The sequence below is a fragment of the Silene latifolia genome, chromosome 11 (assembly GCF_048544455.1).
Source record: "Silene latifolia isolate original U9 population chromosome 11, ASM4854445v1, whole genome shotgun sequence".
In the NCBI taxonomy this organism is placed as follows: domain Eukaryota; kingdom Viridiplantae; phylum Streptophyta; class Magnoliopsida; order Caryophyllales; family Caryophyllaceae; genus Silene; species Silene latifolia.
The window spans coordinates 7314510-7375457 of NC_133536.1; the positions used below are offsets into that span (position 1 = coordinate 7314510).

The 60948-nt window shown below is 39.8% G+C and overlaps 6 protein-coding genes and 1 non-coding gene across 10 annotated transcripts; 2 read left to right on the top strand and 5 right to left on the bottom strand.

The window, feature by feature from the left end:
• Positions 1-5396: 5396 nt before the first annotated feature.
• On the top strand, positions 5397-9907 carry LOC141610857 (plastidic ATP/ADP-transporter-like). The gene is made up of 5 exons (XM_074429142.1): positions 5397-6287; positions 7911-8171; positions 8259-8402; positions 8806-9153; positions 9323-9907. Exons 1-5 carry the CDS (start codon positions 5508-5510, stop codon positions 9677-9679), a joined length of 1890 nt encoding a protein of 629 aa, XP_074285243.1. The 5' UTR covers positions 5397-5507; the 3' UTR covers positions 9680-9907.
• A 1862-nt stretch (positions 9908-11769) lies between these two features.
• On the bottom strand, positions 11770-13139 carry LOC141610858 (protein CDI-like). Its single transcript, XM_074429143.1, has one exon. The coding sequence runs from the start codon at positions 13008-13010 to the stop codon at positions 12225-12227; it is 786 nt and encodes a 261-aa protein (XP_074285244.1). The 5' UTR covers positions 13011-13139; the 3' UTR covers positions 11770-12224.
• Positions 13140-21033: 7894 nt separating this feature from the next.
• LOC141610859 (uncharacterized) lies at positions 21034-26081 on the bottom strand. The gene is made up of 5 exons (XM_074429144.1): positions 25266-26081; positions 23569-23621; positions 22734-23026; positions 22577-22638; positions 21034-21972 (listed from the first exon to the last, which is right to left on the bottom strand). The coding sequence occupies exons 1-5, from the start codon at positions 25671-25673 to the stop codon at positions 21475-21477; spliced, it is 1314 nt and encodes a 437-aa protein (XP_074285245.1). The 5' UTR covers positions 25674-26081; the 3' UTR covers positions 21034-21474.
• Positions 26082-26428: 347 nt separating this feature from the next.
• LOC141615976 (small nucleolar RNA R71) lies at positions 26429-26535 on the top strand. The gene has a single exon (XR_012530358.1). It is a non-coding gene; the product is annotated as a small nucleolar RNA R71 (small nucleolar RNA).
• Positions 26536-30198: 3663 nt separating this feature from the next.
• On the bottom strand, positions 30199-40175 carry LOC141610860 (uncharacterized). Of its 3 annotated transcripts, none has more exons than XM_074429145.1 (8): positions 36889-37031; positions 35050-36339; positions 34863-34924; positions 34304-34469; positions 31927-33048; positions 31208-31473; positions 31064-31128; positions 30199-30966 (listed from the first exon to the last, which is right to left on the bottom strand). In XM_074429145.1, the coding sequence occupies exons 5-8, from the start codon at positions 32997-32999 to the stop codon at positions 30448-30450; spliced, it is 1923 nt and encodes a 640-aa protein (XP_074285246.1). In that variant the 5' UTR covers positions 33000-33048; positions 34304-34469; positions 34863-34924; positions 35050-36339; positions 36889-37031; the 3' UTR covers positions 30199-30447. The 3 variants fall into 3 exon arrangements, 1 of the variants encoding a protein (XP_074285246.1); XR_012528423.1 differs by lacking the exons at positions 30199-30966; positions 31064-31128; positions 31208-31473; positions 31927-33048 and adding exons at positions 37740-37801; positions 37921-38258; positions 39089-40175 and having other exon boundaries at positions 34142-34469; positions 35050-35387; positions 35597-36339; positions 36889-37567; XR_012528422.1 differs by lacking the exons at positions 30199-30966; positions 31064-31128; positions 31208-31473; positions 31927-33048 and adding exons at positions 37740-37801; positions 37921-38258; positions 39089-40175 and having other exon boundaries at positions 34142-34469; positions 36889-37567.
• A 954-nt stretch (positions 40176-41129) lies between these two features.
• On the bottom strand, positions 41130-49782 carry LOC141610871 (uncharacterized). Of its 2 annotated transcripts, XM_074429161.1 has the most exons (7): positions 48596-49782; positions 46334-47791; positions 44160-45644; positions 43188-43233; positions 42812-43088; positions 42625-42689; positions 41130-41922 (listed from the first exon to the last, which is right to left on the bottom strand). In XM_074429161.1, the coding sequence occupies exons 1-7, from the start codon at positions 49747-49749 to the stop codon at positions 41404-41406; spliced, it is 5004 nt and encodes a 1667-aa protein (XP_074285262.1). In that variant the 5' UTR covers positions 49750-49782; the 3' UTR covers positions 41130-41403. The 2 variants fall into 2 exon arrangements, with proteins under 2 accessions (XP_074285262.1, XP_074285261.1); XM_074429160.1 differs by having other exon boundaries at positions 42812-43233; positions 48596-49781.
• A 2141-nt stretch (positions 49783-51923) lies between these two features.
• LOC141610874 (uncharacterized) lies at positions 51924-55014 on the bottom strand. Its single transcript, XM_074429164.1, has 4 exons — positions 53767-55014; positions 53148-53515; positions 52985-53046; positions 51924-52687 (listed from the first exon to the last, which is right to left on the bottom strand). The coding sequence occupies exons 1-4, from the start codon at positions 54897-54899 to the stop codon at positions 52169-52171; spliced, it is 2082 nt and encodes a 693-aa protein (XP_074285265.1). The 5' UTR covers positions 54900-55014; the 3' UTR covers positions 51924-52168.
• Positions 55015-60948: the final 5934 nt, after the last annotated feature.

Consider the following 60948-nt stretch of genomic DNA (forward strand, 5'->3'; position numbering starts at 1 on the left):
GACGACCGCCCGCCTCCCTATGCCCTGTTGCTCCCCTCCATCGAGAGGCGAGCATCCGCGGTGGCCGGCTCAAGAGAAGGCTCGACATTTTCAGGCACCTTTTGCCTCTCAGCCTCCTTCTCGGCCTCCTTTGCATCATAGGCCGCCTTGGCCAACGCTCCCGAGCCGCTTTCGCCGCCTCCGCCTTCTCGGCGGCCGCTGCTTCCGCAGACTTCAGCTATCTCGTCCGGGAGCTGGTCGTACTTATCCCACGGGAAAGTGCCGTCGTCGGGGTCGAGCCTTCGATTGCCTCCTTAGCCGCCTCCTCGGCCTGGTCCCGGAATTGAACGCACATTTTAGGGAGGAGATCATCTTGAAGCATGTCAACATCCTTCTCTTTTTGAGCAAGGATAGCTGTGTGTTCCTGAGCACCTCCGCCTGCTTCTGGAACCGATCCTCCCACTCGTCCCTCTTGGCAACCACGGCGTCATAGGCACCCTTATACCTCTCCAGTTCCTCCATCATCTTGGCCGTGGCGCCATCAGCCTCCTCAACCTTGGCCCTCTCGGCTTGGCAGCTTCTCGGCCTCCTCCGCACGCTTCTCGGCAACACGAAGATCCAGCTTAGCCTTCCCGGCTTCCCCTCTCGCGGCAGAGAGATCAAGCTTGAGCTTTGCAATCCGTGGCCCAGATTGGGCCACGGCCTTTTCCTGCTCCATGATGAGGGAGGCGGCTAGATGGCTCCATTTCCCCAACTTCTTATATATTCTCTCACCCTCCGCCACGAGCTCGGTAGGAGTAGCCTTCTGGGGTGAGGAGTCAACGGTGACATTCTTGTCACCCGCCTTCTCAATCGTCTTTTTTTTGTTTCCTTGCCGTTCGGTGAGAACGCGGCTGCCGATGATGTATCTACAAAAATTTACGGGCGTCCATGTCACCGTGCATTGGCACATCGAAAGTCTGTCATCGGGAACGCCCAACGAGCCGGCTAAATCCGAACCACAAGTTAGATCCGTACCAGTTTGGACCCTCTTTTTGGAGGGCTAGTAGAGGCGAGCTTCTCTCCAAGCATCGGTAAAAGCAGACGGTGGGTCTTTCCTCTTTTTCGGAGAAGGGACCTAGCAAGCGGTCACCACCTTAGCAGCGGTCACCTCCTCCTCGATAATGTTGATCACCTCCACTTGATCCTTTTGGACCACCGGGGCGAAGGGGAGTTGGCGTTGAAACCACCGCCGACTTAGACGCCGCCTTCTTCGATCTTTTCGGCACGCCCACAAGAACCCGTGCATGGGCCGTCTCCTGATCCAATCCCCTAGTCTGCTTTTCCATGATTTCGTTGGGGGATAGCTGCGATCTTCGAATCGGCCGTAGGACGCAGATTGACAACCTTCCCGTCCTTGTCAAGCCCTATCCTCTTCAAGTCCTTCTCAGACAGATCCCGCCCAAACCGATCTGCAAGAAATCAAACAAGAGTTACATAAAGGAAGTAAAACAACGCTGCGAAAAAGAAACATAACAAGCAAAGGTGGGCCTCACACCGACCCCACTCACCCTGGGTGAGGGCCGGTATGAGGCCGACGCGGCATAGCGGACTCATCCTGGATAATAACGAGTCGGGGGCAGCCATCCCGCCTTAGCATCAAGCAGTGACGCATCGCCCGCCTCTCATCCCATGATAAGGGGGACAAACGAAGCGTCCATCTTAACCTTGCTACCCCGGGTGATGTGTTTCTCATACTCGTCCGGGTCTCACCGTAAGTGAACGGGGCTCTGGAAAGACCGAGGCAATGGGTAGTCATCCGGCACCTGGACGTACACCCATCGCCCTTGCGATCTTTGCAAGAAGTGAGTTTATTCACGAGACGGCGAAAGCTCCTTTGTCTGTTGTACCACCCCACTTTGCCGGATTTTGACGGCCGAAGACTATGGAGGCGGCGAAACAAGTTAACCGATGGGACCTCCCCTAAAAAAGACAGATCCACACAAAGCGACTATCGTCCTCATGGCGGCGGGTGCGGTTGGGCCACGGCGGCGTTCATAGCCTTGATAATGGCCATGACGTGCTCATTCAAAGGAAACCGGAGCCCATACTCCAGATGCCTAATATACACGCCAATATGACCGGGGAGGACAAGCGGACCGCCTGACCCTCCTCAGGGATAACAATCTTATACCCCTCACCGAAGGAGAAATGATCTCCGAAAAGAGTCTCTCCGGAACTGCTTGCGAATTTATTTGTAAATGCACGGTCGAGGCCAGTCGTGCAGGCCTCACCATGATCCGGATTAATCGTCCTTCCACCATCAACGGGAGCCCCCTCATCATCGTCATCATCCTCATCCTCCAACTCCTCCAGGAGGGCGGACCAACGGCGGGAGAGGGAGACCTAGGGCCCCCAAACCTTAACGGGACAGCTTCTAATATCTCCTCCTCGTCAAAGCGCGACGGGGAACCCCCCGGCGCAGAAGTACTAGCCCCGGCATCAACAGAGGACATGTTCGCAAATTACTAACGAAATAAAAGAATTTGTTTAATTACCTTGAAGAAATACACTCGCCGGATCGAAGACCAAAGATTAGAAGAATAGAAAGCCCTTGAAAGTTTAAAGAGAGGAAGATTTTGGGAGAATTTTTGAAAAATTTGAGGAAATGAAAGTAATAGCCAAAATCACGGAGTAACTACCCTATTTATAGGGAAAAGCCCATGAAGAAGGACCAATCAGGGCACAGCCCATGAAGCGTCAACCAATCAGCAAGCGGACACGTGTCAGACATGCAACCACGGAATGTCAATCGTTGCAAACGGTTGAATGTCAATCAATGCTACGATTACCAAGCGTATTCAACACGCCCATTCACATCCCTTCGCCTGTTCATCTCCCTCAACAAATCCTAGGCTTTGCTCTCCGCCGGCCACATGAGCGACCATGCCGGGGAAGCACGGCCGGGGCAATCAAAAGTGGCCAGGCACTCTCGGCCCTAGTCGCCAGCGTCATATTATTTCCCACATCGGATACCCTTTACGCATCCATGTGGAGGGGGGATATATGGTACGGCCTAACAAGAACCACGCCGATGCTTCAGAAGAAGCCGATACCAAAAATTTTGCAAAAATACTTGCGCAGAATATACGTTCACATACATCGAAGCCCATACCACGGCATAGACTACGGCGGGGGCAAATTGATGGGGCATATATTCGCACCACGACCAAGTCAACAATATTGAGCAAGGTCAAGGGTATCCACAAGAAAGTCAACGACTCGAACAAACTAGCCGATGGAGCCCATCGGCTGTCCTGGTCTCGGCCGGACAACCAGCCACCGGGACACAAATCCGCGTACTCATATCCAAGACCCTCGGCGAGCTCGCCACTTGCCGGTCCATCGGCCGAGGGTACAACGGTCTTTTCACCGATAGTCACTTGGCCACCTGGCCACTACATGACAAAAGGTGAATGCCTATAAATACTCCTCAACCTTCATTGAGGAAAGGATCCAAAAATTGACCTAATAACCACTATTCATCTGGTAATATCTTCCTTATCTCTCTACAATACACTCTTAGCCAAGTAGCAACAACTCACCTCTCCAAGTTTACTGACTTGAGCGTCGGAGTGAGTACGCTCGGCCAAAGCCGAGCCCTCAGTTTGTTCATCGTTTCAGGAGACCGCAAGGAGGATTCAAGCAAGGACATTATTCAACTAGCTACGAGTGGTATCAAACATCTGCTCTGGAATTACACCCGGAACACTTTTATATATAAAACCTAACCATAAAAAAATATTCCATATAAGGGGGGGCATAGTGATTGACTATAGAGGTGATCATGGGTCGGGCCAATGCGGGCTTGGGCTGGGCCTTTCTAACAAAAGCGGCCCATTTGTGTGGGCCGGGTTAGGTCGGGCCAGATGCGTGGGCTTATTTAGCAAGCCCAAACCCCGCCCTTATGGGCTAATACGGGCTTTTGGGCCTAAATGGGCTTTTTCAGGGCCTAAAATTTACGACTTATCCTAGGAAATAATTAGCGTAATACTTTGAGTTACAACTTTTAAAACATACATAGTGTGTAAAATTGCACAAAATATGATGAAATGCATATGAATTGCTCTCTAAAATAAAATAATGACAAAAATCGCCACTTTAGAATGTTTAATCATGCATTCTTAGATATGATTTATGTTATGTATACCTTGTTTTATAAATCTAAAAAAATATACTTGAGTTTGTAAAGAGTTGAGTATAACTTTAACGCTACTTTAATATGTTTTATTAGGAAAAATATTCATTATTAATAAATATGGGCCGGGCCAAAATTTGGGCCAAACGCTTAGCCCAAACCCGGCCCCAAAATATTTTAGGCCTTTTTAGGCCGGCCCATGGGTTTTTTTGGGCCAAAACTAAAGGCCCAAGCCCTTCAAAAACCGGGCCGGGCCGGGTAGGGTCAATGGGCTTGGGCCATTTGATCAGCTCTAATTGACTACAATATTATTATTAATTGGGTAGAATATTGTAGTAGAAATATTCTATATATGAGTTGACTAAAATATTTTGACTAAAATATATTATAAGGAAAATATATTAGAAGAGAATATTCTAGAAGGGAATATTCCATGTGGGGGGAATGATGAGCGGTAAACTTGAGCGGAATAACACAAATGTGTTATTCTTTTAGTCTATAGGGAATTGTTTAAGACTAAGGTATCCATTTTTTCGTTAAAACAGTTTAAGTGATATCCACTTACATAGACGAGACAAAAGACAAAAATATTTAAGGAATAACAAAAGTTTGTCCTATCTAAATAATATACTTCGTAAAAATTAACCCAATTTAAGTATAAATCGGATACATTCGTCTGAAGAGAGAGTGACCCTGTTCTTTTCGACTGAAAGGAACTAAACTAAACTGAACTGAATTAAGTTGAGTGAACCGAATGAAGCCGAGTTGACTTAAATAGAGTTAAAGTATAAGTTAATTTGTGAAGATGTTAACTGATTGGGCCGAATAAAACTGAGTTGAATTAAATAGAATTGAGTTGAACTAAAATAGGCTGAACTTAAGTCAGAAAAAAAGGGCCTAACCGTATATTTACTCTAAGAACAAGAGTAAGATCAAGTGATAAGAGCTCTATTACTCTAACTTTAAATCGATTCAGTTCTTACCCGCTTCATAATGCGCTTAGTTAAACCCAAAAATAATTCAAATAAAAATGATATTCACTCTTTTGGGATCCTAAACCAATGCTTTGGTACATTCTGAGTCACCATTTTTGACAGACCATCCCATTCCTTTCCATAACAGTATATATATAATCTTCCATTTCAATTCACATTCCCAACATTTTCTTCTTGGGGGAAGACCAAACCTACTCACCAACCTTATCACCAACTCATTCTTCCCCCATTTCTCACATTCTTCTCACACTTAAATTCATTCCCTTCAAAAATTTTCATATCTAAATCTAATAAAGTTTCAAACTTTGTTATTGGGTTTGTTTAATTTCATCAATTATTCAATTAAATTGTAAAAAATGGAGGGAATTTTACAAACAAAAGGTCTTTTATCACTACCATTAAACCCAAAATTAAGAGTTCTTAATTCACCTCAATCTAATCTTAAACAAAGAATTATCACACCAACATGTCTTAAACCCAAAACCCTTCAAGGATTTAGTGTTAATTCAAATGGGTTTCAAAAATTTCATGGAATTTCATCAAATTTTGGTAAAAATTTACGAAATTTACCCATTTGTAAGGCGGAAGCTGCAGCAGCTGCAGCTTCCGCTCCAGAAGATGGGCAACCGTCATATAGTGAAAAAATTACATCCCCAAAGTTTTTAGGCATTGAATTAACCACATTGAAAAAAATAATACCATTAGGGTTAATGTTCTTTTGTATTTTATTTAATTACACAATTTTAAGAGATACAAAAGATGTTTTAGTAGTAACAGCAAAAGGGTCAAGTGCAGAAATTATACCATTTCTTAAAACATGGGTTAATTTACCAATGGCAGTTGGATTTATGATTTTATATACAAAATTAGCAGATGTTTTACCAAGAAAAGCATTGTTTTATACTGTAATTTTACCATTTATTGCATTTTTTGGTGCATTTGGGTTTTTACTGTATCCTATGAGTAATTATTTTCATCCTACTGTTCTTGCTGATCAATTGTTGGCTACTCTTGGTCCAAGGTTTCTTGGTCCTCTTGCTATTCTTAGGATTTGGAGTTTTTGTTTGTTTTATGTTATGGCTGAGCTTTGGGGCAGTGTTGTCATTTCTGTTCTCTTCTGGGGCTTTGCCAATCAGGTATAAATTTTTCTCTTAGATAATTGTCGTTTACAAATTCTTGTTTAAGACGGTTGTTAGTGTGAAACGGAGCTGATTCTATCCATATACTCAGTTTCCCTCTTTAACTTTCTTAGGAGGGACTCTCTGTCTCTTTAGATAATACCCCATTCGTCTCAATTATTTGTTTACTTTTTATGTTCTTTGTGAGGCGTATTTTAATCAAAAGTAAATAAATGATTGGGACGAAGCGAGTAATATTGGTTTTTGTATAGCTACTGCCTACTAGTAACTTTGTTTATTTGAATATTAGTACCTCCTATAGAATTCAGGTGGTTATATGTTTACAGGAGCCCATTTTCTCTCCTGTTTACAGTTAGTCTTCATGAAGACTACCATTTTACGGAATGACCATATCCGTCTAAAGTGAAAGACGGGTCAAATATGCTTAAATTGGTGACATTGTTGGGCTCCACCATGCAACTTGTTGCTTGTCTTATGCTTAAAGTGGGTGGATATTTGGCCCGTCTATGTTATAGACGGATATCTCACGTCTATAATGAGAATTTGTGTTATTATAACTTATGAGGCCGTTGTAAGCCGTTTGATATTTGAGAATTTGTGTTCTGTTTATGTGATGTGGATTTTTCATGTTGATTTTTGCATCACTCTGCATTGATTTTTCTTCAGTGTCATTAGTCTTGCTTGTGACGTCTCACAGTCCCCTTCATTTTTAACATTTTTTAAATCGGCTGTAAGTGCCGTCACAAGTAAGAATTTGTGTAATTTATATGGCTTTCATTGTTATGTTGTGAGAGCATGATTGGACAGCTTTTAAGGTGTTTTTTTAGAATAAGTTGACGAATGACGAGGTTCAAAATGATGCACTTATGATGCTGACTAGTTTATTCTTGCCTTGGCTTATTTTGTGTGTATAGTTGTAGATTTGCTCTTACAACTAGCCATATACTTCGTCATTTGTCGTCCGTCCAAGCTTGTTTTACGTGTTGCTTGATGATATGAATGTGACATTTGCTGTCTTTTCAGGATGTTCTGCTGTCAATTGAATGTTGTAATCAACCTGTTTATGGCATTCCTTGTGTTTTCTTCCAACTTGTGCTTAAGTAATTGTGTTTCATGCTGTCTGCCTGTCTGTACTACTTTTAGTATGGTCATGGAATTCTCTAATGTTAAAGCACTACATTCAATTCATATTTCTCGCTAACAATTCCGGTTCTTTCAAAGACATTTTGATTGTATGATTCTGCTGTATACTTTTTTGCTTACAGTATACAGGAAAGCTTGTTACTTCATTACAAATTGTTTCAAAGTTTTTTCGCTGTTGACTGAAGATACACACAGTGCATGTCGAGGGAGTCTATTTTATGTGATTGAGAATACTATCAAATACGATGTCATATTTGAAATCGGGATGTATTTGTTATACTGAGCAATATTAGATGTAAGAGGACATATTTGTGAGTTAATTGCGTGTTTACTTTCACCGCCTTACATACGTTTCAGTTTGTTATCCTATTGGTGTTATTCTGAAGAAAAGAGGTCCTTTGTTATCCATTATTAGTTTCAAACAAACCCTGTTCAATATTGTCTCTGAATTTTTGTATGGTTTGCTGTCATTTACAGATCACTACGATTGATGAAGCTAAAAGGTTCTATCCTCTGTTTGGGCTAGGAGCCAATGTTGCCCTCATTTTCTCCGGACGAACTGTAAAATACTTCTCGCAAATGAGGCAGAACTTGGGCCCTGGTGTCGATGGTTGGGCCGTCTCTCTCAAGGGAATGATGAGCATTGTGGTAGTAATGGGCCTTGCTATTTGCGGTCTTTACTGGTGGGTGAACACTTATGTTCCACTACCTACTCGAAGTATAAGCAAGAAGAAGAAGGTAAAGACCAAATCATTTTCTCATTGAACTTTTCCGGTTAATTTTATCTTTCATGCCGAGTTCTGATATGTCAATGTCATATTACAGGAGAAGGTGAAGATGGGAACAATGGAGAGCTTAAAATTCTTGGTATCTCAAAAGTACATCAGGGATCTTGCCACAGTGGTGGTTGCGTACGGGATCAGTATTAACCTCGTGGAGGTTACATGGAAATCAAAACTCAAAGCTCAGGTAAAGTCCTTCTACAATGTAGATTGGCAGGGGCGGACCCAGGATTTAATGTATGGGGTAGCGAAAAAAAAATTAGTTTTTAAATGCATGTGAAGGGATTCGAACCCGGGGCAGCGAAAAAAAAATTAGTTTTTAAATGCATGTGAAGGGATTCGAACCCGGGGGCAACAAATGGAAAACCAAAGCCTTTACCATTGAACCACAAGATATTTATTGTATATTTAATGGAATAATATTTATTTATCTACTATTCAGCAATAATTGGGGTAACAAAAATCCGTCTATAAGTAACAAAGTAAAATGTAGATGAAAATATAGCTTGATTCATTAAATCTTTATTGTCGAATGAATGTGGTGGTTATCGATCTTTGAATCCTTACGCTAATCACATGCTTTGATGCAGTTCCCAAGTCCGAATGAATACTCTTCTTTCATGGGTGATTTCTCCACGGCAACTGGGATAGCTACCTTTATAATGATGCTTCTTAGCCAATTCATATTTGACAAGTTCGGTTGGGGAATGGCAGCAGCCATTACTCCTACTGTTCTTCTCCTTTCTGGAGTCGGTTTCTTTTCATTGATCTTGTTCGGTGGGCCTCTTGGACCAGCACTCGCAGGCTTCGGCGTCACTCCTCTTCTAGCAGCTGTCTATGTGGGTGCCTTGCAAAATATCTTCAGCAAGAGTGCTAAGTACAGTCTGTTCGATCCTTGTAAGGAAATGGCCTACATTCCGCTGGATGAGGATACCAAGGTTTGTATTCGTTTTCCAGTCATTAAATAATTTTCCTAGTCTGTCGTTCACGCTCAAAGCGTAAAATGTTGGATCCCGGAGTCTTATGTAAGTATGTGAGACCGTCTCGTTTGGGTTGTTCTCGACAAGTTTCAATTGAAATAAAAAACGTTGTCTAAAACAAATGCAGCTTAAGGGGAAGGCAGCGATAGACGTGGTTTGCAACCCACTTGGAAAATCCGGGGGTGCCCTAATCCAACAGTTCATGATCTTAACCTTCGGCTCACTTGCGAACTCAACCCCGTACCTTGGAGGAATCCTGTTAGTAATAGTAAGTGCCTGGCTGGCTGCTGCTAGATCATTGGACAAACAGTTCACTGCGTTGCGCAAGGAGGAAGAGCTCGAGAAAGAGATGGAGATAGCTTCTGTTAAGATCCCTATTGTGTCTGACAACACTGGGAGTGGTCCCCTCAATGGTGGATCCACATTGAGTCCTTCTCACGATGACTCGCCGATCAGTTCTGCAGGAAGGCTCAAAACCGAGTGACGTTTATTGCAGTACCGTCCTCAACCCCAAGAAACGACCGAGACAGAGAAATTAATCCTAGCAAGGTTCATTCCTTACTAGATAGATAAAATAGCTTAGTAAGATAGATTAAGATTCAGAATTTTTAAATGTGGTGCTGCTATGTATTAATTTTAAAGAATTTTGTACTTGAAATTTTCCGGTATGGTCGCGCTTGTTTAATAAAGTACTCAGATAAGACTTTCTCCAGCTGAATGTTGGTTGTACGATGCTATTATACAACTAGTTGTAGGATAGTATTTGTGACTAACCCTACCCAAATGACTTGATGCAAACCGAATAGAAGCCAAAAAGGTCAACCCAAAGCAAACCGAATTTGAAATGAACCGAATCAACAAAAAACTCGAGTATGTCTCCTGAGAGACGGTCTTTTAAAAAAAAAAAAGTCAACTTTCATTTCATAGTGGTTTACATTTCTCAATCAAAAACAAAAGAAAATCAAACTTGATTATTATTAAAATTAATTAATAATAATCCGAAAAAAATTACGAGTAGCCGAGCATATGACATCAAGAGCTAGCTACTCTTTTTGTCTACTCGGTAGTACATTTTTCAATCTTGCAATGTAATCAAATATTACAGAAAATAAAATAAAATGAAACACACACAATAATATATTGTTCTCTCTTACAATCACACTAGTACAAAGTACTTTTCTTTGATTTCAATCAGTAATTAGTTTACTTATCCTTGTCGTCGGAATCACAGCAGCAGAACATCTTCAAACATCCCTCACAGGCCTCGTAACAGCAGAAACAACAGCAAGCTGTGAAGACACTGCAATTTCACCGTTTTTTCAAGGCATTAGAAATTAACAGATTAAAACAAATATACTTTTTAATGAATGTGCTAATATGAAATTAACATTATAAAGTTTATACTACAATTTCAACAGTTCTTTCGCGCACTAGATGAAATACAGTTTTCTGTTAGTCTGATGGTAAACAACTTACAAAATTACGAGTTTATGTTTGGTTTTTCGAGTAGTTCTATTGAGGTCAAAGGCCAAGGATCGGCAGAAAAGCAAGATCAAAGAGGTAATCGTCATTTGTCACAAGAAAGGAAGCGAAAATTGAGTCCCAACACGCAACAAGAAAGCAGCAAACATTTAACACAGCGGAAAAAAATAATAAATCAAAATAAGGTATAAATCTACAACTGGATATTAATGTTCATGAAAATCATGACTTGATCGAATGCATAAAACCGTTTCACACAAAAGAATTAATAATTCAAATAACATCTCTAGATTTGAGTAAAATGTCAACTAAAGAGAGTAAAAAGAAGTTAGAGATGTATACCATGCATATATCCAGCCTTTCTCGTGATGGCGCTTCTTGATGTGATCAGTGTATTTTTCCGGCATTTTGTTCTTCTGAACTAGATCGACCCTCCGGCTTGAATTCTCGGTATGGCGAGATTTGCTACACTTTGTTTGAGGTGTTTAGCAGTTGTAAGCCGAGAGGTAAGGAGAAGTTGCTTACCCACCTGTGCTTTTATACACTTTATTTGTTAGTTGCCGGACAATAAACTAAACTGCTGGCCTGTAATATGATAATAAATTCCATGTTCTTAGGAATCTTATTAGCTGGACAATGCCTGAAAATTTCTAATAGCATTAAAGTAGAGCAAAATTATTTGTTACAGCTCTCTCTTTGCTGGGCATTTCGGGGACCAAGTCTCCGAACGTCCAAGTCAATTAATAGTATATCGCCTTTGAGCACATAGATCAATCATTAAGGATTAGTTAAACTTGACCAAAAGTCTCGACTATGATTTCTTATTGTGAAAACTCATGAAGAAGAGCTTTACCGCCCTTGTGGTCATATCCAGCTTGAATCAGGATTAAATGGTGCAAACGGAAAAAGATTGTAGTATATATCAGATGATATACCAGGGGACCTCGAAAAAAATCGAAAATTTTAGCTGAAAATTTCAAACTTCAGCGGGGGCAAATGAAAAACCAGATCACAAATTTTAGCTGAAAATTTCAAACAACGGTATCAGTCTGCGAATGAAAAACCAGATCACAAATATATTGACAGCAAAGATAACTGAACCAAACAGAATTACATTTCATAGAAATTCATACTGTTACATAGGCATCATCTGCAGTATTATTCAGAATACTTACGCAAAGAACGAAAAAACAAGAGAAATCATAGTGTTACATTGGCATCTCTGCAGAATACTTACGCAAAGAACGAAAAAACAAGAGAAATCATAGTGTTACATTGGCATCATCTGCAGTATTATTCAGAATACTTACGCAAAGAACGAAGAAACAAGAGATATCATAGTATTACATCACCAACACACAATTCCTCAAATCTACATTCCTGAAGAATGTTATTTGAAGATCCACATTACAACAAACAGATCTAGATAACAACAATGAATACTTCGCGGGGGGAAAACAATCTTGTAGAAATACCTTCCAAATAATGCAATGTCGCATTACCCCATCTACAATAGGCGGGTAGCATTATAAAATGACGACAAATCCTCAAGCAACCAACTCGGCCATATTCTTCTTCTCACTATCTTTCACCTTCTCATACTCTCCCAATTCCTTCAACCATAAGTCACCAAACTCACAATCCTTCCACGCCTCGAACCAAGGCCCACCAAGCGTGTAATGAATCGCTTTAGGGATGGTTTCAGGCTTACCCTCGATAACCCGATTATGGCCCACAAGAAAGTTCCATACAAAGGGAATTTCACCAATTTCATGATCCTCCAACCACTGAAACCTATGCAGAAAAGCTCCACTTTCGGTATTTACGATTTCCGGTGTCAAGATCTTATTTTTAACATGACCACAATTATATAACACCATTGAAGACCAATTCTTTCTAGGATAAACAGTTTGAACAGCACCATCCATTTTAGTAGTTTCTTTAGGTGTATAATCATGATGAACACACATTATTGCATATTTATCATCAATTAAATCAATTAATTCCTTAAAATCATTCAAATATAAGAAATCACAATCAACAAACATTGCCCAACCCGAATAATTAGCCAAATACGGGGTTAAAAATCTACTAAATGAGAATTCAGTACTTTCTAATTTCCCCCTTTCTCTCCAATAAATCCCCTTTTTCCTTATCTCACATTGCTTAATTGGGATTATTTCTAAAGGGATTGAAGATCTTTTTAAAAGTGAATGCTTGCATACTTCATATGCAATATCCTCTTTTGAATCATACCCAATAAAGATCTTGAATGGAATTACATCAATTAGGGTTTCATTGTTGTGAATTGATGACTCATCGATTGAACCCATGTTTTTTGAGAAATTGAGAATATGGGTTTTCAATAAAAAGTGGAATATTGATCTGGGTTCGAGAGATTATTGTGAATTAATGTCGAGAAAAAAAATGCCCAAATTGATTGAGAATGCGGGAAATTGGAAATTGAAAGATTTTGACGGAAATTTAGGGGAAATTGACAGGAAATATAGCACCGACAATACGTTGTAGAATGTAGGGAGGAGATTTATCATTTATGATTCAAATTGGGAAAAATTGATGGGATTTTATAGGTAAAATTTGTGAGGATACAAAAGCAGAGTGAGTGAGCTGTAAGTGCTATGACTGTCACTGTGACTGTGGAAATCCACTGTTCTAAGCGTGTGACAAAGGGCATTCACGAATCTGCCTGCATGTGTAATAAGAATATACTTTGCGTGGGTGGAGGTAGGGGTGTACAGTGGGCTGGGCGGGACTGGGCTGTCAATTTGTGACCCAGGCCCGACATTAAAAGGGGTTGGGTTGGGCTGTGTTGGGCTGGATTTCATAATATCTGACCCAACCCCAGCCAATATACTGTTTTTTTAGTGTTATGAATTTTTAGCGGGTTAAACCGGGCTGGGTAGGGCCGGAAATTTGGGAGCACTGGCCCGGGTAGAGGTGCGGGCTGGACTGGACTTACATGACTAGAAAAAACCAGCCTATTGATGCGGGCTGGGCTGTGCCGAGCTGGCCCGCACCGTTGAACAGCTCTAGGTGGAGGTCGGATTCCAGAGATGTTTTAATCTCGTGGTTGATATGGAATTTTTGCTGGCGATGGTCGATTGATAATTGAGTTAGGCCCCTATTATTTCTGACTTAATTTTGACTTATTCTTGTTCAGCTTACTCAGCTTTATTTAGTTCAATTTATCTTAGCCTTATTCAAACTAATTCTTATATCAGATCCATTTAGTTTAGTTCAGTGTAGCCGGAAAAAACGAGGTCTTAAGATGTTTCTATTGATTGTATAATTAAATCAATTTTGTCATTAATCTTACAATAACATTAGTAATGTAGAGATTGTTAACCGTATATTCAAACTTCATTTAAAATTTTATGGCTCAAGAATTTGAGGTTGAGGGACATGAGTACATGACGAACAATTTTGGGTTATATTCATTTGCTAAGGTTATATGACTTTAGAAGCTTTTACTTGCGCCAATAATGTGGTGAAGATGATTGTAATTTTTACTTGGAGATGATCGATGGAGTCTAGACTCTAGACTCACCCCACCGTACTCCTCCTCAATTCAAATGACGCTCTAGATGATTGTACCTATTTTCTTTGCTCAAATGCGGTTTGAAGGGTTAGAAAATAAGAGTACACACGATAACACAAATACAAATGTATTTAAGTTATCTATATTCGGAGGAGATCCTTACAAGGACTAATTACTAACACGAGTACTAACACAAAATGACACCAATAACATTAAAAATGCATAAATTTCTTGCTCAATTCAAGAAGCAACGGTAAAAATGGTTGTTTGTTAGTAAGATGCTTTCTAATGACGTTCATTTAAACTAAACAAATTACCACTATGAGCCAATGATTGCCCTTACAAAATGGTTAACCGACATTGATTGTGATTTGCTTCAACGTGATGCTCGTGAGTTAAGGCCCTTGGGTGTATTGCGACCACATAATTTTGTTTGATATTCGTATTAAATTTAGAACGGCTCAAATAAATAGACTAAACGAAAACAAAATGCCTAGAAATTAATAAAAATTTATCCCATCTATTCCAATAAAAATGTTATTTAACCTATTTTAATTTTAAAACGAGTATGTCGGTTATAAAATAGACCAATAGTACTTGCAAATTGCAAATAGTACTAATCCAAGTGTGTGGACGAATGCCTTGTCGGCACTAAATATGATAATGTATTGGACAATGATGTGTGCGTCAGTATCCCTCATATCGTGGGTAGTTGGATCTGTTAGTGATTTTGATCACAAGTACATTTAAGTGCATTCGGGTTTTCGTGTCAAAGTTGGTTTGAGCTCGAAATCGATATAATGTGAGTAGGAGAGTACGGAGGGTACGCTCATATAATCGGAATTATCGAGTTCGTAGTTAAAGTGGATAAGGGACACTATTTTAAAGTGTTGTTGTAGTATATTACGTCCCATATCGAGTTTATATACTCGGGGTCAAAATATATTACTAAGTGAAAAACGAGAAGCAAAATTTTACAATTAAAATTAATTAATTACGTTCCCGATCGGGGTGCCTTATCCTCGACAGGGGTATGTTTGCTCATTCGGTATTTCACGTATAAGGTACATTTTGGCGGTTGTACATACCAATGATTGGTTGGAATTAAAACCAACAAATCTTATCCTCTTCAAAAGTGTGCCATGCATGTGTATGTGTATTACATATATATTTATGCATTTCAGAATGTGTAAATAAAACAGACGATACAAAACATCTTGTATAATTTGTACTTTGACAAAACAAAACAAAAGAAAACTCTCTTTTTGTTCTTTGTTCTTTGCTCTTTGCCTTAAGACAAAGGAATCGTCTTATCCTACAGAGATTTCGTGATACCCAAAGGCTATAGGGTCGAAATACTCTAAGGAAAGTGTGTTCAACACGATTCGATTGGGTGTAATATACCGTCTTATATTGTTTTCATTTCTGTTTTAAAGCCTTTGTTTGTATTATTTACATATTTGTAATCTTTGTAATACAAAAACTACAACATTCTTAGAGTATTTTCTGCATTTGGAAATGGATTCAATCAAGGATATGACTACCAAGTTTGGAAAGTTGGAGAAATTCGAGGGTGTCGATTTTCGTCGTTGGCAAAAGAAGATGCACTTCCTTCTCACCGCTTTGAAGGTTGTGTATGTGTTGAGTACTCCTATGCCGGAGATTGTGGGGGATGAAACTCTTGCGGAAATTCAACGAAAGAGAAGCAAGTGGGAGAATGATGACTACATTTGTCGTGGTCACATCTTGAATGGTATGTCCGACTCTCTTTTTGACATTTATCAAAATGTTGAGTCCGCTAAAGATTTATGGGATCAACTTGAGTCTAAATATATGGATGAGGATGCTTTTAGTAAGAAGTTCCTTGTTGGAAATTTCATGAATTATAAAATGGTTGATTCTAGACCGGTAATGGAACAATATAATGAATTGCTCCGGATTTTGGGGCAATTTGCACAACATAAGATGGAGATGGATGAATCTATCTCGGTGTCTAGTATAATAGACAAGTTGCCTCCTTCATGGAAGGATTTTAAACATATGCTTAAACATAAAAAGGAAGAGTTGACTCTTGTTCAACTCGGTAGCCATTTGCGCATAGAGGAATCTCTAAGGGTGCAAGATAGTGGCAAGGGAAAAGGTAAAGATGTTATGGGATCCTCTTCCGTCAATATGATGGAAAAGGGAGAGGGTTGCAAGAACAAATTTAAGGGGAAGAAACGCCCCTTTGTCAACACCAATGACGAGTCTAACAAGACACCGAAAGGTGCTTGTTGGATTTGTGGAAAGACCGGGCATTTGAAAGCAAATTGCAAGGTTGGAAAGCACAAAAAGAAAAAGGGTGCAAGTACTAGCCAAGGAGGACAAGGGTCTAATGACCAAGGTCCACCCACTAATCAAGGTCAGATTTTAGACATTGGTTTTAATTCGGTTGTGAATTATGTACCATTAATTTCTGAGGCATTTTATGTGCAGGATGATGTAGTGGCATGGTGGATAGACTCGGGTGCAACCAATCATGTTTGCAAGGATCGACATTGGTTCAAGGATTATGAACTAGTGAAGGATGGATCCGTTCTATATATGGGCAACGAGTCTACCGCTCCTATTGTAGGTCGTGGCATGGTGGTGTTGGAATTTAGTTCCGGAAATATTGTAAAATTAAATAATGTATTACATGTACCCGGAATTAGAAAAAACCTTGTATCCGGTAGTTGTTTAAGTAAACTTGGTTATAAACAAGTATATGAATCTAATAAGTATGTTTTATCTAAACATGGTGTATTTATTGGATTTGGTTATTATTGTAATGGAATGTTTATGTTGAATGTTGTTCCAAATGAAAGTTCCATATTTATTGCTTCCTCTATGAATGATACTTCATATCTTTGGCATGTGAGATTAGGACATGTACATTATAAAAGATTGGAAACTATGTCTAAAGATGGTCTAATTCCATCATTTAACATGAACATAAATAAGTGTAATACTTGTATGTTGACAAAAATCACAAGGCAATCATTTGGTAATGTGTCTAGGATCTCACATGTGCTTGAACTTATACATAGTGATTTATGTGATTTTCGCAATTATCCGTCTTTAGGTGGTAAAAAATATGTAGTGACTTTTATTGATGATTTTAGTCGGTTTTGTTACATATATTTACTTCACTCTAAAGATGAGGCAATTGATAAGTTTAAGGTCTTTAAAAATGAAGTGGAATTGCAACAATCGGTTTTGATTAAAAGGTTGCGTTCCGATAGAGGTGGTGAATATTATGACCCATTGTATTTTGAGTCAAGTGGTATCATTCATGAAGTAACTCCTCCCTATACACCACAATTAAATGGTGTAGCGGAAAGGAAAAATAGAGTCCTAAAAGAAATGGTTAATTCCATGTTGTCTTACTCGGGTTTGAGTGACGGATTTTGGGGTGAAGCCATGTTTGACTTGCTATTTATTAAATAGGATTCCTAACAAAAGGAATAAAGACACTCCATATGAACTTTGGTACAAAAAGAAACCTAACTTGAATTATCTTCGAGTTTAGGGTTGTCGGGCTGTTGTAAGACTACCCGATCCCAAGATTAAAACCTTGGGGGAAAGGGGCATCGATTGCATATTCATTGGATATGCTGCGCATTCAAAGGCTTATAGGTTCTATGTAATTGAACCTAATGATTCTGTTTCGGTTCACACCGTAATTGAGTCAAGGGATGCGATATTTGATGAGAGTCGTTTCTCATCAATGCCGAAGCCAAGGGATCTAGTACCTAGTGGAGCTATTGAGGGAAGTGACAATGTCACAACTCAAGAAGCAACACCTGAAATTCGTAGGAGTAAGAGAAAAAGGATTGCTAAATCCTTTGGTCCCGATTTTCATACCTATTTGGTTGAAGGTTCAAGGGATGGGTGTGAAAATTATTATCCGTATTGTTTTCACATTGATGAGGACCCTAAGACGTTTGATGAGGCAATGAGGTCTCATGACTCTTCTTTTTGGAAAGAGGCGGTGAATGATGAAATGGATTCCATAATGGGCAATAACACTTGGGTGCTTGCGGATTTACCTCGTGGTTGTAAACCATTGGGTTGCAAGTGGATCTTCAAAAAGAAGATGAAAGTTGATGGTTCTATCGACAAGTTTAAAGCTAGATTGGTTATCCAAGGCTTTAGACAAAAGGAAGGGATTGATTATTTCGATACCTATGCTCCCGTAGCTCGCATTACTACTATTAGATTGTTGATTGCACTAGCTGCAATTAATAATTTAGTGATCCATCAAATGGATGTCAAGACGGCGTTCTTGAATGGTGAGCTTAAAGAGGAGGTGTATATGAAACAACCGGAAGGATTTATTATGCCCGGTAATGAGCATAAGGTTTGTAAATTAATTAAATCATTGTATGGACTTAAACAAGCTCCTAAACAATGGCATCACAAGTTTGATGAGGTTGTTTTATCTAATGGGTATAGACTAAATCAGTCGGATAAATGTGTGTATAGCAAATTTGATGACAACGGTAATGGAGTCATTATTTGTCTATATGTTGATGACATGTTGATTTTTGGTACCGACCAAAATCAAGTAGACCTTACTAAGGCCTTTTTGTCATCAAGTTTTGCCATGAAAGACATGGGTGAGGCGGATGTGATACTTGGTATAAAGATCAAGCGTGAGAACAAGGGATTCTCTTTGACACAATCTCATTACATTGAGAAAGTGTTAAAGAAGTTTAATCATGGAAATTGTTCTCCGGTTAACACTTCAATGGATCCTAGTGTTAAGCTTATGCCTAATAAAGGTGAAGCTATTTCACAACTTGAGTACTCTCAAGTGATTGGGTGTTTGATGTATGCCATGACAAGCACAAGACCAGATATCGCCTTTGCCGTTGGCAAGTTGAGTAGATACACAAGTAATCCTAGTCTTGAACATTGGGTTGCGGTAAAACGTGTATTGAGATACTTGAAGCAAACCATGGATTATGGTTTGAACTATGTCGGATTTCCTTCGGTCTTAGAAGGGTATTCCGATGCTAGTTGGATCACCAACATGGAGGATCATTCATCTACTAGTGGATGGGTGTTCTTGCTTGGTGGAGGAGCTATCTCATGGGCTTCTAAGAAGCAAACTTGTATAACAAGTTCGACTATGGAGTCGGAATTCATTGCTTTAAGCTGCCTTGGTAAAGAGGCGGAATGGTTAAGGAATTTGGTTTATGAAATTCCGGTTTGGCCAAAACCTATTCCTCCTATTTCTATCCATTGTGATAGTTCGGCGACCTTAGCTAGGGCTTATAGTGAAGTTTACAACGGAAAGTCTAGACACCTTGGTGTTAGACATAGCGCGGTTCGTGAGTTGATTACTCAAGGAGTTATTTCCGTTGATTTCGTGAGGACACATCATAATTTGGCTGATCACTTGACGAAGGGATTAGCTAAGGACTTGGTTATAAAGTCGGTCATCGGGATGGGTTTAAAGTCCGTCTAGATCTTTATGATAAGATACCCAACTTCCCTCTAACAAATTTTAGAGGCTAAGTTCAATGTGGAAGGCTTATTGTGGAAGATTGAGGCACATGTTATAATCCCGAAAGGTATGTGCATGACTGCGCATGACAAGAGGTTGAAGTTTAATACTTCTTAATGAAATCTTTGACAAAGTGCATTTTGCAGGTGCACGATGAAAGATTCACCTATGTGAGTGTGAAGTGTAGCCGCTTCAAGAGGCTTGGACTTGGCTTCCTATACTCTTATGAAAGGATATGGACACAAGGCGGTCAATAGTGTCAAGTTTTAACTTTAAGAGTTTATTGAGTCTATGTGTATATTATCTTCATGTATTCAATATGGGTTGAAAGGTTCAATCCGTGGGACACCTTGATTCTCGAATATTTGGAATGTGTAATATACTAATGTGAAAGTTCAATCCTTGGGACACTTTCATTTATGCCTAGACTTGTTTGCTTTGTTGTTTTATTTTGGAAACAAGGGATACACTTAAATGGGGGAGGAATGTTAGTGATTTTGATCACAAGTACATTTAAGTGCATTCGGGTTTTCGTGTCAAAGTTGGTTTGAGCTCGAAATCGATATAATGTGAGTAGGAGAGTACGGAGGGTACGCTCATATAATCGGAATTATCGAGTTCGTAGTTAAAGTGGATAAGGGACACTATTTTAAAGTGTTGTTGTAGTATATTACGTCCCATATCGAGTTTATATACTCGGGGTCAAAATATATTACTAAGTGAAAAACGAGAAGCAAAATTTTACAATTAAAATTAATTAATTACGTTCCCGATCGGGGTGCCTTATCCTCGACAGGGGTATGTTTGCTCATTCGGTATTTCACGTATAAGGTACATTTTGGCGGTTGTACATACCAATGATTGGTTGGAATTAAAACCAACAAATCTTATCCTCTTCAAAAGTGTGCCATGCATGTGTATGTGTATTACATATATATTTATGCATTTCAGAATGTGTAAATAAAACAGACGATACAAAACATCTTGTATAATTTGTACTTTGACAAAACAAAACAAAAGAAAACTCTCTTTTTGTTCTTTGTTCTTTGCTCTTTGCCTTAAGACAAAGGAATCGTCTTATCCTACAGAGATTTCGTGATACCCAAAGGCTATAGGGTCGAAATACTCTAAGGAAAGTGTGTTCAACACGATTCGATTGGGTGTAATATACCGTCTTATATTGTTTTCATTTCTGTTTTAAAGCCTTTGTTTGTATTATTTACTTATTTGTAATCTTTGTAATACAAAAACTACAACAGGATCCATTGGCCTACTCATGAAGGACAAGGACTAGATGTTTTCTGACACATGACGTTTGAGGGTGCTGATATGCAAAAATTAATTTCGGGAGAAAATCGGATAATACGAAACAATGGATTAGTAATTGCTATTTTCGGCTGAAATTGAATAGGGTAACTTCTGAAGCGACCCAGAACACTTGGTAGAAAAACCGGGAGAAAAGGAATCGTGACCCGGTACGACTTGCTGAACGGCCCAAATTGCAGTGTATAATGCACGGTTTTAGGGACTTCAAAGGTCTGGAATAAATATGTCCTTAAATCACACGGACGGTTCCTCAGGTCAGATAAAAATGTGACACAATTTTTGAGCAACAACATAGGACGTTTGAGGGTGCCGAAAATGAAACCACCATTCCATGTGTAGCAGGCCTGGCAGTTAAGTAATTGGCCATTTACCGACAAGCTCAAGTGAGACCCGATCCAATGGGTTCGTCAAACTTGACTTGCCCACAAGAAGGAATCATGTTCAAAATCTTCGCCATCTCCTCCTTCCAGTTGTTTACCTCCTCATCAAGTTTGGTTAATTGTTCGAGAAGTTTTGCTCTACGATCCTTGGCATCGGAGCATAACTGGCTGAGGTTATTGAAGGATTCCATTAAAGGCCTGCTTGTATGAAATTGTTCCGCCTTCTCAACTGATGGTATCAACCAGTCCACTTTGAAACGATTATGTCTCAAATCTGACAATGTAGAGACTAGATAATCGACTTCCCTGTCACTCAAGGACATAGCTGAAGTTTCGTCAAGTATGCGTACCATAGTGGCTAGTGACTCCAAACACATAGCAATTATGTCCCGGTTACGCATGACGCTTTTTTCGACAATGTTTCCATGCTTCCGCCAGATCTTCTCCAAGGTTGAGACTGAATCAATCCTTATGTCAAATCCTTCAAATTTTGCTGTCTGAATAAAAAGGAAGCACTTAAGCCGGTAATACCTTTTAAAAAAATTTCGCAACAATATTTATCCATTTCTTTCAATGATTCCCTAAATAGAGAGCTCAGGGGCTCGGATGCACACCTAGAGAGAGACGCTACTATGCAATTTTCATACTCCGTATTTTTTTTACTTCTATTTCTTTCATCATCCAAAAATGAGAATTGCTGAACAAAAGCGATTTTGAATGTACAAATTTGTTTTCAAAAACAGTGTCTAATGTCACTTCAGAAAGCCTCATGCCCTTTATTAAACAAAAGAAATAGGCAACCATACTTGATCCCTAAGTTGGCCGATGTGGCCTGATCTCAATAATTACTTTAAGTATTGCTAATATCGGTTCAATATGCAGTCGCGATGAATTTCAAAACCATGATAATTCATTCACATTTCAATGTCAAAGCCAGTATTTCAAAACAATGCACAAAGAGACTATTTTTTAATGGCCCATAACGAAAATTGAACAACTACTGTAGAAGATCGGGAATCTAAAATCAAATGATCGGGAATCTAAAATCAAATGATCGGGAATCTTCCAAAGAAATGAAGTAAAAAAAGATGTGTTTAATACCGCTATTGTAGAAGATGTGCTAGCTCTAGGCACCAACTCTGTGATGTTATTCCTTGAAGTCCCTGCAACATACATCAACATGAAAACTCAGCTGTCATGGACTTCAAGAAAAAAATTGTATGACATGAGGTATAAGTCGAAACGTGAAAGTCATTACCTTCCTTAGTTGCATTATTCCCACCATTCGGACTAAGAAGAGTTCTTGTAATATCTTTTTTAGTAGTGGAAAGAGAAGGTGTCTGACTGTCACTGGTTCCAGGCTCAGGTCTAGATAAGGAAGGGGAGACATGACATACGTCTTCTTGCAATGACGAACCACCCTCAGTAGATGTGTTGACATGCATCTCGTCATCCTTCTTTTCTTGACTGTATAAAGAAAATTGCATCGTCCCCTCCTCCTCATCCTCATCCTGACTGTCTGAATCATCGATCCCTTCTAGTTCTTCATCTCTGCACATAATAGTTATTGGTACAGCAATAGACAGGAAACTTGTATATCATAATGAACACAGCATTCCAAACAAACGGCATGTTTCAAATTCCTTTTCTTATTTATTACGTAGTACTTCACTTAAACCAAAGCTCTTATGTTATTAACCTTCTCTCAAATTACTTCCAGAACCATCTCATACACTAGATATAGATATTGCATATCTACAAGGATAACGACAAAAAAATATTGCATATCTAGATATAGATATTGCATATCTACAAGGATAACCAAAGCTCTTATGTTATTAACTTTTCTTATTTGTCATTTTACATTTATCAAAACATTTAGTATGTTACAAGAAATCAATCAGTTTTCTGGCGCTAACTCGGCACTCTAGATAAAACGAAAAACTAAAATACTTGATGCACCCTCAAATGCATGCATGACTAGAAAAACCACAATTACATCGGAAAGACCACCAAACATAACATTATATCAGGCATTTTGAAAAACAAAATGAGAGAAATTTCCAGATTGTATTTAGATAATTCTAAATTACCTTCCAGAATTATAAAGAGGTTTCTCCATAGCACATGATGTACACATTAGAACCTGTGATTGTACTGAAGCACCTTTAGAATCAAATAATAAGAGGCAGTGTTCTAATATGTCAGTCAACAACAAAATATAACATTATTAGAGCTAGTTCATTGTAACTTCTCACTTTCTCAAAAACTAACACTGTCCTCAAAAGGGTGGTTGATATTCAAACTCGACATCATAATCCCTCTTCTAGTGTATGATATGTTTAAAGGTAATGACAATCATGTAATAGAACTACGTAACCCATCCATCACATATACGATCAAATGACCCACATAAAATCCCAAACTTGGGTCACTATAAAACTAATATTTATGTAAATGGACCTCCAACAAATCACATTGGCAGAACAAAATTCCGGGGTTAAAAACGAAAGTAAGGAACAAGTGACTCTTGTAGTCTTGTTTGTCCTACTAGCATTAAAATGAGAGCATAAGGTTAGAGGGTTGAACAATTCCCAAGTATATGCCTTACTAGTATCTTCCTAACCCCTAAAATCACCCTTATCCTTAAGGGTGAGGTTACAAGGAAGAACTGATCTGACAATTCCAACAACACAATACATACCATGTCAGCAAACTTGCAAAGAGTAGTTACTTTGCATCATCATCTTGAGGCCAAGCCATTTTGTGGTAGACATCTCACCCAAATTAGCATGGGTCCTATGGACTTCATTGAACTGTGGTATGTAGACTCCTCGGCTAGAATCTAAAATAGATCAGACCCATTTAAAGCAATTTGTTATTGAAATCTGTGTGTTCCATCTAGTACTCTTACTAAAAAGGCAAACTAGTATGCATATGAAAATATGAAATCATCCTCTGATCCTATACCCACTCTACCACGTTCCATGTCGATTAATTCTTTACCAGGATCAAATAACTTGTATTGACTCATCACCCCTTTCTTAGCCAAATCACTTTGGTAAAAAAATAAAACCAAGCCACCTCGGGTCGTACCTTAGTTTTAAATTGCGCAAGGCGCACCGAGGAGCTAAGGGGCCAAGGCGCGCGCCTTTTGGACATGAGGCGCCCTATTTTTTATAACAAATTTGTAATTTTCAAATAAAATTTTGGGCAACAATAGCCTTTTAAGGAGTTTTCAAGTTGGCTAACACGTGGAGAAGTAAAGTTAGGGATAATGGGGAAAAGAAATGGTGAACCTTGTCTAAAAGATATGGAAAGTGTGTACTATTTAGCTTTGTTAGGTGAGCCTTGTCTAAAAGGCGCACCTAAAACGCACCGAGACGTTTTGGCTAGTGCCTTGTCCAAGGCGCGCTTTTTTAAACTAAGGGTCGTACCACAGATGCTCAACATTGAAGGGCAAATGCTTAATCATAGTATGAGAAGTTATCGGACATTTCAGCATGGAGGGCATTAAAATCCTATACTAACTTCAACAGGTAAGTTTCTTAAAATGTGACGCCAATCAAGACGATTGCCAACCAATGTCATGTGTCCAGTGCTATACTCAAATGTGTTCAGGACGAAGTAAGTTGTACTCCCTCCGTCACAAAGACCAAGAAAAGAGAAGAGAGCCAATTATTAGATGACAAGTGGACCAAATTGAGCGTGAACGATCAAATTGCTCATCAAATGTATTCCTAGAATAGAAATGACAACAATTGGCTGAGACAGAAGGACTAATTATCACCTGACGGTTTGGTGTCAACACACCCGTGTCTGACTCAGGCTCGTAATCACTTCTAGTGGAGTCAAGTTCAGCAGTTTTCGTAGCTTGCGCCATTTCTAAAATAAACGTTGGAATTGGCAATTCATCGAGCACCTTCTGGGCAGATTGTGATTGAGCATTTGGTAGATTGCATTCGACAACATGTAGATTGTGATTCAACAGTTGGGAGTCAGATTGTACAATACCATTTGGTTCAGGAATTTTATCAAACACTTGTTGGGCATCGAGTGTAGTACTACATTTCTGCCATGGCAACTTACTATACTCAATCTCGCCTCGTGCAGCCAATTTTAGAGACCATCCTTCGAGGGCTGCCGCTAAGTTATCCATTTCAACTCTAAGCGACGCGATATCATCAGGCGACGCCATCTTTTTTCTTGGATAGAGTGGCAGTCACTAGTCCGAGGATGGACTAGTTCTGATACCAACTGATGCAACTGTTCAATCGGAGGATAGATAGGTCGCAAAAATGAGAATATGTGGTGAATGGAGTGGAGAAATTCACCTGGGATTCACGATTTCACGCTAAAATAACAAATAAAATAGAGGAGGGAAATGAAAGTGATATATATCAAATAAAATTTTATTTAAAAAATTATAGTTTTGGATCCATATCGGATATTCAAATGTTTAAATTTTAATATTCATATCTAAACCAAAATTAAAGATTTTGGATCGGATATCCGATCCAAACTTAACTTTCTGATCGGATATACAAAAAATTGGATAGAATTCGGATCTCATAGGCGTGAACATGTTCTATAGTACTCATACACCCAGGTGCAACATGGCCATGAGTACCACATCTCTCACCACGGACTTCCTGTTGAACCAAAGCATGAACTGTCTGCGGCGGACCCAAAGACTGGACTATCCTTATCTCGGCAATTTGGGCAGTTAGAGCCTCTAACTAAGCTGCAATTGCACTATCCGAACCACCTCCTCTTTTGCTACCTCTTGGATTACCATACTCAGCAGTGTGGGTAGCTATCTGATCAATTAGTTTCCAGGCATTGGCATCATTAGTGTTGTCTTGGAATCTCCCGTTGGCAGCTGAATCAAGTAGGGCTTTATGATCGTCATAAAGCCCGTTGTAGAACTGGTTGCAAAGGAAGCAGATCTGGAAGCCATGATGTGGAACAGATCGAACTAATTTTTTGAAACGAACCCACGCCTCATTAAGGTTTTCAGTATGACCTTGTTTAAAACTCGTAATCTGACCTCTAAGGGCATTAGTCTTCTGCGGTGGGAAGTACCTCTTGTAGAATGCAAGAGCTAATGAATTCCAGTAATACCATGAGCTTCCGTATCCAAGTCACGTAGCCACTCCGCTGCATCATCTCGCAGGGAGAAAGGAAAGAGAGTTTGTTTGACTTGGTCTTGAGTCACCCTCGCAGTCAAAGGGACGGAGCAGCAGTAACTAACGAACTTCTCCATGTGTTTAGCGGGGTCCTCACCAGCTCCTCCTCCAAATAAATTTCGCTCCACCAGATTAATGTAAGATGGACAAATCTCAAAAGTAACCGTATCCGTACTGGGGAGCTTAAATCCCTTTGGAAGAGAGGCCAGAGTGGAGTCAGAATGACTTACTAATGTAGGCATGATTGTAGTAGTGGCAGAAACTAAAGTGTCTTCTTCAAAAGGCTGATTTTCTGCAATATAACTGGCGTATGCAGCGTACTCAAGTCTTCTGCTTGACGGACTTCCTTCCAAAAGTTTCTTCTAGCTCCGAAAATCTTTTCTAGTTCAGAGTCGAATGGTACGAGCTCGGACCTGTGAGACCTGGGTATAAACAAAACTAGCACAGAAAGGTAAGATAGGTCTCAAGGAACACAGGCTCCTTGAGACAAAGGACAAACGAAAATAAACAAGTAAAAATGCGGCGCCTTCCCAGCAACGGCGCCAAAATTTCTAACATTTTTTATTTGTTTAATGCAGATGGGAGATCGAAATGATTCGGGTTCCGTCATGCTAATTAATCATGTTAATTGTTATTGTCGGTTTTTTTTAATTTAGTTGGTTTTTAGTGAAATTAGAGATAAATTTTTTAAGGTGAGAAATGAGTGTAAATGTGCAAAGGGCAAACGTCGACGATGAAAATCAGCCCTCGAAATATCAATCAAGAATCCCTTGATTGTAGGAGCCAACAGCTGTAATGGCAACGGCTATGTGCAATGGAGCATGGGACTTGATAATAGAGGATCCAAATTTGTCCCCCAACTAGGTCAACACCTCGCCATTAATGCTCCACGCATAATTGAGGCATACCACGCATTTCATGTCATACATGGACATACCCTTTCGTTTCAATAATACTCTAATAATGCTAAATAATACAAGGGTGTCAAACAGCTATAAATAGGGTCTCTCAAACTTGCCTACAAAACACACAACAATTAAGCAAAAAAATAAGAATCCTTCCAAAAATAATCTAAGTTTTGATTAATATGGAGATGAAAAAGATTACGAGTGTGGTTACTATAGTAACGTTACTAGCAATTTTGGTGTTAGCCACCACTCCTGAAACCGTCACTGCTATTCGCCAATCTAATCCCCACTTAAGCAAAAAGCTCAATGTTGGGTCCTCGAAGTATTACTGTAAGGAAGCAGGTATGACCTGCGACGACGAAAGACTGTGTTGCAGTAATAAATGCACTACAAAATGGTTGGGTTTGGCGAAAGTATGCACGTAACAGTGTTGAATGACCAAAGCAACGAATTAATAATGATATCAAGATACTATTACATGCTTAATACTCATTATATACGAGTATTACGTTACCCACTATTATATTCTATGCTTAATACGTATTATATTCGGTTTTTCTAAAATTTGTTCTATGTAGTGTTGTCGTCTATGGTCTTAGACTCTTAGTCTTTACTTTTTTAATCACCATGTTCAACGTGTCTTTGTGTATTTCTACTTATATTGTTTGTGTTTTGTGTATTATTGAAAATAATTCCTAAATAAAGTTGGGTTTTTATTTTGTTAGACTTTTTTTTTTATTTGCAAGAAAGTTCTACTCACTTTATTCATCTATTTTGGGGAAATAAAATGAGAATAAATCTAAAATCCTACCATATTTATTTAGGAACTCTAGTACTACTCTTTTACGTCGTATTATTGCCTCACTGTCACGGGAATTTGCTATGACAGATTTGGGTGTTTTGCATCATGGGAATTTTTTTCCGATCGGGTTTGACGTCTGACCCGATCATATTTTCAAGGAACATGCGACATATCAGTATGTCACCACCGTGGAGGCCGGTTCCCAAAGCAGGGACGAGGGTGCGCTGGCTCAGATCCGTAAATGGTGTCGCGATCGCATTCTCTCGCACGTTCGCATGTTACTCCATTATGCGGCATTAATGCATGCAGGGCCGGCCCAGGGGGCGTGCAACCCGTGTGGTCGCACAGGGCCCCCAATTTTGGAGGGCCGAATATAAAGCCCAGTTATAGAGTATATGTAATATAGTTAGTTATTGAGCTTTTGTAACAGACGGTTTGTAATGTCAGAGTGGTGGTAGTATGGTGTCCTTGCATTCCAAACATCCTGTGTTCGACTCCACTGAGCGTCATTTTCAAGATTAATTTTTTATTTAAAAATCATACAAGTTGGTGTTAACGAGGATCGAACCCGCGCCTCCTTCATAAAAGCACGAAGATTCAACCAACATGCCAATGAAATCCACTTGGAATATTAAGGAAGCACAATTTAATTTATAACATACCTGTTGGGCTCATTTGCTTATTTTTATCAAATTGTTTGATATTTGTAAAAAAAATGTTACTTTATATTTATATCGCAAATTCTTATTTCAGGGTAAAAAGTGATAATTTTAGTTATAACATTTTGTCACTAAATGGTTACATTCTTTTAAAAAAGGGTGACACTTACTCCGTCTTATTTCAGACCATCTGAAGCAAGACGGATTGTATTTATATATTAAAATAATGTGTATATATATTAGGGGCCTATTTTTTCAATTTCGCACAGGGCCCCTAAATTGTCAGGGACGGCCCTGAATGCATGCATTGTTTATGATTATTTAATGTTTCTGTTTCACAAACTCTTTTCCCATGAACATTGAGCCATTGACTTGACAGGCATAACTCATACACAAGGTTAAGGAAGGTTATGGTATTTCTAACTAGTGTTTAGTTTATTGCAAGTCGGTTTTCACAAAAAAATAAATAAATAGGTAAAACGGGTAAATATAGCATTTTGAGAGTCCATTTTCTCTCCAATTCCTAAAAAGAAATGGAGAGGCAAGTTTCTATCAATGGTCCGGATCGTATTTTAACAACATCTAACGGTTCTAAATTTACGCATAAAAATAAAGGAAATGAGAGTGAAATAGGAAATTATTATTTAAAGAAATTGTGAGAGGAAATGGAGAGAAAGGAAATGGAGAGTATCCATATCCGCATTTTGAGGTCAAGTACTTCTAGACCTGGCAAAAGCAACCCGATCAGATTGACCCTATCCGAAAAGACTGACCCGAGACCCGAACTACATCACCCGAATGTGACCCGAAAACCCGAATTGACCTGATCCGACCCGAACATGACCTGAGCGTTCTATCAAGTCGACTTCAGGTGTTTTGTGTCTTAGTAATCACAGATTCACAGGCTTACAAGTATCAAAATGTGGGTCTGTTCATCATTTTCAAATAAAGGGAACTGATTTCACTTTAAACTCAAATTGGTTCACCCATTTCGTCGACCATCCTACTGTGTATTCGAAAATCTAACCTCTGCCATTAAAAATTGTCCAGAATTATACCTGATAAATGCAGGAAAATGCACTCTTGCTCGCACTCACGTGTACACTTGGTTCAGGCATTTGTATCGAACATCTGGTGTGCGTCTGATATTTGCTCATCTGTTTCATTCATCCGGTTTGTTGCCCATTTTATTTTATACACAAATACACAACTAGTACTTTACAAACTAGTCACCCATCTAAACAACGTTCCTACATGCGCCAAAAATCGGGTGACATAAACAGGTTCCATACGCCGCAACTAAGAGATTGGCTGATCTAAACTTTGCTCAAAACACGAGCGAAAAACAAGGTGACAGAAACCACAATTTATGTGCTGCAGCAAGTGATTGGCCATTTACGACAAGGCGACAAGCTCAAGTGAGCCCCGATCCTATAGGTTCGTCAAACTTAACTTGCCCATAAGAAGGAATCATCTTGGAAATCTTCGTCATCTCCTCCTTCCACTTGTTTTCCTCCACGTCAAGTTTGGTTAATTCTTCGAGGAGGATTGCTCTGCGATCCTTGGCTTGGGAGCGTAAGTGACTGAGATTGTTCAACGATTCCATCAAAGGCTTACTTTTATGAAAATTTTGAGCCTTCTCAATGGATGGAATCAGCCAGTCCACTTTGAAAAGATTATATTCCAGATCGGACAAAGTGGACTCTAAATACTCGACTTCCTCATCACTCAACGACTGAGCTGAAGTATCGTCTAGTATGCGTACCATAGTGACTAGTGACTCCAATGACATAGCAATTATGTCCCTGTTACGCATGACACTGTTTTGTACAATGTTTCCGTGCTTCAGCCAAATCTTCTCCAAGGTTGAGACTGAATCAATACTTATGTCAAATCCTTCAAACTTTGTTGTTGCAGAACCACTTTTGCAGCGCTGCATAATGAAAATTGAGTTGGAAATTGTATCGAAATCTAAAATCAAATTATTCAAAGTCTTCCAAGGGAATCGAGTGAAAAAGAATTATTAGTACCGCTGTTGTTGTACATGATGTGGAAGCTCTAGGGACCAACTCTGTGATGTTTTTCCTTGGAATCTCTGCAACATACATCAACACGAAAAGTCAGCTGTTATGACATACTCAGTAGGTTATAAGTCGAGACGTGAAAGTCATTACCTTCGTCAGTTACATTATTATTCCAACCATTGAGACTAAGAAGAGCTCTTGTAATTTCGTTTTCAGTAGCAGAAAGAGAAGGTGTCTGAGTGTCAATGGTTCTGGACTCGGGTGTAAACAAGGAAGGGGATACATGATATACATCCTCTTGCAATGATGCACTACCATACTCTTCTTCACTCTCTGAATCCTTCAAAGCAGCGCGCACCTCTCCACTGTTCTCGTCTTTACTGTCTGAGTCCAAGCCTTTATCCTCCTCAAGCTCCCTTCACCAAGAAACACAGAAAAAGTTTTAACATCAGCACTCTTCTCTAGAATGAACAATGAACAAAGCATCCCAAACAAACGGTGTATGTCAAATCCATCCCTCTGTCGCAATTATTTGTTTACCTTTGATTAAATACCCCTCGGAATAAAAAAGGTAAACAGATGCCAGGGTAAATATAAACCGTGTTCCCAAATGCAAGGCTGAACCCCTCGTATGCATGCATGCATCACTAGGATAAATATAAATCGTGTTCCCAAATGCAAAGTCATGTTCAGTCCATGAAGCTTGGTCGATAACTACTCCCTCCGTCTCAATCACTGTTTTACCTTATATATCATCTGAGGGGTAATAAATGATTGAGACGGAGGAGATAAATAGTACACACACAACCTTCTAAACACATCATTCATTATATCATGCATTCTAAGAAACAAAATAAGGAAATTTGTACCTTCCCGGGTTTTCAAGAGAGTCAGATGACAAATGAGACGGAAATTCAGCAGCCGAGACTGACAAAGCGTCAAAAATCCAACCAGGAGGAGACCAATCAATCTTAGGAAAGGCCTCATTGTCACCCACCTTACCAAACCTTCGATTACCCAACCGAAAAACAGCCAAATCCTCCTCACCACTAGACTCAAAACCCAGTTCTTCAGAAAACGGACTGAATTCCCAAAAGCTACCAGACGGTCCAGACCCATAACGGGGAAACGCTCCTTCAGTAAACACAATGCAGTTCTTATACTCTATGCCAGGAAACTTCTGTGACGCCCGCCGGAAAAAGTAATAATCTTTTGTTACAAACAACACTTGGTTACCATCAAATCCCTTTACTTGTATAAAAGTAATCGATTTTGAGTTTTCTCGCATGATCACCTTGTACACTTCCAACATTCTCTCAGTCGTACGAACAACCAAGTACATAACATTGTTCCAATCAACCACAACCCGCTTTCGCCACCCTAACCGTTTTACAGTTAATGGCAGCGGGCGGGAAACTATACTTTCACTGATACTGATACTGCTATTGCAGGAGTTTAAATTAATATGAATCACGTACAGTGTTCCCTGTCGATCTAAAGCGTATACCTTGTCCTTATAAACGGCAAGATCATCAAACATCTTAACACCGTTGTGCGACACCTTCACCCATTCGTTGGAGTAGGGATGACAACCCAGTAAATGACCGCCATCGTATAATCCCAAAAGAGTATTCGTAAAGCGGTTTGAATAAGGGGTGGGGATAACCACGAGTTTGTCGAAGGGCAAGTCGGGGGAGTAGTGGGAGACAGCGAGGGTTGTGAGATGGAGATTCGAGATATCAAAGTTTGGAGAATGTTTATAGAAGTAAGGGTTGGAAGTGAGGGGGTGACGGAGGATGATATTGTTATCGCTGGAGAATATCCATGGGCGGTCGAAGCAGTGTTGTGGCGGTGGCCGGAGAACGTAGATGGTTGTGGTGCGGATGTTGCATTCTTGTTGGGATTTGAAGGCAGTTTCGTCCGTTTGCTCCTCGTTTATCATCGTTTTGTAGAAATTTTCGTCTTCCGCTTCCGTCTCCACTCCAGTAAAACTGTGAAAAACAAGGGAGACTATCTCAGTATCTAGTAGTACTGAGAAATTCAGTTTAAAATTTAAAATTCCCTCCTTTTGTAGTCACTCGTCAGTCAGTTCACTTCCCTCTTTCAAGTTCCCAACAATCTTTTTTTTTTTTTTTTTTTTTTTTTTTTTTTTTTTGATGACGAGGAGGTTGGATCCTCCCGGATACTGAGGACCCCACCCTCTGGCGCCGTACCATGTGAGTTCTTTCCCGCGGGGATTATTCCCTCTCCGGGCGTCAGGTCCCCAGGAAAGTGTTCATCTAGGGAATCGAACCCAGGACCTCGCAATTCCTCCTTAGGAGGCTTTGAGGTTACCCTGGAATTCCACTAGACTCACACATCTTGGGTAGTTCCCAACAATCTTAATTATGCGCTTTTCAAAATTCTACTTTTACATTTATCACAAATTATAGGATAAGACGGTTTTACACCGGGGAGACGGGCAGACGGCCCACTTTTGTAAACAAGTTTTTCATTTAATGCTAATAAATGGGTTATCTTTTTACACAAAAGGACCGTCTCACAGCCGTAAGTGGATTATATATTTGATGTACTACCACCAGTTTTATATTTTCTGATTATTATAATAATGTTTTTGAGTTTTGTTATAAAAATTGAGTTTTACTATAAAGTTTATGGTCATTCACTAAAAATTAAGATCAAAAAATTACAATAAAACTCAAAAACATTACTTACAAACTTAGTTAAATTTGAGTTTTGATGGAAAAAAAAATTAAAATCTAACTTACAAACTTTAATATGCTTAGAAAAAAATACACATGCTCAAAAACAAATAAAGTTTGAGGTAATAAGCTCAGAAAAAATACACATGCTCAAAAATAAGTAAAATCCGAGGTAATACATCCAATGTATTATGTATGTTCCTTTTTCTCGTCTGATCATCTCACAATGTAAGACCATCTTACACAATAACTACTGTTGACTCTCTAATGTAGGATGAAACATGAATAAAAATGTTTGTTAGTAATAAATTCAGCATTAGCTTCCCAAAACTACATTAATTATGCATTTTATGCTATTTCCTTCAAAAAAATATATTACCACTTTTCCATAATCCATAAGTCATAATCATTAATTCTTGTGTAATCGAAGAGGTCTATTCTAGTGATTAAGACCGAGGTATCGTGACAATGGGTCACGAGTTCGAATGTCAGCAAGATACTCCTAATATTTACTGATACCACAATTGACAAGAAATTGGCATACCATATATGAATATAGCAACGTAAACAAAGGGTATGTGCTTAAATTCCTTCTTCAATATTACTTCACTTCAGCTCTTCAACTATTTTCAGAACCATGTTATGTCAAGATTACTTCTGCGAGATGTTCCGCTACATTTGGTGGTTGCAGGGGAGTCCCTTCCGTGGTTCTACATAATGAATGAAAAGAAAGAACATAAGCTTGTATTCATTAAAGAATTAAAGCAGCAACATTTAACTACGCGGCACAATGACTCCCGCAAATAGTGAGGAAAAAGGTCCAATGCACACTTGTTTCAAAAATTGTGCCGCTGCAGCTTGATCTAATAGTTTCACTGTAAATGCAGTTAATGTCGGCTCAATATGCGGTTATGATGGATTTCAGAACCTTGATTATTAGGTGTCATTTCAGAGTCACGGCCAATATTTAAAACCACGATAGAGACTTAGAGAGGCTATTTTTTGAATAACCCATACTGAAAACTGAGTTGGAAACTGCATCGTAATCTAGACTCAAATTATCGGAAGTCTCCCAAATTAATGAAAAGTGAACAATTTAGTACCGTTGCTGTAAAGGATGTGCAAGCTCTAGGCACCAACTCTGTGATGTTTTTCCTTAAAGTCTCTGCAAAATACATCAACATACAAAGTCAGCTGTCATGAACTCAACTCGCTGTCATGAACTTTAAGAAGACAGAAGGTTGTTATGACATGTGTTATAACTTATAAGTCGAAAAGTAAAAGCCTTACCTTCCTCAATTACAGTATTCCCACCACTGAGACTAAGAAGAGTTTTTGTGATTTCTTTTTCAGTAGCAGAAGGAGAAGGTATCTGAGTGACAGTGGTTCCAGACTCGGGTCTGAATAAGGAAGGGGATACATGACATAAATCCTCTTGCAATGATGCACCACCCTCAGTAATTGCATTTACATGCATCTCTATATCCTCTTTTTCCTGAGTGTTGAAATCACATTGCATTTTTCCATCCTCCTCATCTTTAGTCTTTGAATCCTTCAAAGCAGATTGCACCTCTCCATTCTTCTCGTCCTTACGGTCTGAATCCAAGCATCTATCCTCCTCAAATTCACTTGACCAAGAATAACAGAAAAAGTGTGTATATATCAGCAATTCAGCACCCTAATTTAGAAACCATTATCATCAACATGCACAAAGTTACTTGTTAGCACTCTGCTCCTAACCGTTATTGGCAATTTGGCACAGCAATAGACACGAAATTCGTATACCACAATGAACGCAGCATCCCAAACAACACTTGGTTACCATCAAATCCCTTACCTTTTATAAAACTAATCGAGTTTGAATTTTCTCGCATGATCACCTTGTACACTTCCAACATTCTCTCAGACATACGAACAACCAAGTACATAACATTGTTCCCATCAACCACAACCCGCTTTCGCCACCCTAACCGTTTTACAGTTAATGGCAGCGGGCGGGAAACTATAGTTTCGCTGATACTGATACTGTGTAAGTTAATATGAATGGCGTACAGTGTCCCCTGTCGACTTAACGCGTATACCTTGTCCTTATAAACGGCAAGATCATCAAACATCCTAACGCCGTTGTGCGACACCTTCACCCATTCGTTGGAGTAGGGATGACAACACAGTAAATGACCGCCGCCGTATAATCCAAAAAGAGTATTTGGGATAACCACGAGTTTGTCGAAGGGCAAGTCGGGGGAGTAGTGGGAGACAGCGAGAATGGTGGGGTTAAGGTTTGAAGTATCAGAGTCCGAAGAATGTTTAGAGAAGTAAGGTTTTGAAGTGAGGGGGTGACGGAGGATGATATTGTTATCAGTGGAGAATATCCATGGGCGGTCGAAGCAGAGTTGTTGTGGTGGCCGGACAACGTAGATGGTTGTGGTCCGGAGGTTGCATTCTTGTTGGGATTTGAAGGCAGTTTCGTCGGTTTTGCGGGATAATTGTTTACAGGGTATTGTTGTTTCCGTTTGCTCCTCGTTTATCATCGTTTTGTAGAAATTTTCGTCTTCCGCTTCCGTCTCCACTCCTGTAAAACTGTGAAAAACAAGGGAGACTATCTCAGTATATCTAGTACTGTGCTATTCAGTTTAAAATTTAAAATTCCCTCCTTTTGTAGTCACTCGTCAGTCAGTCACTTCTACTTTACATTTATCACAAATTATAGTATAAGAGATTAAGAGAGTCTTACACCGTAAGACGGTCCACTTTTATAAACAAATTGTTCATTTATTGCTAATAAATGGGTTGTCTTTTTACGTAATAGGATCGTCTCACAGTATAAGACCGTCTTACACAATAACTACAGCTGACTCTCTAATATAGGGTGAAACATGAATAAAAATGTTTGATAGTAATAAATTCAGCATTAGGTTCCCAAAACTACATTAATTAAGCATTTACGCTATTTCCTTTGAAAAATATCTTACCACTTTTCCATAACCCATACCACTAATTCTTGTGTAGTAGAAGAGGTATATTCTAATGATTAAGATTGAGATATCGTGACAATGGGTCACGGGTTCGAATGTCAGCAGGATACTCCTAATATTTACTGATACCACAATTGACAAGAAATTCGCATACCATATATGAATATAGCAACGTAAACAAAGGGTATGTGCTTAAATTCCTTCTTCAATATTACTTCACTTCAGCTCTTCAACTATTTTCAGAACCATGTTATGTCAAGATTACTTCTGCGAGATTTTTCGCTACATTTTCACCATCAGCAGGAACAGGCTCAAATGAGCCCCGATCCTAGGGGTTCGTCAAACTTAACTTGCCCACAAAAAGGAATCATCTTAGCCACCTTCGTAATCTCCTCCTCCCATTTGTTCTCCTCCACATCAAGTTTACTTAATTCGTCAAGAAGGATCACTCTGCGTTTCTTAGCTTGGGAGCGTAACTGGCTAAGATGGTTCAAGGATTCCAGCAGAGGTTTACTTTTCTGTAATTTTTCAGCCTTCTCAACTGATGCAATCAACCAGTCAACTTTAAAACGCATGCATCTTAAATCAGACAATGTAGAGACCAAATACTCGACTTGGCTATCACTCAAGGACTGGGCTGTATTTTCAACAAGTATGCGTACCATTGTGGCCAGCGACTCCAATGCTCTAGCAATTATGTCACAATTATGGAAAATGCTTTGTTCAATTATATTTCCATGCTTCCGCCAAATCTTTTGCAATGTTGAGACTAAATCAGGCCTTATATCAAATCCTTCAAATTTGGCTGTTGCCGCGGAATCACTTTTGTGGTTCTACATAACGAAAGAAAAGAAAGCGCGTATTAACATTAACGAATTAAAGCAACAACAAATTTATTTTTTGAATGACCTATACTTAAATTTGAGTCAGGAATTGCATCATAATCTAAAATCAAAATATCGGAACTCTTCCAAATAAATAAAGTAAAGACGAACAATTTAGTACCGTTGTTGTAAAGGATGTGCAAGCTCTAGGCACCAACTCTGTGATATTTTTCCTTGAAGTCTCTGCAACATACATCAACATACAAAGTCAGTTGTCATGAACTCGACTCAGCTGTCATGATCATCAAGACGAGAAAAGGTGGTTGTGACGTGTTATAAGTCGAAAAGTAAAGAGTCCTGACCTTCCTCTGTTACACAATTCCCGCCATTGAGACTAAGAAGAGTTCTTTTAATTCCTTTTTCAGTAGCAGAAAGAGAAGGTATCTGAGTGACAGTGGTTCCAGACTCGGGTCTGAATAAGGAAGGGGATACATGACATAAATCCTCTTGCAATGATGCACCACCCTCAGTACTTGCATTTACATGCATCCCTATATCCTCTTTTTCCTGAGTGTTGAAATCACATTGCATTTTTCCATCCTCCTCATCTTTACTCTTTGCATTCTTCAAAGCAGATTGCACCTCTCCATTCTTCTCGTCCTTACTGTCTGAATCCAAGCCTTTATCCTCCTCAAATTCACTTCACCAAGAATAACAGAAAAAAGTGTTTATATATCAGCAATTCAGCACCCTAATTTAGAAACCATTATCATCAATATGCACAAAGTTACTGGTTAGCACTCTGCTCCTAACAGTTATTGGCACAGCAATAGACATGAAATTCGTATACCACAATGAACGCAGCATCCTAAACAAAGGGTATATGTCAAAATCCCTTCTTATGTATTGCTTCACTTAGACTCAAGCTTTTAAGTTATTAAGCATAACCTACTAGTAAGCCCTAAGATTTTGACTGACAAAAAGCTGAAGTATAGGGTTGGAGACAACTGCTAGAAGACATGCTAAACAAGATGCTTAAGCCTTGAGCAAGTCCAACAAAACTGTGTACTAAAGTTCCTCGCAGTCACACAGTCGCAGTATTACGGAACAAAATAACTATAGTCATAACGGACTACAGCTACGAGTCTACAAGTACTACTGTACTATCACATATAAGAAAGTGATCAACCAACTTTCTGAGCACATTATCAGAGTTTATATCAATTAGGGGTTAGCTCGGCAAATTTGCAGTCCAGGGTTTGACTTAAAATTTGTCATTCTACAGAATAAGTATCAACAATTCGCAATCCCTAATGCAATGTCATGTTCAGTCATCTGCAACCATGAAGCTCGATTCATAACTACTCCGTAGTGCCCACGCAACAACCATCTAGCACCTATTGATTCCAGAAATACCACTAATCTACTTCCCTAAACATAACATTATATTATGCTTTTCGACAAAAAAAAAAAGACTTATATCACTTAAATGCAGCCATTAATCAGAACCATATATGCCGTTTAAATTACCTTCCAGAGATACTAAGAGATTCGGATGACGAATGAGACGGAAATTCAGAATCAGGAACCGACAAAGCATCATAAATCCAACTAGGGGGCGACCAATCAATCTTGGGGAAGTCCCCATTTTCATCCTCCCTTCCAAATCTCTGATCACTTAAACGAAAAACAGCGACATTTTCCTCACTACTGCACTGAAAACCAAATTTGCTCGGAAACCGAGTGAATTCCCAACCCCCATGCCCATATTCAGGAAACGCCCCTTCGGTAAACACGATGCAGTTCCTATACTCTCTTCCAGGAAACTTCCTCGACGCCCTCTGGAAAAAGTAATAATCCTTCGTGATAAACAACACTCGATTCCCATCAAACTCCTTAACCTCCCCCCAATAAACCGCCTTCCGTCCCTCAACCAGCTCGAACACTTGAAAAAACGTCTCAGCCGTACGAACCACCAAGTACATTATATCATCACCATCAACCACGACCCGCTTTCGCCACCCGAATTGTCCAGACTCGGGAATCACCGGGCGCCTAATTAGGGTTTGGTACATACTAATACTGTGAGATTCTAAAGTAATAGAGATATCATAAACCCTCCCTTCCCTATCAAAGGCATGAACCTTCTCCTTGTAACGTGTGACGTCATCAAACCTTTCAACCCCGGCGCAGAAAAGCTTCATCCATACGCCGATGACGGGAAGCCGACAACGTAATAGACCGCCGTCGTATAAACCGAAAATAATGGTGGAATTAAGGCGGCCAGGGACAGTCAAGAGTGTGTCGAAGGTGGCGGGGGCGGTGGCGAGGTGGTGGGAGACGGCGAGGGTGTAACGGTGAAGTTGTGAGAAGTTAAGATTACGAGGGAGGTTGAAGGAGTAGGGTTTCGAGGTGAGGGGGTGGAGGAAGTCGTCGGCGGCGGCGGCGGAGGAGACGGTGATCCAAGGACGATCGGAGGAGAGAGGACGCGGTGGTCGGAGAATGTAGACGGTGGTGGTGGCGTGGAGTTTGCGGACGCCTGCCCGGGTTTTGAAAATAGTTTCATCAGTTTGGCGGGAGAATTGTTTACAGGGTGTTGTTTGACTTGTTTCCATTCTGTTTTACTTTTCCTCCTCTCTGTCTGGCTATACGGTAGATCGGGCAAAATTGACCCGACCCTGCCTGAATTCAACCCGACACCCAAGCTCAGGACCTGAACTTAATCCGAACTTCAATTGACTCGACCCAGTATAATGCGTTCCGAATGTTTATTGTTAGTTGTAGTTATTATCTACAAATAACTTAATAATAGTTTACCTGACTAGAACCCGAAATGACACGGCCTGACACGGCCCGTCTCTAGTCTACTTACGAGTCACTAGCAGTCTAGCACATAGATTTAACAAACGGGTCAATCGAGTTGGTTTAGAATAGGTCACTTGCATTTGCGAAAAATTGGGACAAATTGGGTCGGTTCATTTTTGGTTCGAGCCAATTATTTTCAAGTTATTTAGAGATAATAGACTGTCGAGTCCACAGTTCGGGTGTAGGGTCGAATACAAGTCAGGTGATTCGGGCCGGGTCAATTTTGTTATGTCTACTCACTCACCAAGGTTTTGTTCTATTTTTGAACATTTTTAAACTGAACTTGTGAGATTCTTAATTTTTCTGAAGTGAACAACCTAGTCTCATACCTTTTTTGAGTATTTTCACTGTTGATCAGTGATCACTACCACTTCAAATAGGCTCTTGCTTGCATTCGCTTGTACACTTGATTCAGGCATTATATCAAACATTTGGCGCGCATCTTAACATTTGTTCATCTGTATCATTACATCCGGTTTTGTTGCCAAATTACAGATACATCAGCTTTTGAATGAGTAGCAGTAATGCCGCAATGACCACCAGATAAAAATTTTCAACTAATTCATGTCATCATTACTACGTCACATCACTTGCCCACGCATCTTAAATCAATAACTCTAAGGTTTCATGGTTCAACAACCCAAAATTTAATAGTCATCAACCAGAAACGGAAATATAAGTAAATCGTCAAAAAAAAAAAAAAAAAAAAAGTCGAACTTTCAGTTTAATCTTGGATGAAGAATAATTTGTTTAATAAGACGGAGAAAAGAAGACTTTTACAAGACATTATAATTGGAGAGCTTCATCAAAATATATGTTCCCTACTTCTCTTTCACGGTTTCATCTAATCTACTACTCTATTTTACAATATAGTCAAGCACCCATTAATCTGAACTTTGTACTATCATGGGTCGAATACCAGGTGACGTATACAAGTCCCATATGCTGCACCGCAACCAAGTGATTCTTCACCAACAAACTCAAGTGAGCCCTGCTCCTAAGGGCTCGTCCAACTTAAGTTGCCCACAAAAAGGAATCAACTGGGACACCTTCTCCATCTCTTCCTTCAGTTTGTTTTTCTCTGTACCAAGTTTGTCTAATTCCTCGAGGAGGACTGCTTTGCGTTTTTTGACTTGGGAGCTTAACAGGCTGAGATTGTTCAAGGATTCTACTGACGACTTACTTTTATGTATTTTTATAGCCTTCTGAACATACGGTACCAACCAGTAAACTTTGAAACATATGCATCTTAAATCAGACAATGTGGAGGCTAAATAGTCGGCTTGGCTATCACTCAAGGAGTGGGCTGTATTGTCCTCCAGTAGGAGTACCATAGTGGCTAGCGACTCCAATGCCCTAGAGATTATGTCACTGTTACGCATAATGCTCTTTTCTACTATGTTCCCATGCTTCTGCCAAATCTTTTGCAAGGTTGGGACTAAATCAGACCTGATATCGAATCCTTCAAATTTTGATGTTGCATGCTCACTTGTCTGGCTCTACATAGTGAATGAAAAATGAATCCCTCAAGCTGGTACCATCATCAAATAAAATAAAGAATGAAAAACAACATGACCCTACTATGTGTATGCTTAGGTTAAAAAAGTGCACCACTCCAAAACTCGGAGCCAAAATGCCTTATTGCGTCTTATTCATAAGGCGCAGAGCCGCAGACAGGGAATAATGAGTTCTCCAAAATGCCTCATTTTAGGACAGGGCTGGTGTCTCAAAAAAAAAAAATTTAGTCATCCTGAACCTAATACATGGGGAAGTAACAGTGTCTGATATTCGTACCCAAGTCAGAGTAACAAAGCGCCCTTAACATGCAACATGACACCGTGTCAAAGTGTCGAGCACGCCTATTTTGTGCGAATTTTTCTATTTTGTGGTCTAAATTGAAGTGTCGGACACACGGCACGGCCGCTAAGTGAAGTGTCGTCGTAACATGGTTGTTATCACCAAGAGCCTATTTCTGAATGACGCATAATGAAAATTGAGTTGTAACATGGTTATTAACACCAAGAGCATATATCCGAATGACACACAATGAAAATTGAGTTGATAATTGCATAGAATGAGTAAAGGTGCAACCACTGGTCCACTAGTGAGTCATTTTGTTTTATTCCACCTTAATTCAGAATCAAGAATAGGAAATTTTCCAAAGAAATAAAGCAAAAGACTTGAAAAGGGACTACTTGTACCTTTGTTGCAGAGGATGTGCAAGCTTTAAGGACCGACTCTGTGGAGATGTTTTTCCTTAAAGTATCTGCAATATACAACACACATTGATCAACATGAAAAGTCGGCTGTCAAGAACTTCAAGAAGAGAAAAAAAAGGTTCTTCTGTCATGTGTTCTAAGCTGCAAGTTAAAAGTTATAAGCCATTACCTTCCTCAATTACAGCATTTGCACCATTCAGACTAAGAACAGTTCTCGTAATTTCGTCTTCAGTCGCAGATAGAGGTATCTGAGTGTCAGTTGTTCCAGATTTAGGACCCAATAAAGAAGGGGATACATCCTTTTGCAGTGATGCACCACCATCAGTATTGGCATTCAAAGGCATCTCTTCATCCTCCTTATCCTGAATGTTCGTATCACATTCCATTTTTTCCTCTTCGTGACCTTGACTGCCGGAATCAGATTCCACGATTTCCACCACTTCTGGATCCTGAGCTTGACTATCTGAATCAGATTCCACAATTTCCACCACGTCTGGATCCTGATCTTGACTGCCGGAATCAGATACGATTTCCACCACTTCTGTATCCTGATCTTGACTATCTGAATCAGATTCCATCTCTTCTTGCTCCCTTCACCAAGAACAAAGAAAATATTGTTTTCAGGTCAGCACTCTTCTCTGGAGGATAATATCATCATTATACAGGTTACTTGTTAGCAAGATACTAATATTTTCCCATACTGCAAATAGACACGCAATTCTTGGACTCTATAATGAATTCTCCATACAACATCCATGCTAAAGAGTCCAAATCCTACTGGGATATTGAACTTTCAATTTCATTGACTTGCAAAAAAATAAAAAAATAAACTCATATTTCCCAGGCCATAAGAATTAAGAAAGTAAGTTGTGGGAATATGTGGGGTAACAGATTAAGAGACCCGAACACAAAAGATTAAACATGGGAAAGAAAAGACTGTTTCAAAGCATGAAGTTTAAAAATTGACTGCCCCGACAAGGAAAGCAGAAAGTATAAACGTGGTTAGAGCCTCAAAGGGAATATTAAGCATGCCTTTCGTGAGGTATTTGGGTCAACATCTACGGAACCTTACCTTACTTGAAAACATGAAGAGGTGGTTGATGAAATCGCATTGCTTGGCTGCTACATAATAATATGTCAATCGCGTGATGGTTCGTCTCCCAAAGATTTAAAATCTTAGTTTTACCCCTCATAGACATACATATAATGGGAAGAAGCCATTTTAGTTGCCCAAATCAATGTCATCAGTGTCATGTCCCTTCATCCCTAGACACGAACCTTGGGTCATACTCCCTCCGTCCAATCATTTGTTTACCTTTTTTGTTCTTTGTGAGGGGTATTTTAATAAAAGGTAAACAAATGAATGGGACAAATGGAGCACTTTATGATACCTATACCCTTATAAAACCCAACATTTTTAGAATATTACCAATCTAATGCCGTGAACATAACATTGTAGGGAGTACAAAAGAGGATGGGCATGCTCTAAAATGTACAGAGTAATAAATTTCGGTTACCTTTCTGATTGGGTAGAAGGATTACACTGAGATTCAGCAGCAAGGAAAATCCAAGTAGGAGGTGACCAATCAATCTTGGGAAAACACGGATTCTCACCCTCCCGGGCAAAAGTTGCATCATACAACCGAAAAACCGCTATATCATCCTCGCAGAGTTTTCTAGTACTCTCAGTGAACTCCCAACAATCTTTGCCATACTGCGGAAATGCGGCCTCAGAAAACACAATGCAGTTCTTATACTTACTTCCTGGAAACTTTTCTGACGCCTGCCGGAAAAAGTAATAATCTCTGGCCACAAATAACACCTTGTTACCTTCAAATCTCGTAACCTCATTCCAATAAACCCCCTTTGCTAGCCTAAAAATTTGGAATGATTTCTCTGCCGTACGAACCACCACATAAAGAGTAGCTCCGTCTACCACGAGCCTTTTCCGCCAACCGAACCGTCCTGAAGCGGACGTTACGGGTACAGAAGTTAGGAACTTGCCGATGCTGATTTTTCTGGTAGATTTACAATTATTGATCAATTTAGTAAATCCCTTCCTGTCTATGGCATATATCTTGTCCTGAAAACTGATAACGTCATCGAATTTTTCGCCCGAAGATAACTTGACCCACGCCAAAGTCGACATCCCTGCAATATCCGCCTTGTTCTTGGAGTACCGAGGACAACCTTGAAGTTCACCACCGCAGTACAGAGCTAACAAAGTATAATTCCTTACATCGATTAGCTCGCCCAATTGACACGGCGGCGGGGTGGGGACTACCAGGAGCTTATCGACGGGATAGGATACGTGGAACTGATAGGAAACAGCGAGGGTGCAGGGGTGGAGTTTGGAAATGTCGAAGTCTCGAGGAAGGTTCCAGAATGGGGGTTTGGAGGTCAGGGGGTGGTGGAAGATGACGGTGGCATCCTTGTCCGCCTCGTCAGCCTTGCCAGCCTCGTACGCGATGTTTTCCGCGGCAATTATGCAGGGGCAGTCAGAGGAGACCAAACGCGGTGGCTGGAGAAGGTTGATGGTGGTGGAGTAGACATAGGTGCGGCGGCGAGTGAAGGCTGATTTATCCGTTTTAAGGGCGAATATTTTAGAAGGGGGTCTCTGCGATTGCTGCTTCCCGCTGATCTTCGTGTCTTCTTGCAAAGATGCACCACCAGCAGTATTTGCATTCAAATGTGTATGTTCATCCACCTCCTTTTCCTGACTATTCGAGTCACACTGCATTTTTTCTTCCTCCTGATCTTGACTATTTGAGTCAGATTCCACCTCTTCTTGATCCTGATCTTGACTACTTGTATCAGACTCCGCCCCTTCTTGATCCTCATCTTGACTGTCGGAATCAGATTCCATCTCTTCTTGCTCCTCATCCTTACTGGCTGAATCCTTTGAATCAGATTGCACCTCCTCCTCCTCCTCCTCATCCTCATCCTCATCCTCATCCTCATCTTGACCGTCTGAATCCAATTCTTCATCCTCATCAGGGTCCCTTCACCAAGAATAACAACCATGAACTGGTATACCATAATGAATATCGACAAGAAATTAGCATAGCACAATGAATTTTGCATCCTTCCATAAATATTACTCCGTGCTTTATTTATAAACTGACAAGATTACTACCGCAAGAACATCACCACATTTACAGCACTGAAAAAAAAACACCTCTAATGTCACTTGTATTTATCATACAAGAAAGTGATCTATCAATTTCTGAACGAATTATACACTCTTCATGAGCCATAGGACTTCCTACTTTCAAAGCATGAGGTTCAAAAATTGACAGCCAACAAGGAAAGAAGAGAGTATAACGTGGTTAGAGACTGAAAGGGAGTATTATACATGCCTTTCCCAGGATATTTGAGTCAACATCTACACAACCTTACCTCTCTCTGAGAACATGAAGAGGTGATTGATAAAATCGCATCGTTTGGCTGCTACATTACTATATGTTAATTGCATGATAGCTCAGCCTCCATAGATTTAAAATTTTAACTTTACCCCTAAACACAAACTTTGGTCATAACGTCAGACTTTACAATACCTATAGGCTGCAACTTTATAGCACCTAACAGATTCAGAAATGCTACCAATCTACTGCCCTAAGCATAACACTATATTGAGTAATCAAAGAGCATGGGCGTGCTCTAAACGTAAAGAGTAATAAATTTTGAATACCTTTCTGATTGGGAAGAAGAATTACACTGAGATTTAGCGGCAAGGAAAACCCAAGGAGGAGGTGACCAATCAATCTTAGGAAAACGCGGATTCTTACCCTCCCGGGCAAAAGTTGCATCATCCAACCGAAAAATCGCAATATTATCCTCGCCGAGTTGTCTAGCACTCTCAGTGAACTCCCAACAATCGTTGCCATACTGAGGAAATGCGGCCTCAGAAAACACAATGCAGTTCTTATACTTCCTTCCTGGAAACTTTTTCAACGCCCGCTGGAAGAAGTAATAATCTCTGGCCATAAACAACACCTTGTTATCATCAAATCCCGTAACCTTTTTCCAGTAAACTACCTTTGCTGGCCTACTTTTTCCCCAATCTAGCATAAAAACTTCGAATGATTTCTCTGCCGTTCGAACCACCACGTACAGAGTAGCTCCGTCTACCACGAGTCGTTTCCGCCAACCAAACCGTCCTGAACAGGACGTTATGGGTACAGAAGTTAGGTACTTACCGATGCTGATTTTTCTGGTAGTTTTATAATTATTGATCAATTTAGTAAAACCCTGCCTATCTACTGCATATATCTTGTCCTGAAAAATGATAATGTCGTCGAATTTTTCGCCGGAAGATAACTTGACCCACGATGAATTCGAATTCGATGCCCCATAAATAGCCGCGTATGACCTCCTGGACAATGCGGGAGGACAACCTTGAAGTTCACCACCGCCGTACAGAGCCAACATAGTACAGTTTTCTACATTAATGTAATCACTCAAGTGAGACGACGGCGGGGTGGGGACAACCAACAGCTTGTCAACAGGACGGGATTCTTCGAAATGATAGGAAACGGCGAGGGTGGAGGGGCGGAGTTCGGAGATGTCGAAGTTTCGAGGAAGGTTCCAGAATGGGGGCTTGGAGGTCAGGGGGTGGCGGAATATGACGGTGGCATCGTCGTCGTCGTCATCGACGGTTTCCGAGGCAATGATGCAAGGGCAGTCGGAAGAAGAAGAACGTGGTGGCCGGAGAAGGTTTACGGTGGTGGGGTAGACGTAGTCCTGGCGGCACGTGAAGACTGATTCATCAGTTTGAAGGGTGAAGTTTTTAGGTGTCCGTGATTGGTTCCTCTCACTTACCTTCGTGTCTTCTAGCAACGATGCACCACCATCAGTATTTGCATTCAAATGCGTCTGTTCATCTTCCTTTTCCTGACTACTCGAATCACATTGCATTTTTTCTTCCTCCTGATCTTGACTATTTGAGTCAGATTCCACCCCTTCTTGATCCTGATCTTGACTACCTGAATCAGACTCCACCCCTTCTTGATCCTTATCTTGACTGTCTGAATCAGATCCCGTCTCTTCCTGCTCGTCATCCTTACTGTCTGAATCCTTCGAATCAGATTGCACCTCCCCCTCCTCATATTGACTGTCTGAATCCAAGCCTTCATCCTCATCAGGGTTCCTTTACCAAGAACAACAAACAGGCATATCATAATGAGTATAGACAAGAAATTGGCATACCACATTAGCATATTACTCTATACTTCATCTTTACCTACGCTCTTAAACCAATACTAAACCTTCGCTTATACTCCGTCCTAACTATTTTCAGAACCATTCGATGAGAATTTCCACAAGGATGATAACAGAAAAGATGTTCCACTACATTTGCAGAACTGCAAAGAAAATGCAAAAATACAAAAGGGAACAGAACAACACACAATGTCAATTCTATTTATCATACAAGAAAGTGATCCACCAATTTCTGAACGCATTATACAGTCTATTTATCAGCACATTGATGTTCATAACATCATTTTTAAAGAGTTGCAACTACTCTAATTAAGTCGACATAGATTTCAAGTATTAGCTCAGTACAGTGATTGGAAATACTGGCTGCACGGTTTCACCCCCAAACCAGAAAGAAACAACCAGTGCTCTCAAAGGCAATATCATGTTCATTCTTCCCAAACCAGAACGAGCGATCCATAACTACACTCACAACATTCCAGCACCTATCAATCTAAGAAATACCATCAATCTACTATCCTACCTAAACATAAGACTCCCTCCGCCCCGGTCAATTGTTGTCCTTTGGTTTTGGCACAAAGACCAAGGAAAGGGGAGAGGGCTAATTACTAAATGACAAGTGGAACAAATTGAGTATGAATGATCAAACTGCTCATCAAGTTCATTCTTAAAATAGAAAGGACGACAAATGACCGGGACAGAGGGAGTATTAGACATGATACCAGCTTTTAGATACCTTTCAGATTCGATCTCAGAATCTGATGACGACTGAGACTGGTCCACCTGCTCAACCTGGTCCACCTGCACCCCTGATATCCTGCAACGAGCAGCATACGCCCTAAAACTCGCAACATTCAACCCTGAAGACTGTTGCTTAGTCCAATAAGGGGCAGACCAATTAATCTTAGACCCAGCAGAAAAACTCTGATCCCTCAACCGAAAAACAGCAATCTCTTTCTCAGCAAACTCCCAACTCCAATTAAACGAGCTGAATTCCCAACCGCTATACCCATAGCGAGGAAACGCCCACTGCGAAAACACAATGCAATTCTTATACTTCTTGACATCAATCACAGACGCCCTCATAAAAAAACAATAATCCCTACTCATAAACAACACTTTATTCCCATCAAACGCCTGAATCTTCTCCCAATAAACCGCCTTCCCTCGCGTAATCTGCTTATAAACCACCAACCCTTTCTCCCCGGTCCGAACCACCATATACATTCTCTTCTCCCCATCAATCACAACCCGTTTTCGCCATTTAAACTCGGACCCAACTGCACGCTTAATTACCATTTTACCCATGGTAATTTGTTGGGAATTAACATAATTATTAATTAAATACAACAGCCCATCCCTATCTAACGCATATACCTTCCCTTTAAAAACAACAACATCATCAAATTTATCTTCCGTGTCACCTCCGTCGCCATGGTTTAGCGTAATCCAGTCAGTAGACTCAGTACCGTTACCTGGGCGAGCACGTAATACGCCGCCATTGTATAAAGCAAAAAGAGCATGGTCCTCGGTAACGATGAGCTTGTCGAAAAAGTAGGAAGCATGGTAGGAGACGGCGACGGTGGAGTAGCTGAAATTGGTTTTAGGGAGAGTTGATGGATGTGGTTTTAGGGTTAGTGGGTGTCGGAGTTGGAGTTTTAAGGTGTCTTCAATGGCGGCCACAATCCATGGACGGCGGTCGTCGTCGTGGTGGTTGGATGTGGTTGGGTTTGGTGGTTGTGGCGGTGGGTGGAGGAGGTAGACGGTGGTAGTGTGGATGCTGCCATGGCCGAGGTAGTCGAAGGTGGTATCGTTGGGCCTATAGATTTTTTGGGTGAAGTTTTTGGATGGTGTTGATTCAAGTTCTAGTTGACGTTTAGTGATTCTCATTTTTTAGTCATCAAGTTTGTTTGGGTTTTGGATACATTTGTAAAACACCCTACCTGGTAAACGGGTCAGTCGTGATCAATTTGGGTCGGGTTAATTATTTTTCGGTTAGTTCGGATCACTTTGGATTTCAGGTTTGTTTTGAGTATGTTAGTCGGGTCATTTTCGGGTCACAGGAGTCTAGTTATTTTGGGTCGGGTCATGTTCGTGTTAACAATTAGGTGATAAAATAGTACGTTTTGGATTATTACCTATTTATATTTTACTTTTGATGATTAATTCTTTATTTTAACATAAATAGTATTGTGTGTGATTTCAAATTAGTCATTTGAAGTCTTTTAGGGCAATTAGAGTTATGTTTTGTCGGGTCATTTTCGAGTTGGATAGTTTCGGATTGGGTCATTTCAGGTCGGATTAGTTACGAGTCAACAAAGCTCGGGCCATGTTCAAGTCCGTCGGGGTCAAGTCGGGTTTCAGGTCACAACTGAGTATTGTTGTTCGAGTCAACCTTTTCGGGTCGAGTCAATCGGGTCGGTTTGATTTTGCCAGGTCTAGTTAGGTCATGTTCTTTTGGATTGAAACTGAACTAAACTAAACAGATCTGAACTGACCTGAATGGGCCTGAATTGATTTGAACGGAACTGGACTGAAAATAAGAAATAAAAAACTGAACTAAACTAATCGGAACTGAACTGACTTGAACTGAACTAAACTGTTTATAAGAACTGAAATTAAGTCCAAAAAAAAGAAACAATATACTTTCCAACTGTTAAAACTCAAGCCAGCATACACAAAAGGAAGTATCGGTAGGAACCAAACAGCAGTTCATAAACTATACATCTGAGGTAGTACCTCTTATTGTTTATTTTCTGAGTTTTATTTTAAAGTTTATAAAGTTTTTGAGCACATTTACTAAATCATTACACTAAAAAAATATAATAATGTTCAAAAACTATATTTATAAATAGTAATATGATTAGAAAAAATGTGTATATGCTCAAAAACTACAAGGTATGAGGTACTACCTCAGATGCGTAATCCTTTTTCTCAACCAAACAAGACTCAGCAATGGAGACAACAGATTCCTTACATCACTAGCATCAAATACTGCTATTACCGCTGAAGATTCTTTCTTGATAAACAAAAACTTAGCACGACATTTGACCATTGTCCATGAAAACCAATAGAGTAAACAGGAAACTGAGAGGTAACCCCAACTAATTAACCTGAAAAGAGGGGTATGGCAGCCTACAATTTGGAGCATCAGAGTGCTGTACATATTGCCGATTAGCTTCAAAACTATGAACGCAGCGTCGCAGCATCTCCAATCAGGAGAATGTTACGCACAACATTATCTCAATAACAATGGTGTAAAAACACATCTGATTGCAGCTTTTAAGTTTTAAATGAGGAAATATTTACACGTTTCACACATCATTGCAAATGATTACTTTTTACTCAAAACAGTTTCACTGGGTTCTTGAAACTTAGGCTGCACAATATTTTTATAAAGGTGCTGAAAAAGGATGGGAAAAGGACACTTGCATGCACTCAGTAATTTGCCAAAAGTACGCGTAAAGAGCCTAATGGAACAATCTAAAAAGGAAACTGAAAAGAACCCACGAATAAGAGGCACATACCGACTGGAAGAAGGCAAGTATCAGATGCCATTCAAGGCTCTTTTTGATAAACCGAGACAGCGTCCAAACTCCAACAGACCAACCTCTGTTCAAGCCAATACGCATCTTCAAAGTCCTGCAGGCTACAAAACTATTTTCTACTTTTCCTAACAGAGATGAATTCCATTCTTCTCAAAAAAAGAAAAAAATACTCCCTCCGTCCCGGTCATTTGTTGTCCTTTTGTTTTGGCACAAAGACCAAGAAAAGAGGAAAAGACCAATAACTAAATGACAAGTGGAGCAAATTGAATGAAAATGATCAAATTACTCATCAAGTTCATTCTTAAAATAGAAAGGACAACAAATGACTGAGACACCCCAATATGGAAAAGGACAACAAATGACCGGGACAGAGGGAGTAATATACTTCTCAAAACTGAGACCCCATTACTAACTTTCTGCAACTTATATCCTAAAATTAACTCACCAGAATAATCTCCCATGTGTAATGACTTGTGAGAATATAAATCACAAATACACCAGAATTCAAGACGATAGTTACCCACGATCTGACCATGAGAATTGATCAGGAGAACAAGTCCAAAAGAAGCTCATATCCCCACCTCTAACATAATTATACACATAGCTAGTACTAATCTAATAATTTACATATCCACGATGTAAATCATGCAAACACATATCCAAGCGTTTAGTCATACCATGAGAGGAGAATCTAGTGACACGAAGGAAGTCCAATCGGGCATACGAGCCCCAAAAAATTGATTGGCCTATCACCAACGCACTCATGTGAGCCCCGCTCCTATGGGTTCATCAAACTTAACTGGCCCAGAGAAAGGAAGCATCTTGGACACCTTCCCTATCTCTTCCTTCAGTTTGTTTTCTTGCTCGTTGAATTTAGCTAATTCCTCGAGGAGGATGGCTCTGCGTTCCTTGACTTTTGAACTTAACTGGCTGAGATTGTTCAAGGCTTCCACCGAAGACTTGTTGTTATGTACTTTTATAGCCTTTTCAACAAAAGATACCAACCAGTTTACATTGAAACGTATGTTTTTTAGATCAGACAGTGTGGAGCTTATATAATCAGCTTGGCTATCACTCAAGGACAAGACTGGGTTGTTCTCAAGTATTTGTACCATAGTGGCCAGCGACTCCAACGCCCTAGCAACTATGTCACCACTACGCAAAATGCTGTCTTTTATTATGTTCCCGTGTTTCCGCCAGATCTTTTGCAAGGATGGGACAAAATCAGACCTTATATCAAGTCCTTCAAATTTGATAGTTGCGGTATCACTTTTGTGGCTCTACATAAAGCATGAAAAGGAAGCACTGAAATAAGTGAAATTGGTTCTAGTAAATACATACTCCCTTCATCTCATATAAATAGTCCTCATTTACCTTTGTTGGCCTAACAATGTAATAGTTAAAAGATTAAAAGTGATATTGTCAACATAATATTCATGACAACATTAAACTTGAAAAATTCGTTGATTTGAATAAATCAATGGTCAACATTGACAACAGTTGACAACCAAAATCAAATAGGACATTTGGGATGGATCAAGTAAAGGAAAAGGGTTTAAAAAAGAATGATTTAGTACCTCGGTCGTAGAGGATACTGAAGCTTTATGTATTGAAGAAGTGATGTTTTTCCCTGAAGTCTCTGCAAATATTGATCAACAAGAAAAGTCTGGAGTCTAAAACCCAATGAAAAGAAAAGGGCAAAATCCCGTATGTCATATCTTATAAGCTAAAAGTCATTACCTTGCTCAACTACACCATTCCGACTTGTTCCACTATGAAAAGCTCTTCTTATCGATTCAACAATAGGGTCGACACTGACAGCGTCCTCTTGCAATGATCCATCCCCCTCAAGATTTGCTTCAGTATGCATTTCTTCTTCCTCATTTTCCTGATTGTTCGAATCACGTTGCATTTTTTCATCCTCCTGATCATGACTATCTGAATCAGATTCCACACCTTCATCAACTTCATCTTGACTACTGAAATCAGTAACCATTTCCTCTTGCTCCTCCCCATCTTTACTGACTGTGTCCTTCAGATCAGATTGCACCTCTCCATCATTCTTTTTTCTATTGTCAGAATCTAAGCCTCGGTCCACAACAGGCTCCCTTCACCAAGAAGATGGAAATTATTATTTTCATGTCAGAACACTTCTCTGGAAACACATATCCACTATACACACGTGTAACGTCTTAGCAAGATAATATTTATCCATATAGCTAACAGACAAACAATTCTCCGATTCTGTAATATTTATCCATATAGCTAACATAGCATGGGAATGTTGTAAAATGTACAGAATCAAAAGGTAAACAAATAATTGGGGCGTAGGATTGTAGGAGAAATAAATTCCGACTACCTTTCTGATTGGCTAGAACACTCCGATACAGAATGTTTCCGAAATTCATCAGCAGAGAAAGCTGAAACATCAAAAATCCAAGCAGGAGGTGACCAATCAATCTTAGGAAACACCGAATTCACCCCCTCCCCTTCCCGAGCAAAAACCCTATCACCAAACCGAAAAACCCCAATATCATCCTCACTTAATTGTCTATCACCACACTGAGTAAACTCCCAACAATCAATCCCATACTGCGGAAACGCAGCCTCAGAAAACACAATGCAGTTCCTATACTCCCTTCCTGGAAACTTCCTCGACGCCTTTCGAAAAAAATAACAATCCCTCCCCATAAACAACACCTTCTCACCCTTAAATTCATCAACCCTAACCCAAACAAAACCCTTCCTTGGAGTCTTTCCTCGTTTCTTCAGCAAATAAACTCGAAACGACTTCTCCTCATCCCGAACCACCATATACAAACTCCCTCCGTCAATCACCAACCGTTTCCGCCACCCGAACCCGCCTGCACCGGGAGTTACCGTTGACATAATACTCCTCCGAATTTTGAATTTTTTGATTGTTTTATAATTATGAATCACAACAACCCATCCTTGTCTATCTACAGCATATACTTTACCGTCAAAGATAATAATATCATCGAAATTAAAATACGGCGATATCTTAACCCACGGCATTGTCCCCGCCACGCTACCCTCCTCGGGTGCGTAGCGGGGACAAGCCTGGAGTTGACCGCCGCCGTATAAAGCTAATAAACTAGAGTAACTTAATTCATAAGAATCGTTTAATTTGAGGAGCGTGTCGACGGAGTAGGGTGAGGGGAGATGGTAGGAGACGGCGAGGGTGGAAGGGTGGAGTTTGGCGAAGTTGAAGTTAGGAGGAGGGGTGAAGGAGTAGGGTTTGGAGGTGAGGGGGTGGCGGAAGATGACGGTGTGGTTTGGGGTGGTTTCGCAGGCGGTGATCCATGGGTGGGAGGAGGAGGAGGAGGAGGAGGAGGAGGAGTGGGATTGTGGTGGGTGGAGGTGGTGGACGGTGGTTGTGTGGATGTGGTTGTGGTGGCGGCGAGTGAAGGCTGATTCGTTGGTTAGATGAGTGAATGGTTTGGAGGTGGAGGTGGAGGTGGAGGTGACCATTGTCCTCTGAAACAGAGGTTTTGAGTGTGGGCGTAGTTGTGATCAACCGCGATTAATCGGAAAAAATGTCAGTGAGTGAAATAAAGACGGGAGAGAATTGCGAGAGATTTATGTGTTTTAGTAGCTTAGGACCCGTGCAAAATAGCACGAGCATATATAAATAATATATACTAGTTTGAATGCCCGTGCGTTGCAACGGGATAATTAACTTATTTATAATGTAAAAAAAACGTTATAAGGGTTTAATGTTTACATTCTATGTCTAATGATTTGCTTACATATTATTAAAATATTCTTTCAAAAAAATAAAAGATTAATATATATGTGGGTTAACTCTTATTTATAATCACCCCACCTTATATTAATCTTTCGATGTGGGACAATTATACTATTTATAAGTAATATTCACCAAACTTAGATTATTTTTCTGATGTGGGACAATTCTACTATTTATACGTAGTATATATTCATCAAACCTGCATTATTTTTCAATGTGGGAAAAATAATATACTCATAATTACACCATCTTTTTTGCATTTAGTTCGACATCCAACCAGATCCTGAATACCGAATACGGACAATTGCTACTCATTATATCTAATAGTTATATTTAAATTTAATAATATGATCAAGTACTCTTCATTAACAATGTTCCGACATTAACTTAGTTTGAATGCTCATGCGTTGCAACAGGGTAATTAACTTATTTATAATGCAAAAAAACGTTATAAGGGTTTAATATTTACATTCTATGTCTAATGATTTGTTTACATATTATTAAAATATCTCTTTAAAAAAAATAAAGGATCAATATATACGTGGGTTAACTTATTTATAATCATATAATCACTACGTCTTATACTAATCTTTTGGTGTGGTACAATTCTACTATTTATGAGTAATACATTCACCAAACTTGGATTATTTTTCTGATGTGGGACAATTCTACTATTTATACGTAGTATATATTCATCAAACTTGCATTGTTTTTCAATGTGGGACAAATATCATACTCAGAATTACACCATTTTTTTGGCACTTAGTTCGACATCCAACCAAATCCCGAATACCGAATACGGACAATTGCTACTCATTATATCTAATAGTTATATTTAAATTTAATAACATGACTTCTCGTGTTTGAATTCACGATGCTTGACTATAATTTTAGACTCGAGTGTTGACTTTGACGGAGTGACCTTCATATGATTGACCTTATTGACGGGATTGAAGACACGTGTTGATTCTGGACTCGAGGTTTGCTTATAGGTGTTAAGAAGACTGCTGCTGTAGTTTAGACTCAAATATGAGGCCCATTGAGACTCGTGCGTTGAGCCTCGGAACGTGTGACTCGAGGTGTCAAAAATGTTTAGATCCTAACTGAATTGGGGTAGGGGGTCCAAAATGACGGCGTGACGCCTTAGGACTTGACTCGAAGACCCAAAAATGTAAAGGAAAGCGGTTTTATGACTCGACGGAGTTCGGACTAGGACATAGTCCGTTTGAACTTTGACTCTAACTTAGCCCAATTGAATTTACATATTTACATTTACATGATTTGAAAACATGTTTTTTTTTTTTTTTTTTTTTACGGACTTTTTTTTTGTATTTGGTTTTGAAATGGGTTTTAGGCCCGAAGTTTGACACGACAAACGGACAGAGTCTTGACCGGATTTTGTGCTAATTGAAAGCCTATTTCGAAATTTTATTTAAGAAAAGGATTTTGATTTTTGAAAAAATCGTCACGGTTTAGAAATGGTGATCACGTAAGGTACAAACATATATACAAGCATTATAACGGGATGCTGAGTGTATTTAAAAAAGGGTTTTGGTTTAAAGGGTGGGTTGCCATACCGAACCATCAAACCCGAAGTCTGTGGAGAGGCTCGTGCCAAACAAGAGTAAGGCCGATTCCTAGTCCATTTCCTCAAGTAGTGAAGGCCCTTGATACAAACAGGAGTAAGCATCATGGTATGGATGACGTCAATCGCTATCCATCCTTAGGTCCAAATAAGAATTAGGACCGTTTAGACGGGACGATTGGTCGAATAGGTTGGGTTGGACCTAGGAAGGCCGAATTAAACGGTCTAGGAAGACCGAGTTATGAAAACCGACAATTGTCTTGTACAAACTATTCCCTAACCTTGTTCAAGTTTCACCCTTGGCTACACGTAAGTGTATTATCCCAATGAGTCGTCAAGCGTGGGACGGGGGCCACGGGGGCGCTTGGGAAACAAGCGTTTGCATTTTTGTATGGAGTCGCCACCAATTTTTATGGGAAATTGGAACCGTTCGAGTACCTCGTGTCATGTCAAGACACAAAGTAGAGACATGAACACTAAGCAATCGTTACCCTTAGCATTCTATGTCTAGAATGACTCTCGCGGATGCCAATGAACACGGGTGTTCACAGATATCTGGAGTAAGGGGTGAGGGTACGTATTAGGAAGCTCTTTTAATCGAACACCTAATTCCGCCCGCCTCGATAGCGGCCTCTACTAATGATTAGGGAAGTTATTCGTACTCGATATATCGTCGGCTATATGCATGCAATGCAACATCCAAGTTTTAATCCTAACAGGTGAAGAATTAACTAAGTCGGTGAACAATTAATTAGCATACAATTGGGTCGAAGTAGGATTTAAATGTTCAATTACATATGAAGGCATACAAGCGATAAAAGAAATATGATAAATACAACAAAGGGAAATTACAATAATGAAAATTACAAAAATTACATTGGATTAGGCGATTTATGTCGAAAATACCTTTAAAACGGATAATTTGAGAAAAAGAAAAGAAGAAAGAATCAAATAAATAAACGAACAGGAATTAGCGTGATACTACGGATAATAGTTAGTTAATACGTAAACTAATTAAACTAGGTCAAGGCAGAAACGGAGTTCAGAGACAGAATTCAACCCGGAACAGGCGCAGCAGAGCTGCGTCCTTTGGAATAGGCGCAGGAGACGCTGCGTCTGTTCCTTGTCTCAGTTCTGGCTGTGAAGCCGTAATTGCAAGCCGTTAATGTTAATTAGTGAATTTAATGATCGATTGATGATATTTACTCGGATGAAAGTGATTAGCATGTTATTTAACATATGAATGGGTCATCAAAACAGTAGAACATGGATGAGACGGATGCAAACAAATTAACATAAGATGGATTAATTACAGGAGTGAAAAATATTAATGAGTGAACAAATTAAATCAATTAACTGAGTTAAATACAATGGATTAATGACGAATATGCGATGAACACAACAAAAGACAGGCGAAAACTATATCAAAGACGAATTCCAGAAACCCAATATTGATGAACTGAATCTCTACAACCCGGAATTGAATTCAATGACGAAAACCCGCAAATATTGGATTATTTGGGATTTAAGTCGGATTTATGATGGATAAAACGTGTTAACGATGATGATTAATATACATGTGAATTATATGCTATGATGATGAAGAATTAACAAACAAACGAAACAAATGAAAGGATTTGACGAATAACAGAGAACGAACGAAGAAGAAAGGAAGCAGGAACTGCGGCAACCTCACGAAGAGGCGCAGCAGGAACTGCGCTCCTTCGAAGAGGCGCAACAGTTGCTGCGTCCTTTCTCGACGGTTATCTACTGGAAATCCATAAAAAGAGGTTTTAATGCATGGTTTTAGAAATCGGTTTTAATGGTGTTTTCGACATAAATCTTACAATTGATGATGATACAAAAGATAAATACAATAAATAAAAGAGAGATTACACCCTCAGACTTACATGTTGACGAAACGAGAAGGACTAAGATATCGATTAGTGATGCTCGACGCGAATGCAAAGAAAGTGCCATCGTAAGAGGAAAACGATTAATTAATTAAGTTGATTATTGTGTAGTTGGTCAAATTGGTCGGTCATGCAACGGGGAGGCTGGTACTCAGAAGGATCCGAACTTACGTGGTCGAAAGTTCAAGCACGTAGACGCCAAAAGTAAGAACAAAGTCTAGAATGCAAAGGGAGAAGAGAAGGGCGGACACTCGCGTGAGAAATATGAGGAGCGAAAGCTCCTATTTATACTAATCACGCGGAGGAATTAGGGTTTCGGAGACTCTTTGGAAGTGAATCTCGGAAAGATATGAAAAAGATACGTAAAACATGCGAGAAAGGGCTGGGAAGAGCGCGGCGACCACTGCGTCTCTTGGAAGAGGCGCAGCGCCTGCTGCGTCCATTCCCAGGAGGTTTCCTCCTGCTGAAGAAAGATTTCCGCGTTTGAGTTATGGTAGGACGGAAATAATTCGAATATCTTATGAATATTACGGGATATTATTTGCCAAAAGATAAAATTTGTGGAATATTGATAGTAGGTAATTTGTCGTCTACTCCCTATATCAAAACTATTTGTAAAACCCGAAAAAGCGTAGTATTTAATCGGGGTCGAACTCAAGGACGGCGGGGGTTGCTACAAAGTTCAATTATGAGCCAAGTTTAATCAAAATTAAGAGTAAAGGTTTTGGTTATAATCACTAGAGCAAAAGACAAACAAGATGATGATAATGAATACGGTTAATTAAAAGCTAGGGCCTTCGGGGTCATCAATATGGGTTAGGGGCAAACATGAAGGTCAAAAAGGGTCAATGATGGTAGAATAACCTAAGATGAAGAACCAATGTCTTGGGTATCTTAAGGGTGGCTACTAATTTTCATTAAGCATCCATCCTCTCCTAACATACATCAAGACTCCCAAAAAACTTTCATTCTAAGGGAGAATTAAGCAATAAATGAAGAAAGGCCAAAGCTTTCACTTGAGCAAATCGATAAACACCTTGAGTGCAATGAATAGGAAAGTTAAACAATTTCACCAAGGACCAAAATGTTCAAAGAATCATGCCCGCAAATCCCATAAAGAATCACCCTAAACCCTAGAAGGGATCTACTCACTCATGTTAAGGGAAGTCATGCTAAATAGAGAAGAAAAGCAAACAACACAAGGAGAAGACATAATGAAGGTTGTAACAAAATCAAAAGACAAGGAAAATGTAAACAAATGATAAACAAGTAAAAGGAAGGAGAGAAATTATACCAACAAAAGGAAAGATGGAAGCTTGATTGATTAATAAGAGGGAAAACCCTTCAAAATCCCCAATACAAACTTCAACAAACAAGTGTAAACAATTGACTATTACTAGAACTAACTAATTCTTGCTAAATATTAATAATAATTATTGAAAGATTAGTGCTTGATTAAGAAAGGATTACAATTAATAAGGAAAGTTCTCAGATCTAGGGTTGTGTGTCAAAGGGTTTAAGGAGAGGGGTATTTATAGGCTTGTACAAGATTAAGAAGAAAAGAGGAGGAAAAGAGAGTAAAGCCCAAATCCGCAGGTGCTGCGTTTTGCCGGTGGACCGGCTGCCGGTGGTCCTGCCGGCAAAACCGTGCAAAGAATTAAAACATCTGGCATTCGTGTTTTGCCGGTGGGCCGGTTGCCGGCCTGCCGGCAAAACACACTCTTCTCAATTGTTGATGTGTGGAATGCGGTTGGACCATTGGGTGCTCCTACCGGCAGCGAGGCCAAGCTTGTTTTCTCCAAATTCTTCAATTAAATTCCACCTGCTGTGCTTTACCGGTGGGCCGGTTGCCGGCCTGCCGGCAAAGCACATTCCTCATTTTTCTTCAAAATCTTAAGTAAATCTCTGGGGTGTGTTTTGCCGGTGGCTAGACCGGCTGCCGGTCTGCCGGCAAAACACACTCTTCTTCATTTCTTCACCTCTTCTTCATGTAAAGGCAATGGGGTGCCTTTCTTGCCCCAATTCCTCCATTCTTGGGCCGTTTCCTGCAAAAGGATGCACAAAGTGACAAGTACGGGCATTGGGCACAAAACGCAAGGAAAAACACCCGAAACCGACTCGATATGAGTCGGTATGCATAAAAGAAGGAGGGAAATAGAAGTAAATTAATTGTATATCAAACCTCCCTACACTTAAGCCTTACTCGTCCCCGAGTAAGTCCCTAAACCAAATGCACCAAGCATTATTATGATAGAAACGGAGAGTGGATGCACA

What these genes read in the sequence shown, in the direction of transcription:
- LOC141610857 (XM_074429142.1), top strand. Translation starts at nt 5,508, where the DNA reads ATGGAGGGAATTTTACAAACAAAAGGTCTTTTATCACTACCATTAAAC. An exon ending in GTATAAGCAAGAAGAAGAAG is followed by an intron (nt 8,172 to 8,258) that starts GTAAAGACCAAA and finishes GTCATATTACAG; the next exon opens with GAGAAGGTGAAGATGGGAAC. An exon ending in AATCAAAACTCAAAGCTCAG is followed by an intron (nt 8,403 to 8,805) that starts GTAAAGTCCTTC and finishes GCTTTGATGCAG; the next exon opens with TTCCCAAGTCCGAATGAATA.
- LOC141610858 (XM_074429143.1), bottom strand. Translation starts at nt 13,010, where the DNA reads ATGGGTTCAATCGATGAGTCATCAATTCACAACAATGAAACCCTAATT.
- LOC141610859 (XM_074429144.1), bottom strand. Translation starts at nt 25,673, where the DNA reads ATGGCGTCGCCTGATGATATCGCGTCGCTTAGAGTTGAAATGGATAAC. An exon ending in TGTTGACACCAAACCGTCAG is followed by an intron (nt 23,622 to 25,265) that starts GTGATAATTAGT and finishes GTACAATCACAG; the next exon opens with GTTCTAATGTGTACATCATG. An exon ending in GAATAATGCAACTAAGGAAG is followed by an intron (nt 22,639 to 22,733) that starts GTAATGACTTTC and finishes TGTATGTTGCAG; the next exon opens with GGACTTCAAGGAATAACATC.
- LOC141610860 (XM_074429145.1), bottom strand. Translation starts at nt 32,999, where the DNA reads ATGATAAACGAGGAGCAAACGGACGAAACTGCCTTCAAATCCCAACAA. An exon ending in TCTCTTGAAAACCCGGGAAG is followed by an intron (nt 31,474 to 31,926) that starts GTACAAATTTCC and finishes TTCTTGGTGAAG; the next exon opens with GGAGCTTGAGGAGGATAAAG. An exon ending in TAATAATGTAACTGACGAAG is followed by an intron (nt 31,129 to 31,207) that starts GTAATGACTTTC and finishes TGTATGTTGCAG; the next exon opens with AGATTCCAAGGAAAAACATC.
- LOC141610871 (XM_074429160.1), bottom strand. Translation starts at nt 49,749, where the DNA reads ATGAGAATCACTAAACGTCAACTAGAACTTGAATCAACACCATCCAAA. An exon ending in TCTTCTTCCCAATCAGAAAG is followed by an intron (nt 45,645 to 46,333) that starts GTATTCAAAATT and finishes TTCTTGGTGAAG; the next exon opens with GGACCCTGATGAGGATGAAG. An exon ending in AAATGCTGTAATTGAGGAAG is followed by an intron (nt 42,690 to 42,811) that starts GTAATGGCTTAT and finishes TGTATATTGCAG; the next exon opens with ATACTTTAAGGAAAAACATC.
- LOC141610874 (XM_074429164.1), bottom strand. Translation starts at nt 54,899, where the DNA reads ATGGTCACCTCCACCTCCACCTCCACCTCCAAACCATTCACTCATCTA. An exon ending in GAATGGTGTAGTTGAGCAAG is followed by an intron (nt 53,047 to 53,147) that starts GTAATGACTTTT and finishes CAATATTTGCAG; the next exon opens with AGACTTCAGGGAAAAACATC. An exon ending in CAGTATCCTCTACGACCGAG is followed by an intron (nt 52,688 to 52,984) that starts GTACTAAATCAT and finishes TGCTTTATGTAG; the next exon opens with AGCCACAAAAGTGATACCGC.